At 37.4% G+C, this 72,089-nt stretch overlaps 1 protein-coding gene and 1 long non-coding RNA gene across 2 annotated transcripts; both read right to left on the bottom strand.

Annotated features, from left to right (window-relative positions):
* Positions 1 to 33,395: 33,395 nt before the first annotated feature.
* Positions 33,396 to 39,737, bottom strand: LOC135154293 (uncharacterized). Its single transcript, XR_010293749.1, has 2 exons — positions 37,809 to 39,737; positions 33,396 to 37,615 (listed from the first exon to the last, which is right to left on the bottom strand). It is a non-coding gene; the product is annotated as an uncharacterized LOC135154293 (long non-coding RNA).
* A 9,728-nt stretch (positions 39,738 to 49,465) lies between these two features.
* On the bottom strand, positions 49,466 to 50,704 carry LOC135154180 (uncharacterized). Its single transcript, XM_064099489.1, has one exon. It carries the CDS (start codon positions 50,702 to 50,704, stop codon positions 49,466 to 49,468), a length of 1,239 nt encoding a protein of 412 aa, XP_063955559.1.
* Between the last annotated feature and the right edge of the window lie 21,385 nt (positions 50,705 to 72,089).

The raw sequence follows: 72,089 nt of genomic DNA, 5'->3' as shown, positions 1-72,089 counted from the left end.
TACTTTTTAGTGTATCTTTTGTAAATATGTATATCTGTACTTTGGTTATTTACTCAAATTTTTTGTTTGCTTGTTCTATGATGTTTTAAAATGATTGCTAATATAATTTTTTAACATTCTGGTGGCCTATGGCCCACAAGCTAAGCTTCTTAGTAGGTCACCACGTTTCATTTCCGTCTGTTCTCATGGGTGTTATTAATGTTCCATAAAAAGTAGTGCATGTATTATGCATATTATCCTGTAATTATTTACTATTGTTCTTTGCTATTTACTTGTATCCCAATAATCTACTGTTGTTATTGTTGTTGCTTGATATAGGAATTGAAACGAAGATTCATTCATTCATTCATGAAGATGGCGGCAGGCTGATGAGGTAGAGAGAGCTAGCTTGAAGGGGTTGTATGAGGATTTGAAGAAGAGGTACATGGAAGCGAAAGAGGAAGGAGTTCTATAGGAATCCAAACAAGTTTGCCAAGAGGCTGTTTGGAGAAGGGGCCTCAGGAAATTTGGAGGCTTCCAAGGAGGAATTAGAGAGACATTTGAGGGAGACATATTGTGATGAGAGATGAGAGGAGCCATTTGTCGAGCTCCCAGGGCTGCTTAGGCCTCAAGAGCCCAAGGTCTATTTTGACTCGGGTGAGTTGAGGCTGTCGGAGGTTGATGGAGTGGTGAGGAAGGGTAGGGCTGATAGTGCTGCATGGGCAGAATGGCTTGTTCAAGTATTGCCCTTGTGTCTGAAGAGTTCTCTGGGAGATCCTCAGGGTACTTTGGCAGAGGCAGATTGTCCCAGGTAGCTGGTGTTTGGCAGAAGGGGTTTACATCCCAAAGGAGGAGGATGCCAAGGATATTGGTCAGTTCAGACTCATCTCGTTTTTTAATGTGGATGGCAAGATACTCCTTAGTGTGTTGGCTAGGCGGTTGACAGACTTTGTCATGAAGGACAAGTTTGTGGACACATCTGTCCAGAAAGCTGGGGTTCCCAGTTTCCCTGGGTGCTTGGAACATGTTAAAACAAAAGCTCAGAATCAATCTTAAGTCCCAAATGCGCGCTGTTGATTGTTTGAAAATCAAGTTGCGTATGATTTTTTAGAGTTGCGATTGATTGCAACTCTTTCTGCAACGGGCCCCTGGTCTGTTAGTGAAATTGTGGACACGGTGGACAAAAGCATGATTTTTTCTCCAGACCTTTGTTTATGTATAAGAATTAAAAATAGGGTATGCTCCAAAAATCTGGCTGCAGGAACAGTGAAAAAATGGGTGAAAATATCAGAATTTATGAGTTTAAAGTGGTCTGATTTATAGACTAGTGCTAGTGCAAAACTCAATAGCAGTGCATTATTTCGCATTTGTTTAGTTCTTGAATTCAAGCCCTTTTTGAACTGATGTTCTGTTTGTCCTGACATCTCAATGCGTCCAAATATCTGATTACAGATTCATAAACAAGTTGAAGGGGTGGTGGTGGAGGGGGTTGAATGTTGGTGTATATGTACATATTTTGGTCTTGGGGTAAAGATATGCAAGACACATTTTTCGCATGTTGGAAATTGTGTTGCCATGGTAACAGTGTATTATGGCAAAAATAAGGTAAAAATCTTGCAGTAAGAACTACTTCCTCTGTATTTAACCGATTCTCATGAAATTTGGCACACACATTGGTCTTGAGGTGAAGATGTCAAATACACATTTTTGTGTGTCTTTCAGAAATCTTGTTGCCATGGTAACAACACATTATATGGCAAAAATTGGGGGGGAAAAACCTTACGATTCGAACTGCTTCATCAGTTTTCAATCAATTCTCATGAAATTTGGCACACACAATGGTATTGATGAAAGATTTACAAGGCACTTTTTTTTGTGTTTCAGAAATTGTGTTGCTATATTAACAACATATTAATAATATGGCAAAATCTGAAAACCTTGCGAATTGAACTACTTCATCAGCTTTGAACCAATTCTCATGAAATTTGGCTCACACATTGGCCTTGAGGTAAAGATGAGCAAGAACCATTTTTTTTGCATTTGTCAGACAGTGCATTGCCATGGTAACCACATATGTAATCAGAAATGCAGGAAACTCATTGTGGATCAAAGTACTTCCCCAGTTTTCAGTCAGTGCTCATAAAAGTTGGAACAAATATTCATCTTGGGGTAAAGATTCATATCAACTTCTAAAATGTTCACGCCAGAGTGTGGGGGTATTAATCACCTTCAGTAATCTTTCTAGGTTTTGGGGGAGGGGCGGGAGAGGTCCTTGAAAACTGACATCAAAATAAAGAAGGTTAAAGGCAGTGACCATTAGGAACATAAACATGATCTAAACACTCTTAGAATAAGCATCCCCTCAAGGGCATAGGCTGGGGGTACACAGGGTGAATGTGAAGCATTCCGCTGAGGCAGATGAGTTCTGACACTGGCAAGCAAAACGAAATGTGTACCCCTTCTACTTTCAACAGATGATTTTCCAAACCTTAGTTCCACCTCCTCAAGATGTGCACCCCTCCCTAGTGGCGGACCATGATCCGGAGGAGACAAAGCATTGGAGGGGCACTGTATTCTTTGTGAACAATGCTGTGCCCCTCCAATGATTTGTCTCCTCCGGGTCACGGTCCGCCACTGCCCCTCCCCATATCACTTAAGTTCCCCATGCTAAAACCAGCCTAGGCCCTTGCCCCTCAGGGGTCTTGCATTTCCTAAGCGAACATTACTCCTTTTTTTTTTTGGGGGGGGGGGTGTCTTTAGATAATGACCTCATAAAAGTAAAAGTTAGAGGATTATGACTAGGAAATTACCCCCCCCCCAAAAAAAAAAAAATAGGGGGCTGATATATGTTTTGAGCTGAAAATGCCCCCCCCCCCTTTAAAAGGTAAGAAGAGTCCTTTGCACTTCAGACCATTCATATGAAGTTTAAAGCACTCTGCTTTGATAAAAGAATATTTACGGTACCCAATTAATAATTGTTTTATTTATCTTCTCCTACTCAGTCTTTTTTTCATCTTCCGTTCCTACTCTTTCTTTCTAACTTTATAACATCACTCTTTGATTTTGAGCTTCACCATACCATCTCCTTTCGTTTCCTCTCTCCCTTTTTTACTCTCTCTCTAAGTACATTTTTCTATCCTATTTTAAAGTGTACCTATAATCATGATTATAGAAATATATATATATATATATATTGTAACAAAATGAAAAGTTTATTTAATTATCAGCTTTGTTTCGGAACGGCAAAGAGTGTAGAATAATTTTTAATCCATATATATAGTTGTAAAGCGAAATTCAGTAATCGCTTGTAATCGATTTATTCGATTATGTACTGATTTTCTTTAAAAATTAAGCATTTTGCTGAGAAATAACGAAGTTTACAACTGTATAATTGTGTTAGCTTTTTATCTTTAATGATTTTACACTGTTTGGAAATAAAAAAGTAGTGACAATCACCATTGTCTTAGCTGAAAAGATTTATTCTATGACTAACTATTCTTAAATAGGGAGAAAATTTTACGGCCTGAAAAGCTCCCTCCAGAATCGTTGAGCTAGATCAATGAAGTTTTGCTTCATGCTCGATTACAAGCCAGGCTTCTAGGCCTAACAGGAAGAGATTTCTGCACGAAACTCTGCTCAAATTCTGTTTATTCCTGCTGCGACAGGGTGAGCATGTATTTAGTATAGTTTGAAGAAATTAATACCTTGCTTTCATGCCTGTCGTTATTTTGAGTACGGAGCTACAGAATGCATGGTCGGAAAAGCAGAAGTATGAAAGTACTGACTAGAAGAAGTGAGAGTACGGAAAATACTGACTTTACCGAAATACGTAAAATACAGACTTTACCGAGATACTGAAAATACTGAGACGCGAGAATATACGGAAAATACTGACTTTACCGAGATTCTGAAAGTACTGAGATGAGTGAGGATACTGAATTTACCGAGATACCGAGATACTGAATACTGGGTATTCTGTCTTGAACGTGGTTGTGTGGTTCCATGAGATATGTTATAAAATATTGAGAAGGAGCAAGGAGTCAGAAGTGAAAAACACAGACTTTACACCAACTGGTTGTATATTGCAGCCGCAACGAACCAGCTCGTCAGGAAAGAAAGTATATATAAACTCCTAAAAAAGTTTGGAAATCTGACTTTGATCGATAATCCCTCCTCGGATTTAGTAAATATCAATGAATGGATCATTTAATTCTCTTTAAAATGGTACCCTACATGATATGATTATGGTTCACATGGAGGTGCAGTGCCTAGAAATGTGGGGCAAGGTCAAAATTCAGAAGTTGCAAAATGACACAATATTGAAAGTCACTGTTCTCTTTTCCGTGCTGATGAGTTAGTTTCTCAGCGGTGTCTTTTCACTTTGATCGATAATCCCTCCTCGGTTTTAGTAAATATCAATGTGTAATTAATATCAATGAATAGATCCTCTAATTCTCTTTAAAATAATACCCTACATGATATGATTATAGTTCACATGGAGGTGCAGTGCCTTGAAATGTGGGGCAAAATGACACAATTAGTAGGTGGCAAGTAGTAAGAATTCCAGAAATTTTCTGTAGAATCTTATTTTTTGTGCTAATCTATTTTTAGGGTGCTGAATAATCTGCTTGTTGCCAAATTTATAAATGCCGTCTTGGACCGTTGCCATGGCAACGGATTAATTTCTCAAAAATTGCATGTATTCCCCTGTAAATGGTAGATAAACATGATATAAATTAGCCAATAGATTGATTTCAGGGTTCCAATTAAATACAAATGAAATTAAAAAATATTTAAGATCATCAAATTGGTTCCAATTGGCCCATTGCCATGGTAATGGCTCATTTTTCCTCCAGAAAAGTAAAAATTTTGATTTGAAGTTGTAGAATCTGTTTTTTGTTTCATTTTCCCTGCGTTTAGGGTATTAAACATAGGAGTGGTTTTTGCTTAATGTATAAATACACTCTCATTCTATTGCCATGGCAACCAAATAATACCTAATTTGGTAAAAAAAAGAAATAACATGGTAAGAAAAGACAATGGCGAGAAATACAATAAAAGCGACCTACATGTATTCTACATGCGTTGGGTTTTTCCCACTCATTTAGAATAAAAACTACGTAAGTGTTATGCATGAGTTTCAGGGTTAAAAATGCTCGGGAGCGACGAGCGATTCGGCCCTCGTGTGCTTTGGAATCGCTCTCATAACTGCCTAAAACTGCCAAGTACCAAGCGACTCCATGAACATGAAAATCGCCCATCCAGTCTCCCATTTACAACTGCATATTAGTAGTAGTCTGAGCCAGGCTAGCACAGCCGCAGTTTTTGCTTTCATGCATCGTCGCATTTTGACGTGTAACTGAGTGGATTTTTTAAAATCACGGGCGCGGCGCTTCAGAAAAATGCGTATCAAGTTTCAAACTCTCGATATCCCTAGTACTATTTTTCAAAACGCTGCGCGGCACCAGGTCTCGCCGTAACCTTGATAGCAAAAATTTTCCTTTTCTATTGGATTAATTTTGTAAGATACCATCCTAAATTTGCAAGAAAATAAGATCGTGAACTCTGAAGAAAATCACAGTTTTTTTTATTCTAGAGTAGCTTTCGGAAACTCCACTTCTCAAATCTGAACTAAGCCACTTGGTGCTCTGGAAATTTGGCGCAGATCCCGCAATTTTCAGACCGAAATTAGGATTTTCTGTGGGGATTTTTGGTGAGTAACATTCAGTGCCCGAGTGTATACATGTATTGGCGCTAATGCAGTTTCATACCCGCTTGTGTTGCGGCGATGATTGACTGTGAGCTGTGTGTTGCGGTGGTGATTGACTGAGAGCTGTGCTATGTTAAGTGGCTGAGCTGCGCTAGCGTAGGCCATAGCCTAGCCTAGCTTGAGAAATAGTTGACATGGTGACGTTAGCTGTCAGGCTGTGATGCATTCAATATTTCATAAAATAATTTTCACATTTTTAGAGCTGCTGAAGAAATCATCAAGGAAGAATATTCCACAAGAATGCCATACAAGCTATACTCAGGGCCGGCAAAAACACCATGCAGATTCGGATCCTTGGGAAAGACTCTACAAAGTCCCAATCTAGGTCCCAAGTTACCGCCGGCCAAGTGGCCAACCAGCTTCTAGTGAACAGCCAAGGTAACCCTCCTAATCACCCGCGAAGATCCAACCTAAAAGTGTGCGGACAGCCTGCCAAGAGTCATCTGAGTTCACAAGACCTTTCAGCATGAACGACTTGTGCAATGCTATCAAAGCAATGAAGATCAGCAAGGCAGCTGGATTGGATGATGTCCTCGATCTGTGAGCAGATGAAACATCTTGGACCTGTTGCACTCCAACGGCTGCTTGACATGCTAAACTACTGTCTGAGTGAAAGCACAATGCCAAACTTATGGAGGAAATCAAGGGTAGTTGCCTTACCCAAGCCAGGCAAAAAAAACAGCCAATGCAAAGAGCTACCGGCCCATATCTCTGCTTTGTCACACATACAAGATCTTTGGAAGGCTCCTACTCAACCACATTGCTCCCTTGGTTAATAATGAGCTCCTCATTCTAGAACAGGCAGGATTTAACTATGAACCTGCCAAAAAGAGATTCAAAACAAGATGTAGCTTCCTTCACTCGACTTAATCCCTTGATGGCTCTGCTAACAATCAAAGGGTCACCCTATGGTCCAACCATCTACAGTCTGTGACGCACAAGCTCTCCTATGGACCTAGAAAATCACTTCCTAGGTTCAAGTAAGAAATGTGGAGTGTAAAGATCTTTTTTTGACCATTTGTGCTCTAATAAATTTTATAAAAAATAGCCAGTATGCCAATTTTTCTAAAGGTTTGTGAAATAAGGGAGAATTCAGCTAGAGACCATTTTGAGAATATTTTGGGCCATTTGGCCTAGTAATCTGACAGAAATATTGATTTAGGGTAAAGTTTTCAAGAGATTGACATGTGACATCTATTTGCTGAATTGAATTACCCCAACTTCAAAATCCAAGGTGGCTGCCAATTTAAGGGTCACAAATGTCTATATTTTAAAGCTAAACGTTAATGGAATGAAATAAATTTGCCAATCACATTCATGTATAATGTGTTTCTGGACAATTAATTGTATGAAGAAAATTTGACTATGAAATTCGTATAAAAGCTTTGAAATGGCTGCCAGAAACCATTTTAAAAAGAAATTTTGGGTGGATTTTGCTATAAAGCTGATAAAAATATTATAAAGAATGAGTTTTATAGGGAAAAGGAAATCAAAATCTTTAAGTCTATTTGATGAGTTGAAGTGATCTTGTGACCTCCTGAACAGAGATTGACTATGGTATAATTAAAATATCCAGAGTGGCTGCTGGCCAGTTTGAAGAAAAAAAAGGAATTTGGGTTGATTTGTGCTATAAATGAGCTTTTTAAAATAGCAACATGATGATTTTTGAGGTTAGGAAATTAAAATCTTAAGTCCACACAGTTAACTGACCTAAACTTGACCGCCTAATCAAAGATTACCGCCATGAAAAAATCAAACTGACAGCTGCCTGTCATTTTGAAAAATGACAACTTTAGGGGGTGATTCCATTTTGATAGAGATTTGTTCAAAATATTTATTTGGGGGTTTTAGAGTCAAGAAATCAAAATCTGAACTACCTTTGACATACTGACCTTGCCTTTAAAACGAATCGCGGTCGGTAGCCATTAAGAAAAAAAGGGTCATGGGTTGCAATATGGCGTTCCTCTGGGTTTTGTACTGGGACCTTTAATTTTTACTTCGTATTGATAACCACTTGGGGACACTTTGAACTGGTGTTCAGCCGCCTAGATAATAGTCACTACAGCACATTCAGAATCGAGCAGTCGGTACCATTTCAACGGCCAGAAAGTATGATAATGTGTTTCCTTTGTTCAAAGAGATTCACTTGCTACTGGTCAAAAACAGAATTATAGAAAAAATTGCTTTGTTTACTTGTCCATTGATAACCTGACACCACAATACATTTCATGCTGGGTTTTTGTTTACAGACCCTTTTCTAACCCCCAACTTAGGTCAACAGTGCATAAGTTTCACTGGTCCCAATATTCAAAATATGTTCATGTCCTTCTGTACAATTGTTTTTTTAAAGCTTACAAACCTATGAATTTTATTTGTAACACCCACTTTATGTATTGAAAGCACTTGAAAAGTAGAATCATTCATTTTTATAATAATAAATAAAATAATATAGGATTTGTATAGTGCTCCTATATTACCCCGGCTAAGCTAGACTACCGCATCCGGTGCTCACAGCTTTTTAAGGACTTACATCCTGCAGGTACCCATTTACCTCACCTGGCTTGAGTGCAGCACAATATGGATAAATTTCTTACTGAAGGAAAACACACCCTGGCTGGGAATCGAACCAATATCCCTCAGATTGCAAGAAAGAGTCTTAACCACTAGACCACGACGCCCCCCACAATTATATTGGAAAGTGCTTTGAGCATGTTTACATGAAGAAGTGCTATAAATGATAAATGTATGTATTTATTTTAATAGAAAGCTGTTCAGGATAATTTAACTCCAAAGTTTATTTGGCAAATTGACATAATCCTGGCCTATTAGATATAACTGACCTTTTGAGGAAACAAAGGTAAAATTCTTCCATTTTCAATGTAGACTCAATGTGGGACTTTCATGAAAAACCCATTCATTTAATAATAGAATCCTAAGGGTTTTTTTAACCTCAAAAGACCCTTGACCTTCACCTAGTGACATATCGAATTATCTTGAAAATTAATAAACCTAACTTAAGTAAAGTTTTTGATGTTGATACCACAGTACAGTCAGAGTTCATTGACCATAACTTTAACCTGAAACTCATGCACAATGATGTGATAGTTGAATACCTTTGTCCAACTTTCTTGAGATACATGTAGATTTATATACGCACTCTCAAAGGTTTGTTGATAATACAACTTGGTCAAATTTTGGTGATCGTAAAATACCTCTGACCTTGATCATATGACATGAAACTTGTGCAATATGATTAATTATATTTAATGATTACCCAATGTTTTGTTGAAATATCATAATAGAGATCCATATATTTCCAAAATTATGAAAATATTTCACAGTTTACTTTTTCAAAATGGACACCATCTGCCAATTTGGTTATGGCAATAATCTCAGATTAGGAGGTCAAGACCACATCGCCTCCAGACAGATTTAAAATTTTCATTCATCAAATTATTATATTAAACACTTTTAAGCACAAATCACCCAAAATCACTATACTCAAAATGACTATCTGCGGTCATTTTGGAGTTACAATACCGGATTTCATGCAGAATAAGTACCATTTTTTTTCAAAAATTGTCCAGCATTAAAATGAGTGTAATTGGATAATTTATTTGAGTACATGTTATGTGGATTGGATTTAATTCTAAATTGAAAATGGCCCGAGAGAGTATTTTTACATTAACAAGCGAATGTACAGTTGAGGACAGAAGTTTACATACATCCAGGAATTTGACAATTGCCAAACATCATTAAACTTACTGTATCTTATAAAATATTTGGGCTATCATGACAAATTTGATATCAAGCAAATGAGTATGTCATGCCCCTTCATCACATTGCTTTGTCATCAGGAGCTGAAAAATATTTAGGTGTCATTTTTCCTTAAAAAAAAACGGGCCAATTGGAACCATTTTGATGATCTTTAATATTTTGAATTTCATTTGTATTTAATTGGAACCTTGAATTCAATCTATTGGCTAATTTATATCATGTTTATCTACCATTTACAGGGAAATACATGCTATTTTTGAGAAATTAATCCGTTGCCATGGCAACGGTCCAAAACGGTATTTATAAATTTGGCAACAAGCAGATTCATGTTCAGCACCCTCAATACAGTGCGTCCCACAAAAAACGAAACCGAGATTTATCGATGATTTATTATAACTTAATCACAAATACAATAGACAAATGACCTACCATTGTAAAGCTTAGAATCTCCTCTTTCATCTGAAATTACTTAAATTATTTCTCATTCACGCATGAGTGAGCAAAAACAATTTGAAGAGGGGATACCAAAGAGTCATTTGGCGGGCTGTATCTGGGTTTCAAAAAGAAAACCACATTTCTAAAAAGTTCAAAATCTGCTCTTTAATTTGATACCTCAATTACAGAAAATGGTCAAGAAATTTAAAAGTTCTGGTTATTTGAAATAAGGCTTGAATTTCAATAATTTCATAAAATGAAGAGGTTTTACAGGCTAGATTTCAAACTCACTCGACACTCCGTTTTGTTGACGATCAGCCATGCATAAAGTCTTTTGTTAACCATGCAATAGCTTCTGTGGGAAACCGGTGAAAACACGTTTATTTAATGAAATTATGGAAATACAATATTAATTCTTGACCATTTTTTGTGATTAAGGTATCAAATTAAAGAGCAGATATTGAACTTTTTAGGCATGTGATTTTCTTTTTAAAATTCAGATACCCCCCGCCAAATGAGTTTTTGGTATCCTTTCTTCAAATTGTTTTTGCTCACTCATGCGTGAATGAGGAATAATCTAAGTAATATCAGATGAAAGAGGAGATTCTAAGCTTTACATTGGTAGGTCATTTGTCTATTGTATTTGTGATTAAGTTATGATAAATCATCGCTAAATCTCGGTTTCGTTTTTTCTGGGACGCACTGTATAGGGAAATAGCACAAAAAATCAGATTCTACAGAAATTTTTTGGTAACCTTAAATATTATGACGAGGAGCCGTGTACTAAATATTGAAAGTCACTTTTCTTTTCTCCGTGGTGATGAGTGAGTTTCTCAGCGGTTTCTTTTGTTTTCATGCACCTTAACATCAACATGGAATCAAACACACCTCTGCACAAGCAAAGACATAACAAACAAACAAACCATAACTACATACACCACAACAAAACATAAAAAATGAAGAAGCAGGGGCTTGATTTGAATGGATTTTCATCCCTAGAATCATGTTCTGTATTGACCCTTCATGACTATTTCTGCTCGTTTTGCAGCTTTTCAATTCAGACCTCATCCAACACGTTTGAATCCTGCTCTTTTCGTGATGGCATGATCATAACAAGCATGGTATCATTTTATAGAAAATTAAATGATCTTTTGAATAATATCAAATATGCATTGTGTAAAAATGGGAGTTGGGAGAAATTAATGGCCAAACTCAGATTCCCAAACTTTTTTGGAGGGTTTTACAGCTTTTCAATTCAGACCCTGTCCAACACTTTTGAATCATGCTCTTTTTGTGATTTAGTGAGCACAGAATATTAGAAAATCATGCAAATAAGAAGAAAGTTCAAGGCCTTGGCCCCACTTTGTGCTGCATCATGATTATTTTGGTGTGCACACCTTTTGGATAGTTTCCCTCTGAAGCCATGTGTGAAGTTTCATGAAAAAACTGATGGCAGAAGTAACAAAAACCGTCCGTGAAACAAACCCTTTTTCACTTTTGTTAAAAATTTTGATTTCCTCTCCTATAGACATTGCGTACAGTATGGGTGCATATTTCAAGAATAAGCAACCCCTTTATATTCAAAATGGTGGAACACTATTTTTCAAAACTCTCTTTAGCAATGTCATTTTGCAGTAATGTTGATCAACCTATGGGCAGAATTCTGTGTAAAAAATGAAAATCAATTTGTTTATTCATGGATGAGTGAGCACGCATCAAAGGGGGGGGGGGGGGTAAATGGCATTTTCAATGTCACAGACTCATTTTGAGGGGTAATAAAGTGAATAGTGGGGGCAAATTCAGTTTCAAATGTGACTTAATTGCTGTTGTTTTTATCATCCATCATTTTAATCACCACACACTTTCCAAACTTTTTACACTTTCATGGTTGAGCGAGCACACTTGAAAACTTAGGAATGAATGCTCTTTATATTGCATAATGCATTCTTTTCCTAACAATTTCTCAGGATCGGTTGAATTTATGGACTAATGAGTGGTGAATCCACAATTTGAAAATGGGGAGGGGGCTGAGCAATTGGGGGATGGGAGCCACTAACATTTTCCAATTTTAACGCGTTTCTTTTTTAAGTTATAGAGGATACTACCATAAACCCCTTTGATGATACTTCACAAAAAATATTGCTCACTCAACCATGATCCTACGTTATCAAAATTTTATGTGGAGTGTCTAATGATGGATAATAAAGATAGCATTACAACCATAAAATTCACCCCAAAAACATCCTTCGCCAAACTTTGTATTTACACAATCTGAAAAACGATTCTTGTGACTTTCAAAAATTGTCATTTTTAATTCAATCTTTGATTACTCATACATGACTCATCCGATCACTCTAATTTTTTTCTAGGAGTTGCATAATGAATGTAGAAAATTACCTACGAAATATTACATCTCAAAATTATTCCGTTAAAAAGTTACAGCATTTTGATTTAGGGGGGACTTACTCTTTTTGTTGTGTATAGATGAGGATATACCTTAGGTTTCTGAGAAAGGGGTGAAGAGTTTGGGACATTGGTATGAAGATAAGTTGAATGACAGGCATCAAGGGATGCAGATCTATGACAAAGTGATAGAGTGGTTGAAGAAGGTGGATAGGTCATTGATCCTTGGGAATGCAAAGGTGTGGGTTATTGCCACAGATCATGTGGCAACTGCAGGTGTATGAGGTGGCTGTTTCTAGAGTTGAGAGGATGCAGCAAAAGATGAACTCATTCTACAGAAGTGGTTAGGTGTTCCACGAATGTTGACGGATTTGGCATTCTTTTGTAGATCTGGAAAGCTAAGGCTTCCTATGGCATCAGTGGTAGAAGAGTACAAGGCAGGAAAGGTTAGGTTGGTTATGATGATGAGTCAGAGGATCAGACAATAGCAGATTCTAGGCCACCGATCCGTACAGAAAGAAAGTGGAAGGCAGAAGATGCTGCGGATGAAGCCGTGGCAATGGCCAAGTGGAAGGAGATTCGTGGTGCTGTCCAAGTGGTGTAGGGTATCGTCTGGGCATGAGATGGTACAGCAAACAAGGCAGGAAGGGTAGGAGGGATTTGGGGGTTAAGGCGGTCAAGGAGAAAGAGGAGGAATGCTGCACAGCAGGGTGTGCAGGGTGCATGGACTCGTTGGGAAGAGGTGGAACAGAGGAAGGTCTCTTGGGACCAACTCAGGACGATGTTTTCTGGAGTTGTGCGCTTTATGGTCAGTTCCACCTTTGATGTCCTGACAACGCCAGTGAATTTGAAGAGGTGGGGTTGTGAGGAGGATGACAGTTGCAAGGTCTGTAGGAAGGCAAGAGGATCGTTAGAGCATACTGTCCTATCAGCTTGTGCAGGGTTATTGCAAGCCTATACATGGAGGCATAACCAGGTTTTGAAGGAGATGGGAGCTTTGGCAAAGGCAGCGGTAGAGGCGAGAAAGAATGGACCCTCGAGGGTGAGGGGTATCCAGTTTGTCAAGAAAAGGACAAGGTGTAGTAAAAATAGGCTGAGACAAGGTGTCGGTGGGTTGTTAGCTGGTGCGGAGGACTGGGAGATGCATGTAGATGAGGGGAATAAGACTATGCCGGAAGAGGTGGTAGTGACAGCCCTGCATCCGGATACGGTTTTAGTGGCTAGATCGGTATGTAAAATTGTGATGATCGATTTGACGGTGCCATGGGAGACGAGGATGGAGAGAAAAATGGATAGGTATGCTAGTCTGAAGCAAGAGTGCGAGCAGAATGGGTGGGGAGCGAAGGTGTACACCGTTGAAGTTGGGTGTAGAGGGTTTGCCGGTGTTTCTGTAAGAAGGTGGATCCGAGCAATGGGGTTCAGTGGTAGGGAGTGAGAGAAGTGGGTGAGGAGAATGTGTGTGGCGGCCGAGACAGGTTCGGCTTGGGGTGTTCAGAAAGCATCTTAGTGCTTTCTGGATAATTCACATTTCTTAGGTGTCACAGGGGTGATGTCCAGGGTATTCCAGCGTAGCACTATCCAGCCAGGGGGGAGGTGTACAGCACTCAAATGGCCGAAACATCAGCGATCCCTGGTGTGCTGCTGATGACCCATTGCATCTTTCCGTATTTTCTACTTTATATGGCAATGTGTCATGAGTTCGTCCACCAAAAGGGTAGTGCTGTTACATATTTAGGTTAATTTGTTGAGTTATTTCTAAATATTTACAAAATCAAAGAAGCCATGCCAACAAGTTTGGTATAATTTTAAAGCTGAATTCATTGGCTAATAATATAGAGAGTTTAATTGCTCTAGAATAAAGAGAACTTGAGTTACACATCTTTAAAGATGGAGCACCAGGGGTAGTGCCAGAAGCAGTGCCGCCGGAAGAAGTGCCGCCTATACAAAGTTAATGGGGATTTTCAATATTTTGTGCTATTTTTGGTAAAAGTTAATATTTTTGTGAAAAACTTTACTTCCAACTACAAATTTGGTATCAAATTAAAGCTAGAACATTTATTCTTCTTTGCTGTTACTTGATTGAACAAGAGTGTCGTTAAGGCGAGCACATAATACGCTCGTCTGTAACATGGAAAATTGAGTTATTGGTCAAGCAAGAAAAGTGGAAGGTGGCGACTTCACCTTTGACCTTCTCACCTCAAAATCAATAGGCTTGCTAGGATCCATGCTAGTATCATACACACCAAATTATATGAGCCTGGGTTAAGTTCAACTAAAGTCATCATGTTCACATTAAAAGGACTTCAGAAGGGTAAGATGATAACATGTCAATGTGATCTTGACCTTTGACCTTTTGACCTCAAAATCAATAGGCCTCCTGGGATCCATGCTAGTATCATACACACCAAATTATTTGAGCCTAGGTTACGTTTTAAAACTGAAGTTATCGCGTTTACAAGGACTTCAGAAGGGTAAAATGAAAACATGTCAGTGTAACCTTGAACTTTTGACCTCAAAATCAATAGGCTTCCTGAGATCTATGCTAGTATCATACACACAAAATTATATATGACCCTAGGTTAAGTTACACTTAAGTTATCGCGTTTACAAGGACTGCAGAAGGGTAAAATGAAAACATGTCAGTGTGACCTTGAACTTTGACCTTTTGACCTCAAAATCAATAGGCTTCCTGGGATCTATGCTAGTATCATACACACCAAATTATATGAGCCTAGGTTAAGTCAAACTGAAGTTATCGCGTTTACAAGAAAAAGTTAACGGACGGACACCGAGTGTGATACCATAATACCTTCCGTCTAGGACGGGCGTATAAAAATAAGTTTGGCAAAGTCATTGACATGCAAATACAAAAACAAGTGGAGCGCCTCTGGCAGTCTCACCTGCATTACAAGATTCAATATAGCAGCAGTGCTGACTTTGAAAACTACTATAAAACTAGAATTTTAATTTGTCTTGAGGACGAATTAGATGATCTGTCTGTGAATCTCGTGATCACGATCTAATTTTTTATTATGATCACCATGTTAATGTAGATCAATATGATCGTCATGATAATAGCGTAGTTTTATAACGAAAGGATATCTTGAATACTGTTGAAAGACAGGGAAAGAGAAGGTTGTGTAAAAAGGTCTTGTTTTTCTAGAGAATGTCTATTCCAATTTGCAAGTGACGACATAAAATAGTGAGCATAGTGTTGACGAAATGCAAAAATGTAGAATCAAGTTTTGAAAAATTTAAATCAGCACCAATAGACCAGTTTGGAGTTACCTCATGGGCAATTTTGGTCAAATGACCTTTCATTTCTTACATTATGATAGGTAGATTTCAAAGCAAGATATTAGGCAAGCATGCATTACATAGCAGGATGCAGAAATTGCATAGACCAGGTGACTAAAATAGCAAAGCAATGAACACTAACGCAGCATGTTGTTATAACTTATAACAACATGCTAACGAATTCCAAGAAGACACGCAACAATATGTGTTTTTGACCATTTTCATCATTTTCAATTCAAATTCCCTTTACAAAGATGTTGCAAAGTCTTAGGAATATTTCTGACCTGTACAATGCAGGATCTAGGGGCGGGGGTGGGTGAGGGGAGTTGGCATGACATATCGATTAGAAATACCTAATAAGTACTATAGTTTTAGATATTTCTAATTGATATGTCATGCGGTCTCATGCCACCCCCCTCCCACCTCTAGAACATTAATCAATAGAAGAAATTGTACACACATGTGAAAAACAAAACAATACAAGAAATTATAGTCTGTTCAAGATGAAAGAATGAAAAATAAACGTTGAAAACACGCAATTAGCCGTCAAACAAATAACATTAACGTTACATCTCGCTCCCGGGATCTCGCTTTTCTTTCACAAAATCATGCACGCACGTGTCACCCTGGGGCCTGTTGCACGACGAGATGGTGAATTATCGGATGGTCTAATACCACTTGGTCTACTCAGCAGTTCCTCTAACTTCACAGTCTAAACTCATTTCGTCTACAACCAGTTAGGCTAACATCCAATTCGTCCAATTCCCACTTGGTGTAATATCCAATTCGTCTAATATCCAATTCATCTAATTTCCATTTAGGCTAATAACCAGTTGGCCTAATTCTCACTTGGTCTAATATCCAATTTGTCTAATTCCCACTTGGTCTAATAGCCAAATGGTCTAGTGACCACTTAGTCTAATATCCATTTGGTCTAATGACCACTTGGTCTAATAGCCAAATGGTCTAATGACCACTTGGTCTAATCGCCAATTGGTCTGATGCCCAGTTGGGCTCATTGTCACTTGGTCTAATGTCCATTTATTCTAAAATAACATAATTCATTAGTATTTGATCTAGAATTAACAAATATGGTACGTAATGGATACAATATCATGCATCAGTTAATACATGTCGCCAGGATCTGGAGGGGTAAAGCTGGGGTAGTCGATAGCACGATAGTCAGTCAGACACTGTTATATTTTGTTGTATATTAAAACAACATTCATTGAATGACATTTTGTGGTGTTTTTTTTAGTGTAGCCTCTTTTACTACAATACAAGTAGGCCTACTGGTATATGATTAAAAATAATAATAGGCCTACATGTATATAAAAAAAAATGACAATACAAGTAATTCACTGCAACAACTTAGAAAACATGAGAAATTGGGAATAAGTTTAAATAATAATCAGGGAATTTTTAAACTTCATCAGAGAAAAATCAGGGATTTCTGTTTTCTTGAAAAACTGGGAACCCCGATTGGGTTAAGCAAGCCATTTATTATCTACAGTAGATCGTATAGGCCTACATAGATGTGGATTTAAAAAATAAATCTTACTTTTTTCACCTCTATGAGTATGATCGTTCATCAGCGTTATTTTACAGAAAATAGTAAATTTTATTGTTTTTCACCAAAACCTTCAAAAGTCCCCTTAAATAGACAAAATATCCCCCAATATTTTTTTCTTCCCCAAAGGCTTTTGAAAATCCCCAAATTTTCAAAATTTGAGGTTGGAAATATTCCGTACGTCACTCTAACTGTACTCCAATATCAAGGGGCGTGCGTGTGAAGATTTGAAACCGGCGCGTGGCTCAAACTTAACAAATTTCACCAGAAATTTGAAAACAAGTCACCAAACTTTACAAATTAGACCAAGTGGCATGTAGACGAAATGAATGTTAGACTATCTGGAAATTAGACCAAGTGGAAATTAGCCGAAGTGGAAATTAGACCAAGTGGAAATTAGCCGAAATGGAAATTAGACCAACTGCACATTAGACCAACTGCACACTAGACCAACTGAAAAATGAACCAAGTGAGGATTAGCCGAACTGGGCATTAGACCAATTGGCTATTAGACCAAGTGGTCAATAGACCAATTGGCTATTAGACCAAGTGGTCATTAGACCAATTGGCTATTAGACCAAGTGGTCATTAGACTGATTGGCTATTAGACCAAAAGAGAATTGGACTAAGTGGGTTTAGCCCGAATGTTGTTAGCCCATCTGATGATTAGACCAAGTGATGTTAGACTAACCGTCAGTAAACCGACGAGATGAGCGATCTGTACGAACGTCCTTGGATCATTCTTCTGAGATAGGAAGATTGGCGACAAATCAGCGCTTTCCGTTTCACAAAGGCAATTCTGTCTTCCAAGTCTGCGACATCGTTTGATAACGATAGTATCGGAAAAATATTTAGTCTTCATCGCCACCTGAACCTTTTATTTCGAAATGACGACTTTTCATAAAATCATATATTTCAATAAATGGAGATCAAATAATGTTTTATTTATTACTGAATGTAGAATTGATGTATGGAGCTTACTTTATGAGGTAAAAAGAGAAAAAAAATATAAAGATTCACAAACCTAACTGGATAGAATAAAATTTTTCATTATTTCCCTTATTTAGAACACGGTGTCCAGTCCTTTTAGAGACACCTTTCATTGACATTTCAATGAAAGAGACCCTTGTCCAACATAAAAATTGAAGTAATTAAGTAATTTCGACATTGTATTAGTTCAATAACTTAATTTTTTATAGAATACTTATATTTTATAATGATAATTTTGCAAATTATGCGTTAAATGTTATTTGTTGAGGTAAAAACGGGGTTTGAATGGAGTAAACAAAATCAACGTGTCTGATTGTACAAGACTAAAAAGGAAAATATGAGAGGCCGCATGTGAAAAGTCTAATTTATTTATTTGTCAGATATAACACAATAAATACAAATGTGAGTGCTTAGAGTATAAACATACGTTTGCATGACAAGTAACAGAAGACAAGCAAAATATGAAAATCGCTGCAAACATGTCCAAGTGGGTAAACTAGTGTTTTGCAATAGAAAAATGTGTAAAATCAATCTGCAATGGAAAAAATACTATTAAAAGAAACAATGCTAAAAATGACAACGATCATAAACGTTGGTCATATTTAAATGATAACTTTATGGAAGTTTATTAAGAATGTAAAAAATATATACAGTATGTTTAACATTTTAAAGTTGAGGAGTCAAGACTATTTGCTTTAACATGACATAGGGGCCGATAACGGACTTTCTATAATCTTATCTTCTATAGGTACAATGAATATCTTCCTTTGTAATGACTGTGATGGGTTCGTAAGCTATAGGCCTCATCTATATCTTAAATTCAATTAGCTATTTTATTACTGCAGATTTTTTTTTCATTCATCATCTCAAGTTAGCACAAATCCAACAATTAATTTTCATTGATTAAAATTAATCTCAGCAAAAAGAAATAATTATAATGAAAATGAAATAAAATTAATAATTTTTTTTTATTCATCACTTTATTCAATATTCAAAATCAAACAAAGGAACATAGGTGAATACATAATAAAAAGGAAATTAGCCCAGGTCATGAACTAATAAATTACATGCAGGGCAACATATGTAAATTACAGAGAAAATGAATCACAATATAAACAACAATTTAAAAATTAAAAAAAATCACACCATAATATAGAAGATCAAGTTTTGAGCAGAAAAAAATATATATCTCATAAGTTGTGTATAATGCTACATAATAGATAACCTTTAAATTTAATTGTAATTTGTAGTTTGGGTACAATTATAAAGTTCAATGTAGAATGTCAAGACATTGCATTAGGAATAAAAAGTGAGAGAGACAGAGATAAGAAAAGAATATATAAAGGAAACCAAAACAAAAGATTAGCATGTTTAGTAACTTAGTTTTGTATCCTGTTTTTTTTTTTTGCTGAACATTATAAACATGTTTTTTACCATACATAATCTATTTTTTTAAAATTTGTTTTCATGTTGATTATCTAACGAGAAAGCATGAGGGGTCAGAGAGATTGCCGCTCATTTCGATATTTCTAGTTTAATTGAAAAAAACAACAACTGGAAAATGGGTGGGGAAAGACGGAGGGAGAATAAAAGAAAACATACTAAAGAATTATTTGGGCCTATTGCCCGGAGAAGTTAAAATTATTTCCGCTTTTGGTCATCTTTCCCTGCAAGATGACCTGAAATTGATGACAACTAGCCCCCATATATAACAAATAACTTCGCCCCATCCCAGAGAAAATGCATCAGACTGCAATCGAATGGAACGACCCACGGCGACGGGCGGTGTGCAAAGAAGATCATGCCTACGTAGGACATGTCTGGAGGTGTCTTTCCAAGGACCATTCTTCGTATCGCCCAAATTGGCTTTGTGAAACAGTTGAGCGATATCTCGTTCTTACGTAGAACGGTTCTACGAAAGACCCTTTCATGCAACAGGCCCCTGCTCTAGCCCTCCTTACATCCAACACTTACTTAGTTGTGAGTAACTTGTGACATGACAGCAGATCAGAATGACATGAGAAATAGAGAATGAACTTTAATTAGCGGGAAAATTATGTGGAACAATTCATTTTAAAATCAAAATTTCTTGAAAACAATCGGAATACGGTATCATGTAAAAATGAAAGGCTACGTCGCACCGCAGACAATTCAGTTCCAAACATAGCATGCATGTCTGGCTCAGCTCAGCTAGCTGCGCCGGCGCGTTGGCAAAGCTAGCGTGGCTGGCTAGCCGGCTGGAAGTGGAAATGCGCCAGTGTCTATGTATGGATGTTATCCGGTCATCAATGATAAGATCGTAGTTGCCAAAATGATTCATAAACATCCTATACTTTAGAGGATTGATGAATGATGCAACAATTATTTCAGATGATTTTCCCCCACTTTCTATGATTTTTTTTTTGGGCCTGTGTCGCTCGCATTTTGCGCGTGACGCATGAAGAGCTTGTGGAATTTACGTGTGTCGCATGCGACGGCGTGGGTTCTACACTGGTGAGAATGTTGGTGCCCACATTTAATCAAGTAGACTCTAATAATAAGAATTGACACAGTTATAAAATTACAGGAGCTGAATCAAGGTTGTGAAATTTATTAGCGCCACCATCGAGCATTCTTTTATTTCCTTAGAAGTCTAGAAGAGGCATGCGAAGTCACTCCCAGGCCGAGGTAAGCGAGATTGCTCTTTTTTAAAATCTTTTATTTATAAATTTAAAACTAAAATTACGATTGTATAAAGTATGGCTACTAACCGGAAAGAGTGAGTACCGAGAATGAGTTTTGGCAAATATTACTTCTGCAATGAAGCGATGACGATGTTTGCCGACTACTTAGATCCACCCATGGATTCATTTGGTACCGCATGCTAAGGAATATATATATGCACCCGACGGCGACACATGCAAATCTTTCATGGGATTTTGCCCAAATAAAACATTAGAACACTAAATTCAATTCAGTTCGGTTTATTAGATATAAAACAGAATACAATGCTGTAGTCCGAAGACTACACATTGTGCTATGACACTTAATTCCGAACCATATGGATCCCTTTGGTGACTTGTTTTGCAGTTTCTTCCCAAAAATTGTATTTTTTTCTTGATCTTCACGTAGATGCCCTTAGATCAGCGACAATATCAATTTTTGGCCTTAAGAGGGCGCGCGATATTATCTATAAGCCGGTTTGTTTACGGTTGAAGCTTTTACTGCTAGCTGCATTCTAGGGGCTCAGCGTTATTTTCCTCTTTCTTGTTTTTTTCCCGCTGTTATAGCGCCATCAGCGATGATATAAAGACTCGCCTTGAAATGGAGTAAAATTGTGTCGCATTCATTCGTTAGTTTGTTTCTTATCTTTTTGTTTTGCACTTTCTTCTTCTTCCTCATCTATGGTCAAAGGTCAACACCTTTTATTGATATCTATTCTATAAGCTGGACATTTCAAATATTTTGATAAAGTAATTAAATTAACAGGATAGTAATCTAAATGCAATCGAGCTGCCGGAGCTGAAAATTCTGATACTCTTTGACTTCAAAATAAAATATTCTGAGCACTTTTTATAATCATGATGAGGATACATAAATACGAAATAAGCTAACACAAAAAAGACATGTTATATGGGGATTGTTAAATAAGAATTCATGAGTGGGATAGTTAACTATCTATTCTATTCTTTTTCATTTTCTATTATTGTTGGTGTGTTGTGTTTATTTTTCTTGAAGCGCCATGCGGACCGAAAGGTGTACCTGTGCGCTATATAAGTAGTCACCATTATTGTTAACTAACGGATCAAAATGCGAGCGTGAAACGTGAGCTTATTTTTTTCAGTCTTAACTATACTTTTAAGTCATATTTTAAAAGTAAATCTCATGATTCAAAATAATAAATGCTTGTCGCAAAGGCAGAAATAGTGGGACCAAAACAGTTATTTTCATTATTCCGAACTGCACTCTGGACATTGTATAAGCACCTTTTGTATAACAATAAAAAAAGTAGGCCCTATCTACCTTAAAAATTATGCGAGCACTGAACTTTTGGACATTTAAACCTCTACAAATGGACATATTCTAAGCACTTTTGAAAATCATGAACAGCATCTTTAATGTCACTTACAAAAATGATGCCAGTGCAAAGCTCACGCTTATAATTTTTGATATTTCAATCTAAGAACTTGACACTACATAGGCGGATCCAGGGGGGGGGCAAGGGGCCGGCCCCCCCCCCCATTGGCGGAGGAAAAAAAAAGAAAGTAAGAAAAAAAAGGGAAAAGAGAGGAGAAAAAAGAAGAGGAGGAAGACGAGTGAAAAAAAAATATTAAAATGAGGGAAGACTTGGAAATAACAAGAATCTTTCATGTCATTATATAAAATTTTTGCTCGCGCTTTGCATTCGCGTTGCCTGTTAGGTGATTTACAAAACTTGTTCAATATGAAGCTTAAATATCAAGTTTGGAAGTCAATATACAAGCATATTTAACCTCGGAATTTGAACTTTCATTATTTTGTGTGATTTATACCTTGGTCACATTTGCTCTACGGCGAGTCGAAAACAGTTGTTTTAACATTTTTTGTACCAGCTACAAATAGCTAGTTTGAAATAATATGAATAAAACAGTTGTTTTTTAATCGCCGTACGGCCGCCATAGAGCAAATATGACCGAGGTATTACAAATTGATATTTATAAAGTGCTCTGTGAAAATGTCAGTTTTATGGTATGAATATTAACATTTTCTGCTCGCACTGCGCGCTCGCAAATTTTGATTTATCAGGTACTTATTATTTCGTATATTCCATAAAGTTTTCAAAATATCCCTTTTCAGGTCTAATTGTCAAAACGTATCAGCTAACGCTGCATGCTCGCATTTTGATTGGCGAGGTATGTATGTGTCAATATTGATTACACAACTACTTAAAATCCCCTTTTCATGACAGTTTATAAAAAATTTCAGCTCGTGATTTGCACTCGCATTAATTCCGTGCCCTCATTATGCATTAATAAATAAGATATCAATTTGATAATTAAATTGTCCCTTTTGTTTCCTCTCGTGCTTAGCAAGAGGAATAGAAAGATAGTCATCATTTTCATATGAAGACATGTCCTAAGGATGTCCTGGTCAAAACTCAAAATAATAATGAAAAATATCAGCTCTTTATTAAGTGCGATCCATATCCACCTCACAATTTTCCTACAAAGTGCTTGAAATATAGAGAGCTGAAATTGACCTTTTTTAGATCGAAATATCAAATTTTGTATGCGCGAAATCGCTTTGATTTTCATGATAAAAGATGTATTTAGAATGCCTAGATTCAAGGATTAAATCTGAAACACAAGCGTGCATCTGCTCGCGCTTTGTGCCTGCATTATTAATGTAGGAAGATCCCCTATTCTACTTCGAAAGCCTAATTGTTCGGAATCATGTATAGTCGATTTGACAGCCCCTTAGGCTCAATAAACCAACCTAGAAATGTTCTTTCCGATGAAGTTTTTTTCTTGATTCGTGTTCCTATGGGGTCCTAGAACAAATTCAGATTGGTTGCCCAAAGTTGCCGTTTGGGCAATTTTGCTAATTTGCATAAATCCAAAATGGCCGCCAGATGCCATCTTGAAAACCTAACTTTTGAACCCCTTGCCCCAAAATTATGAGTAATGACTCTTTTCAGGGGCTTAGGGGTGTGTAGAACCGATTTCTATCATCATTTTTGCAATATAAGGCCATCATCAGGTCAAATCCAAGATGGCCGCCAGATGCCATCTTGAAAAATTGACTATTGATCCCCTTGCCCCAGAATGACGAGTAATACCTCTGTTTATGGGTTTTGGGATGTGTAGAATCTCTTTCTGCTATCTATTTTGCAATATAATGTCATCTTCAGGTCAAATCCAATATGGCCGCCAGATGATGCCATTTTGAAAAATTAAGTTATGATTCCTTTGTCCCAGAATCATGAATAATACCTCTTTTCGTGAGTTATTTGGAATGTTGATTCCATTCTTGGTAATAATTTTGCAATATTGGATCATCTTCAGATCAAAACCAACATGTTCAAGATGGCCGCTAAACGCAATATTAAAAAAATACTTCCCGAGACTATTGAACCGTAAAGAAGTACTCTCCCTTAAAGTGCACACGCTTTCCTGAAGAGGTTGCTATTATGTGTAAGAGCTCATTAAAGAGGATTTCAGTAAAAATGGTTCATTTCTTTTAATCACTCCATCGTTAGTTCGAAGTTAAGTCATGTCTAAGATGGTCAGAAGGTTGATAGATTTCGTCATTAAAGGACAAGTCCACCCCAACAAAAAGTTGATTTGAATAAAAAGATAAAAATCCAACAAGCAAAACACTGAAAATTTCATCAAAATCGGATGTAAAATAAGAAAGTTATGACATTTTAAAGTTTCGCTTAATTTCACAAAACAGTAATATGCACATCCTGGCTGGTATGCAAATGAGGAGACTGATGATGTCATCCACTCACTATTTCTTTTGTATTTTATTATTTGAAATATGAAATATTCTCATTTTCTCCTAATTGTCGAGTGATACAACGATTGATTCCTCCCTGAACATGTGGAATTAGCATTGTTTAATACTATATGGTTCAGTCAATATGGTCTTTATTGTCAAATCTATAAAAAATGAAATATTGTATAATTCAAACAATAAAAAACAAAAGAAATAGTGAGTGAGTGACATCATCGACTCTCTCATTTGGATGTAACTGGCTCGTTCATATAACTATTTTGTTAAAAATAAGCGAAACTTTGAAATGTCATAACTTTCTTATTTTACATCCGATTTTGATGAAATTTTCAGCACTATGCTAGTTTAATTTTTCTCTATTTATTCAAGTCAGCATTTTCCTGGGGTGGACTTGACCTTTAAAGGAGAATCATTACGTCAAACCCCCATTTGCAGAAATACCGCAGCTCAGATTGCAAACTGCGGTATTAGACCCCATTTCGCATTTGAAATCTAAAAAATCATTTCCAAGCCCTGGGGGTCGTTTCATAAAGCTGTTCGTAAGTTAAGAGCGACTTTAACAACGACTGGTGATCATCGCCAATCATATGGTTTGTACCATTTACCGCAAGACAGGATCACCAGTCGCTCTTAACTTACGAACAGCTTTATGAAACAAACGCCTGATCAACCCCACTTGGCCAGGTAATCCCCACAGGCCAGATTATGAGCGTTGAGCCAAGGACGAAATGATAAACAACAGCTGTGCTATTACGTAAGACTTCTCTGCCTGTAGAAGGACATTCGGAATGAAATTATTGTATTCAATATTTAATCACGTTTTCAAAGTTATATTGTATTCAGAAATTCAATGTTAGTCCAATTTCAATTTCGAACGAAGAAAATCAACCTCGAAATAAGGAAAGTAAGTGAATAAAAAATGGCGGCATGTTTTCCCGGACCTCGCTCGGGTTGTTGTGTTATCTTCGGACCGAGGTCAAGAAACAGGTGTTTTGATACTTACATTGCATGCCTGGGGCAGTAGGCTTTGTCGTACTTGGAGAAGAGAATTCATTGAGAAAAACTGGGGTATAGTGTTCTCAAATGGAGGTTTTTCGTCATGGAAACCCTTGAAACCAGCTGAATCCATATCAAAGAGAAAAATCAAAGAAACATATTGTTGAAAGTTTGAGGAAGATTGAATGAATAATAAGAAAGTTATGAGCATTTGAATATTGAGATCACTAAGGCCATGTAGATCCTCCCATTGGCAATGCGACCAAGATCTGTGATGTCACACACGTACAACTCCCTCATTACTTTAGTACTTATTTAACTTATATTCTCACTTTTAAAGAGTCTATCACAAGGTGAGGTGTTCTCTTTATGAGAGGACAAGTACAGAGGTTTCACAACATTATATCATTGATGAATCGTTTGTCATATGATTAGAATGAGCAAAAAGAGATGTTTTGGGGTATATTTTCAGTGTCCTAAAGGGGAGAGTTGTTCATCTGTGACATCATAGATCTTGGTCGCATTGCCAATGGGAGGATCTCCATAGCATTAGTGATTTCGACATTCAAATGCTCATAACTCTTCTATTGCTAGTCCTATTTTACTCAAACTTTTGTTGATCTTATTCTTTGATTTTTCTGCTTTCACAAAAGCTAACTTGCTCCAAGAGTTTCATTCTCCTTTAAGCGCTCACACTTTAGATTGAAACAATTCAAGGTTCGGGCTATGATCTATTTCGGGAGTCCATATCATTTTTTTACGTCCAACTATACTTTTCTAGTAAAAGGACTTTGAAGTGTTATTTGAATTAAAAAGTGATTTTTCAGATAATTAGTTAACTTATTACCTTCCTTTATAATCATCGGACTTTTCGTCCTGACAAGAGCCATTGACTTGGTCAGCAGGAGTGCACTATTTAGTCTCCTGCAGAAGATAGGCTCCCCCAAGACTGTTCCATGGTCGTATCATTCCATGACAACAGTAATTTGCTACAACGCTGGAACATCTGGTAACTTCACTTGGTTCCTGTGAGCAGTGGCGTGAAGCAAGGCTGGCCCTGACACTCTTTGGGATCTTCTTCTCCATGCTTCACCAGTATGCATTTGGCGAATGCACAGAAAGCTTCTATATCCGTACCAGAGACCGACTACGTGCCAAAACAATGGTCAGGATGGTTCTCATTCGTAAGATGTTGTACGGAAACGATGTCGCCCTTGCCTCTCAAGAAGCGGGAGTACAAGAAATAGTCATACAGCCGCCTGTCCTGTGCATGTAAGGAGTTTGGATCACCCATCAGCCTGTGAGACAGAAATCCTGATCGACTCAAGACACTGACTGTCCTCCAGATATCTCTATCAACAGCATGCACTCGTCTGGTTGTGGAGGACTCTTCGCCTACCTTGGATCAACTATCTGTCTCTAGCTTCTTTTCCCTGGACAATGAGATAAGCACCAGAATAGGAAAATCCACCACAGTCATGGCAAAGCTCCTGTACGGAAGTAAGTCCCGGAAAACGTACACCGACCAAAAAAAGAGGCTAAACACCTTTCATGTCAGCTGCCTCGGACGTATCATGCACATTGAATGGCAGGACAAAGTAAAAAAATACAGAGGCCTTAAGCATACGTGCTGGCATCCTCACTTTATTCTCGCTCTCTAGTCAAAGGCGCCTCAAGTGGTTGGGGCATGTTCGCCGCATGAAACATTGGCGAATCCCAGAAGCGATTCGCCCAGGTAAGGTGAGCTGTGTGATTGGTCTCATCCCAGCTACACCTGCAAACGTGACATAAAACTTGCCGGCATAGACACTAACACTTATGAAGATGTAGATGATAGTTACCATTCTATGAAGAACTACTAAGTACAGGGGTCAAGACGTCAGGAAATAATCGGAATGCTAAATTGGCAGACCAAAGACCTAGGAGGAAGGCTAGGACAGCATCTCCATCTAAACCTGTCTCAGCGTCATTCTCCTTCATCTGCACAAATTTGCTCTAGAGACTGCCACTTACAGCCACTCTCGAAAATGTAAGACCTAGCACTACACCATCGTCTTTTAAGACGAACTGATACCTACCAATCATCTGACACATTGATTTCGGAAAAATGTGGAGAAAACACTTTCAAATTCAAATAAGACTCTAAAAGCCTCTTCAGTACAAAAGTATGGATGGACATTAAACAACTAAAAATATACGTGAAATGGATCATAGCCCAAACCTAAAGAGGGTTCATTCTAAGGTGAGCAGTTAATGCCGAAATCTGACATTTCAGATGTGACTCCACCTTGACCTAAGACTTGGGAATTAACAAAACAAATGAGTATTCTTACTGATATCCCTTTACATTAGCTCTTACATGTAAAAGCCTCGGAATGTAATATTTCAAGATGGCGTTTGGCGGCCATCTTGGATTTGATCTGAAAATTTTCCTTTATGCAAAATCACAGCATAAATTGAATCAACGTACCAAATGACTCACGAACAGAGTTATTATTCATGATTCTGTGGCAAAGGGTTCAAAAGTTAATATTTCAAGATGGTGTCATCTGGCGGCCATCTTGGATTTGACCTGAAGACGACATTATATTGCAAAATAGATAGCAGAAATAGATTCTACACACCCCAAAACCCCGAAATAAATGTATTACTCATAATTCTGGGGCAAAGGGTTCAAATTTATTTTTTCAAGATGGCATCTGATGGCGGCCATCTTGGATTTGACATGAAGATTACCTTATATTACAAAAATAATAACAGAAATGGATTCTACACAACCCTAAACCCCTAAAAGGAGTTATTATTCATCATTTTGGGGCAAGTGGTTCAAAACTTAGATTTTTAAGACGGCATGTGGCGGCCATTTTGGATTTATGCAAATTAGCAAAATTGCCCTAACGGCAACTTTGGGCAACCAAGCTGAATTTGTTCTAGGACCCCATAGGAACATGAATCAAGAAAAAAACTTCATCGGAAAGGAGAACATTTCGAAGTTCGGAAAATGTCAAATCGACTAGTATGGGTTGCACACCTGCTACCGATCAAAACGCCACAAATTCAAAGCAACAAAAGGTTGCCATTCATATGCAAATGAGCACAACAGTATATAAGCACAGCAAGCACGCTCATTCACCAGTGCACTTCTGTGTGCCAATCTACGCCAGGCTACATGATGATTGACCTCTCTCGGGAACTCTCTGATTTACTTAACGGGCCCTGCCCTTCGCTAGATCCGGAGCCATCCGCCTCCCAACCACTGGCTGGTGGCCAAGCAGCTAAGGACGGGAAGAAGAAGCCGGGCAAGTAAGCCCGTGTACTATAACCAGACCGCCCCCGGACGCTGCAACTATAGGTGCCCGGGAGGCGAAGATAGACATCGGCAATACGTCCAGCATGTTGGAGCTAGCCAACGCTGTATCGACTTTGCAGTCGACTGTTCTGTCCCTCCTCCCAACCACCTCTGCAGCCACCAACCAGCAGGGAGATGATGTGGACGACGACATCGAGTGGCTTGTCTCTCAGCAGCCCTCCACTCAGGACCAAGCTGGCCCAGGTGTATTGGGAGAGTACTCGGAGCTGGTGGAGAAGGCAGACGAGGTGGTCAGCGCTTCTGTGTCAGAGAAGCTGGCCGAGGTGGTTAACAAGTTGATGTCCACCGGCTTGAAGGAGGACACTCTAAAGGGGAAGTTGGAGGCTTTCCCCCGGCCTGAGAATTGCAAGGACCTAACCGCCCCCAGAGTCAACCCTGAGATTTGGTCTATTTTAAAGAGTGGAACTCGAATTTTCGACCACAAACTCAAAAAGACCCAGTCACTCTTACTCAAGGCGATAACTCCGCTTGCCCGTGCTGCGGATGGCCTTCTCGACCCAAATAAGGCCCCCTCCATCGATCCACAGCTTACTAGCAAGCTGCTACTGGACAGCATTGCCCTTTTAGGGGCGGCAAGCTTCGACCCGAGCTCGAGGCGTCGTGAGCTCATCAAGCCGGAGCTTGATACGGCTTTTCGCCCCACTATGCACGGATAAGGTGGGTTCCTCAACCTCTAGCCTGTTGTTCGGGGACAATCTCCCCCGGAGATGCAAGGAATTAAAGGAAACACATCGGCTGGGCATTGGTGTACAGGCCCTCCATCAAAACCGCGGGAGGTTTACACGCCCCACTCGACAGGCTACCAGACCCTATCAGGTAGATGATTACCATAACTCACGCCGCCGTTCGATGACGGGCAACTATTCAAGGCTTCCCCCAAACTTTGTACCGAGGAGACACCGGGCTCCGCCTTTCCACCCGGACCAGCGTGGCCGTCAAACCAAGAAACAAGCCGATTAGATCACTCGGCGTCGATAAGTGATCATTCAGACCCACCATTGCCCATTGTTTCGGGTAGATTGTCTCGGTTCATCCCCCATTGGAAGCGGATTACTTCAGACCCATGGGTCTTGAACACGGTTCAACATTATTTTATAGAATTCGACTTTTGGCCTTATCAGACTACTGTTCCATCACAAATCAGTTTCAGCGAACCTGAAATGATATTAATTGACGCAGAAATTCAAAATCTGCTTAAAAAGGAGGCTATTGTGTCCTGTATTCATGTGAAGGGTGAATTCATTTTCAACATATTTCTCACACCCCCCCCCCCAAAAAGGCTCTTTTCGGCCGGTAATCAACCTCAAACACCTGAACCAATTTGTTTCGCATCACCATTTTACAATGGAGACATTTGATTCTGCCTTACATTTAATTGAACCGAATTGTTATTTTGCATCTATTGACCTCAAAGACGCATATCTCTCAGTGCCTATTGCACGAGAACATCGCAAGTATCTCCGCTTCCAATGGAGGGGTGAACTTTTCGAGTTTTGTGTTCTCCCATTTGGGTTATCGAGTGCACCGTGAGTCTTTACAAAAATTTCTTAAATCAATGATTGCTTTTCTTCGGAATTTAGGATATGGGCAATTCCATAGGTTGGTGGACATGAAGCTTCAAATCCAATATATAGACCATCTGAACTGTATGTTTTAATTGTGTTTGCCTTACTTATACTTATTGCTGGTTCTTTAATTGATGTTGAGGGCTTGAGGCAAGAAATGGAATGCATTTGTTTTACATTTGTTGATTTACACAGCCCAAGCCAGATCTCGTACAGTTTAGTGAATACATTACCAATATACTAACCGATAAGAGAGGAGGAAACTTAAATTCAGAATGCTACCTTTAAACGTAAACTGGTGTCTGAAATCCTACTCATATTATTACAGAAACAGAAACATGAATATTACACACATTATTGAAATTTTATTGACATTTATGTTGACCATACATGGACAAAATCTAACGTGAGTAACCACTTTATCTGCACCCCAAGTAAAAACCATGTGTTCTTTATTTTTTTAATTATATACAAAGTTTGTCTCCCTAATATACTTTTCTTTTAAATGGATATCATCAACTTTCATTAAAGCCTTGTATGAGGACAATTTTCACTTATGTCGACTTTTCATTTTATGCATGTCCAAATCAGGTAACATGAGTAACCGACACATTTCAAAGATTTGCCAGGAGCATAATAAAATTTCCCAAGTTTTGTTTTATACAAAGGATAGTCAGACTGCGTACTTTGTTGTGATAAAGAGATGTATAGTTCCTATCAATAATAATGGAGTTACAGCTCCAAGTATGAGTCAAGGTGTCTCCAAATGTAACGTGGGTAACCGTGGAATAGCCCTGTAGTGAAAGTAGGCCTGGGTCAAATCGTTAACAAAATATCGCGCTCCTGCTCAAAAAAAAAAATTGCTAAAATTTCACATTTTACATCTTTAAATCCATGAAATGGCCATCTATTTTCCATAATTCCTTGAAATTATTTTGATTTAGTTGAAAACTATCACAAAAATGAAGAATATTCACCTCTTTCCCGACTCTGATTTGAATTTAAACTCGGTAAATATTGTAGTCCCACATGGCAACACCAAGGAAGTCTACATGTGGGACTACAATATTTACCGAGTGTAAGTTCAAATCAGAGTCGGGAAAGAGGTAAATATTCTTCATTTTTGTGATAGTTTTCAACTAAATCAAAATAATTTCAAGGAATTATGGAAAATAGATGGCCATTTTCATGGATTTAAAGATGTAAAATGTGAAATTTTAGCAATTTTTTTTTAGGAGCGCAATTTTTTGTTATCCTTATTTTTTTTAGGAGCGCGGTAGGAGCGCCGGCGCGCTCCTCAAAAATGAAGATCTGAGTATACTGAGATAAATGAAGCTTTGGAAGCTCATGGTTGATTAGGTCTTCCATTTACTTGATCATTATACCCCCATATAAGTAGTTTAGACCCACTCACACATATTGCGAGGTTAGTATATGCTATACGAACCTCGCACCACGTACATGTTTATGCAATGGACTTTAGAGTTGTCGGTTAACATCGCTTCATAACACAAATAATGTTAGCCAAAACTCGTTCCGCTACTCACCAGGGGCGGTATTCTGAAAACGTTCTTATCTTAATTTTGTTCTTATCTACGTCACGTTCTCAAATTGGTATTCTGAAAACGTTCTTATCTTTTGTTCTTATCTTTTTCTTATCTTGCTTTCCATCGATGCTGAGCGCGTAAATTTATCATTCGCGCATATGATACAAAAGCGCGCTAAAAGATAAGAACAAAATAAAGATAAGTGGTATTCTGAAAACGTTCTTATCTTTTTTCTTTCTTATCTCTTTACGATATTTATGATAATATTTAAGATAGCTAGAGGGTTATCACATCTTACGCTGTCCGCCTTCTTTCTTGCTAAAAATCGATGGCCACTTGTAGTAACAAGTATTCCTCCCAACCTTTCTTTCATTCACCCTTTATTTTGCCTGTCTCTTTTTTCTATCCCTTTTTTCTTTTTTTCTTTATTTCTTTCTTTCGTCCTTCCTTTCGTTCTGTCTTTCTTTATTTCATTTAGGCCTATTTCTTTTCGCTTTTTCTTCCTTTCTATCTGTTTGTCTTTTTTCATTTCTTTCATTCTTCATTTTGTTTTATTCTTTTGAATCTTTTAACTTTTTCCTTATTTTTTTTTTGCGTTATTTTATTTATTCTTTCTTTTTCTTTTTTTAAAATTGAATTTATTTCTGTTAAAAACAAATAACAATACATATAAAATTATACATGTGAATTGATAAATGAAAAACGGGAGGATGGCCCTGCTCAGCAACATCAATCATGGTGCTGCTGGTCTACCGAGGGGTCCTTCCTTTTTTATTTTCCCTTTCCGATTTTTTTCCTTTTTTTCTTTACTAAGTTTTTTTTCTTTCACCTTTTCTCTCTTTCCTCCTGTTTTTTTTCCTTTCTTCCTTCACTTTATTTATTTTTGTAATCTTTTTATTTCTTCATTTTTTAGGGTAAATTATACTTCACTTTTTTCTTTATTCTTTCCATTAATCTTTCTTCGTTTTATCATTCATTCTTCATTTTTCCTGCCTTTTTATTTTCCCTTTCTTTTTCTTTCCTTCTTTGAATTTACCTTTCTTTTTATCTTTATTTAGTTTTCAATTTTGCTTTACTTTTCCTTTCATCTTTTATCTTCCCTCTCTTATCTCTTTCTTTCTCTCCCTCTCTTTCTTTATTTCTTTGTTTCATTTTCTCTTTTTCTCTCTTCCTTCACTTTTTACATATTTTTATTCCTTCCTTTTTTTACTTTCTTTCATTCGTTTTTTCTAACTTTTTTTGGTTCTTTATTCCTTCATTTTATCCCTTTTAATCTGTTTATTTTGTACTTTTTCGTTTTTTCCCCTTTAAGTTTTTTTTCCTATTCCTTCTTTATTTTTCCTTCAATTTTATATTCCTCTTTTTATCATTGATTATCATTCTATGTATTCCTCCTTTTTTTTTCTTGTATTCTTTCCTTTTTATTTCTTTTCATTTTTAAAATTTTCTTTAAAGTTCCTTTTGCTTGCTTTCTTTCGTTTACCTTTTCTTTCTTTCATTGTTTTCTGCATTGATCCTTTTATTTTTTTAAATTTCTGCTTCATTCTGACCCTTTTCTGTCTTCTTACTTACCTACTTACTTTACTTCTCTCTTCCTGTTTTATTCTTATTCGCAACTGCTTTCTTTACCTTTTTTCTTTACTTTCTTTCTTTCTTTATTTTGTGCACGTGTCTCGAAATAATAATCAGTCATTGCGTATAAAATGCCTATTTCGCGCAGTGCGCAAGAAACAGTGCACGCGCAGCGCCCATGATATTCTCTTCACATAAGGAACGCTTTTATTGGTTAAACTGCCAATATAAAGCGCATTTTGATTGGTAATATCTTAACAAGTGTACGCCTCTGGCAGTCTCGCCTGCATTACGCAATTTAATATAGCAGCAGTGCTAACTTTGAAAACTACTATAAAATAATCATTCACAAAAACATCATTCATATAATGACATAATACCACGTTCATTGACCATAAATGACATTTGAACGGAGACTTAAGACTGTCAACTACACCCATGTCCACATTTCATTCACTCTATCCATAAACTTTCAAAGTTATGATGGCAATTCAACAATTACCCCAACATGGCCTAAGTTTATTGACCTTTACTGACCTTTGACCTTAGTTTTGTGACCTGAAACTCACAGGGGATGTTCAGTGATGCTTGATTACTCTTATATCCCAAGTTTTATGAACTAGATCCATAAACTTTCAGAGTTAGGATGGTAATTCAACAAATACCCCCAACCTGGCCAAAGTTCATTGACCTTTAATGACCTTTGACCATGGTCATGTGACCTGAAACTCGTACAGGATGTTCAGTGATACTTGATTACTCTTATGTCCAAGTTTTATGAACTAGATCCGTAACCTTTCAGAGTTAGGATGGTAATTTAACAAATACCCCCAACATGGCCAAAGTTCATTGACCTTAAATGACCATTGACCATGGTCATGTGACCTGAAACTCGTACAGGATGTTCAGTGATACTTGATTACTCTTATGTCCAAGTTTTATGAACTAGATCCGTAACCTTTCAGAGTTAGGATGGTAATTTAACAAATACCCCCAACATGGCCAAAGTTCATTGACCTTAAATGACCATTGACCATGGTCATGTGACCTGAAACTCGCACAGGATATTCAGTGGTACTTGATTAACCTAATGTCCAAGTTTCATAAACTAGATCCATAAATTTTCAAAGTTATGATGGTAATTCAACAAATACCCCCAACTTGGCCAAAGTTCATTGACCCTAAATGACCTTTGACCTTGGTCATGTGACCTGAAACTCAAGCAGGATGTTCACTAATACTTGATTAACCTTATGTCTAAGTTTCATGGACTAGATCCATATATTTTCAAAGTTATGATAGTAATTCAACAAATACCCCCAACTTGACCAAAGTTCATTGACCCTAAATGACCTTTGACCTTGGTCACGTGACCTGAAACTCGAGCAGGATGTTCACTAATACTTGATTAATCTTATGCCCAAGTTTCATGAACTAGGTCCATATACTTTCTAAGTTATGATGTCATTTCAAAAACTTAACCTTCGGTTAAGATTTTGAAAATAATTTTCCCAACATGGTCTAAGTTCATTGACCCTAAATGACCTTTGACCTTGGTCATGTGACCTGAAACTCAGGCAGGATGTTCAGTAATACTTGATTAACCTTATGTCCAAGTTTCATGAACTAGGTCCATATACTTTCTAAGTTATGATGTCATTTCAAAAACTTAACCTTAGGTTAAGATTTGATGTTGACGCCGCCGCCGCCGCCGCCGTCGCCGTCGGAAAAGCGGCGCCTATAGTCTCGCTCTGCTATGCAGGCGAGACAAAAATGGGCGTGTTGAAGATAAGAAGGAGGCAGTCCTTACAGAGATAAGAACGCGTTAAGAAGATTTTCAGAATACCGATTTGCAATGATTTTAGCGTCTTCTTATCTCATTGAGATAAGAACAAAGATAAGAACAAAGATAAGAACGTTTTCAGAATACCACCCCAGGGCTTTTTCTGGTGAAAAACGTTCCATTTTCAATTTTTAACATATTTTTTAAATGGACATAAAAAAAGCAAAATCGCTTACCTTGGCCAAGAAAGTGACTTCGCATGCCTCTTCCATGGAAATAAAAGGAAGGTCGCTGGTGGCGCTAATACAGTTTACAACCTTAATTCAGCTTGTCTGTATTTTTAAAACTAGATTCTTGATTTTTTGTATGCGCAATTCCAATGATTGTTTGATAACATAGAGACACCAAAAAATGCAATAACTTAAAAAATGTACTTTTTTATTATTTTTGCTGACGATAATACTTTTTGGAAAATATTCAAAGCGATGACAAATTAAACAAAAAATATAAAAAATTCTACGTACCTTGAACGAAGCCCCGCAAGTGCTACCATTCGTTTGTCAATTAACGTTCCACCAAAGTCTTTACAGTAAAAAGATTGGACACTTTGCCGACTTCGCGTAACGCTTTGCATCGATTTACGTGTAAGATAGTTTTTGTGTCTAGTCTTTCCCTTGTAGTGTCTTTGATATGAAGATAAATCACGCGCCCTCTTTCGCTCATTAGACGAAAAATTTGAGAACTCGCAAGGTTGCTCCATATTTTGTCAACGAGAAGAAAAATCAATGCTGAAATGAAGCTATTTGAGGGATATTCCTCATATTAGGAGGAATTGACTTCGCATCGTTTGGTAAGTTTCGTAGGAGGACTTCATTCTGTAAATCCTCTTATTAAATTTGCAGGAATTTGTTGCATTGTTGAATGTGCCGTGTCTTCAATTTTCCTGTACACGGCGGCAGAGTTACACCCATGGGTGGTTTAGACCTAAATAAAACAGTGTAATTCAAATTTGAAGCTATATCAAAAGAAACAAGTGGAACGCCTCTGGCAGTCTCGCCTGCATTACGCGATTTAATATAGCAGCAGTGCTAACTTTGAAAACTACTATAAAATAATCATTCACAAAAACATCATTCATATAATGACATAATACCACATTCATTGACCATAAATGACATTTGAACGGTGACTTAAGACTTGTCAACTACACCCATGTCCACATTTTATTCACTCTATCCATAAACTTTGATGGCAATTCAACAATTACCCCAACATGGCCTAAGTTTATTGACCTTAACTGACCTTTGACCTTGGTTTTGTGACCTGAAACTCACAGGGGATGTTCAGTGATACTTGATTACTCTTGTATCCCAAGCTTTATGAACTAGATCCATAAACTTTCATAGTTAGGATGGTAATTCAACAAATACCCCTAACATGGCCAAAGTTTATTGACCTTTAATGACCTTTGACCATGGTCATGTGACCTGAAACTCGTACAGGATGTTCAGTGATACTTGATTACTCTTATGTCCAAGTCTTATGAACTAGATCCATAAACTTTCAGAGTTAGGATGGTAATTTAATAAATACCCCCAACACGGCCAAAGTTCATTGACCTTAAATGACCATTGACCATGGTCATGTGACCTGAAACTCGCACAGGATATTCAGTGGTACTTGATTAACCTAATGTCCAAGTTTCATGAACTAGATCCATAAATTTTCAAAGTTATGATGGTAATTCAACAAATACCCCCAATTTGGCCAAAGTTCATTGACCCTAAATGACCTTTGACCTTGGTCATGTGACCTGAAACTCAGGCAGGATGTTTACTAATACTTGATTAACCTTATGTCCAAGTTTCATGAACTAGATCCATAACTTTTCAAAGTTATGATAGTAATTCAACAAATAACCCCAACTTGACCAAAGTTCATTGACCCTAAATGACCTTTGACCTTGGTCATGTGACCTGAAACTCAAGCAGGATGTTCACTAATACTTGATTAAGCTTATGCCCAAGTTTCATGAACTAGGTCCATATACTTTCTAAGTTATGATGTCATTTCAAAAACTTAACCTTCGGTTAAGATTTTGAAAAAAATTCTCCCAACATGGTCTAAGTTCATTGACCCTAAATGACCTTTGACCTTGGTCATATGACCTGAAACTCAGGCAAGATGTTCAGTAATACTTGATTAACCTTATGTCCAAGTTTCATGAACTAGGTCCATATACTTTCTAAGTTATGATGTCATTTAAAAAAACTTAACCTTAGGTTAAGATTTGATGTTGACGCCGCCGCCGCCGTCGGAAAAGCGGCGCCTATAGTCTCGCTCTGCTATGCAGGCGAGACAAAAAATGGATTCCATGATGTTATTACATAAATTTTACCCCTTCATATCTCATTTTGCCATACCACACACTTATTTCATGGCAAAATACAGTATGCCTGAAGGTAAAATGAGTATATTGACATTTGATAAGCAATACAGATGCCTACAAATGAACGCAAAACCATTTGTATAATAATACAGGGTTATGATGGGGTGACCATAATTTGCGCACATTTTAAAAATCAACATGAAGTTGATTTTCAATCATAAATTTCTCACAGCTCACACAAAATTAATCAAAATCATGGATACCAAACGGAAGGCAAGATCCTAAAGTCAAATTCACTTGATAGAATTATAAAGTAGGTCAAGGGTTTCGCTGGTATTGCGCTCTCAAAATTCCATGGCGATCGACTAGTGCGCACTCGGCTGAAAAAGTGTCATATAAAGGGTGACCTTGATTTGCGCACAATCGTTTTTGTAAGGCTTTAGAAAAGAAATCAAGCAGACAAAGGTAAGATAATTATATCAGATGGAGGTTAAAATGCCATAAATTTGGTTGGTATCACATTTTACTTATTTATTTGGAGACTTCTGCTTGCAAACTGGCGAATTCTTGATGCTTGTCGAGAAGGTCGGATTTTCTCGGAGCGGACGCAAAAGGTAACAAAATTTGCAGAAGTTTTGCTAATATTTTCATTAATAGAGACCTTACCTTCCAAGAAAATTACTATACTGGGCAATTTCAAGTCGCTCTTTCTGTTGGTGATATCAGTTTATCTAAATATTAATTAGATATTGAGGTATTCGCCCGTGCGCAAAATTAGGTAACGCGCGAATTAAGGTCACACTACCATATAAAGTTGATGTGTTTCTTGTTAAACAAAATATCCTCTCCAGACGCCTATTTTTGTTACCATATTTCAGTTAACTATTTAAACATGTAAAAATGGACTTGACGCTCTGTAATTTTAGATATTATGTCCCAACAACAACTCTCATTTTTGACCCCCAGTGAGACTAAAAGTGTACACTTAGTGTGAAATGACCCACATATATGGGAGGCGGTTCAAGGCTCCATGATGAAGAAGTATATGTCAAAAAATATTTTACGATTCGTGATATTTATTAGGTACGTGACAATCCGCGCTTCGGCTGGTTATTTCCTTGCACCGCGCTATCGTTCCGCCTCTTGTTCGAGTGCACAGTGCATGTCTCTGCTAAAATCGCTGTAGCGGGGCTATTTTTAGACCTTACATCATGAATGGGGTATCGATCAAGAGATCGGGAATCCCACTTGATATCGCTTATTTTTTTTCCGTACGATGAACAAGGACTGAGATACGTCGACCATCAAAAGATTGGAGACGGATTCGATGCCTTGAATTTCAAAAAAGGAAGGTATGTATAGTTTTGAACGTTATATATCTTCGTAGAATATTTATTTAATTACCTGCATATGAAATATCTAAGTGATTTGATTACTGAAACAATGTTTTTTAGCTCCGAAACTTGCTGTATGTGCCAAGCAAAAATTGGCTGCATGACCGCGCACGTATTATAGGCATCCTGGCGAATTTTCACGGTGCTGCGCTGGGCTATTATGTGGCTGCCAGCTGTGCTAGGGCGCTGATCTTGCTGCTTGCTGAAGTGGGGTTTATTGTTTGTTTACCAAATTAACTGCTCTTTTCTTTCGTGTTTTGGATTAATATAACTGCATTCAAAGATATTGGGGGGGGGGCACATCTCCAAATTTATTTTGAAAAAGAAAGCTTGGCAGATTGAGGCTAATATCAGTGTGAGTGTGTGAATCGGCTCACCAGGACTACGAGGCAGGACCCATTCCCCTTCTTTTAAAAAATAATTATTTTTTAATAGCTTCTTTCATATTCTTTATTTTCTCTTTTCTTTTTTATTTTCTTCACTTTTCTTTTCCTTTTTTAAAATTTTCATTTCTTTTCTTTAATGTTCTTTTGTTTTCTTTTCATATTTCCCCTTAAGGTTTTCTTTTATTTTTATTTTTATGTTTCTTTTTTAATTTTTGTATTGTTTATTTTTTAAATTTTTGTATTGTTTATTTTTTCAATTTTTTTGGTCAAGTTTCATTATTTGGAGACTGGATTTGCTTTTGAAAGGAGAATATCTTATATGTTGATTTTTTATTAAAATGCACGAACTATGTTGTTTATTTTTTTGTTGTAATTTTTTTTTCACTCTTGTAAGAAAATACATGAAAACTCAGAGGAAAGAATATTTCATTTTCAGATGGGTCTAAGTCCTGTATTTATGTTTTTAGTGGTTTTTTTTTACTTTTTTTTTTAAATTTACTTTTCTTTTTTATTCATTCAGGGTGCAGGTGGGGGTTGTGTTTTAAACTGGAAAATGGGGATGGGATAGGTACAAGTTTTTGTGTCACTTTTGTTTCTCTTGTTTTAATGTTTGTTTGGAGCTTTGATGTCTGTTTTGTTGTTTAGAGCTTTGTCATCTTTTTATCCTGGTTGTTTTTTGTTTTGTTTTGAAAGAAATAGACCACTCTTTTCCTTTTCTTTTGGCTTCAACTAATAATTTGAATTTATTTATTTTTCTTAAAAAAAAGAGAGCTCAAAAAGGGCCTTTGTAATACAATGTGTGTATACAAATCTAAGAAATACATTGAAAACTGATATATTAAAGCTTAATTTTATACTTCTTGATACTTGAAATAAATTGCATACAATGCTACATAACATATTTTACACTCAGCTGCTCATCCCTCCTAAAAAAATGAATCAAATGTCCATTGTCTCTAAAATCAAAAGCTACATATTATACATGTACAACAAATTGTTGAAACAATAGAATACATAAGGAATTGGTGAAACAATCAAATACATCAGAAAAAAGCACACTTGTATTTTTATTTGGTCATACAAAGTACAAAAGGGATAATTTTTATACGTAAAAAAAGGACCCCTGTACATACATGTATACAAAATTTACAATACTTAAGTTGAAAAAGAGCTTGTAATTTATATCAGAAAAACAAGGAAATAAATAAATTTGTTTAGGAAATTATCTACATGATGCTGTTTTGATGCCAACTAAATTATATAAATTATCTATCATGATCACCTTCATTTGGCAAAAAAAAGAGGCGAGTAATTGTGATTTTGCGTAATTTGCATAATTAATTCGGATTAATTAGAATAAATTATTTTACACATAATTAGAAGAAAAATTACAAGATGAAATGATTACACATCGATTGAGTCTTCTTTCTCCTTTCCATTGATACCTATACAAATTACTTCATAGGGCTAAAAAACAAAGAAGTTAGAGCCTGTTGAAGACTTGGGTTCAAAATGGTCACAAAAATCGGTTCTGTACTCCATTGACTTTACATTAAGACAATGACCACAAATTTGTGGTATCATTTGAAAGGTCTTTTAAAGAGCTTTCAAATGATACCAAATTTATTCATATTTGATGATTTTCATGTTTTTTGTCACATACCTATATTTATTGGCCGATGCAAGTATTTTTTAAATCTAAGTTGGCAGCTCTACACACGTGTGGCATCTATGATCTAGGTATCTATCGATAACAAAAGACTGCAAAATGGCGATGTAAACAGACTTGGTAAGTGAACGCTCGTGTTCTTAATATTTTTTAATTTTACTACTATTTATTCTATAAATATTAGGAACTTTATTAAAAACTGGGTCTGGGGTTGCCCCGGGAACCTCGACACGACGTCTTTAGACAGTGTCGAGGTCCTGAATGCAACCACTCATTATCACCAGAGTACAAAACTTCGCGATGGTAAAGCGTGACTGTTTGCTTGGTGTGTTTTTTTTTATATAACTTCCTAATTTGGAAAAAAATAGATCTATATTCATGAAAAAATAATTATTAAAATGAAAAAAAAAATAGATCTATATTTATGAAAAAATATTTATTTCATATATATTTTTATTTTGTTACATTTTGTGTTTTTATGATAATTTATTTTTTTTGTCATTTGTTATATTCTTTCTTTCTCCTTCTTTTTTATGCTTTGTTTATGGGAAAGGGGGGGGGGGGGGGTAAAGCGTGACTGTTCGCTTGGTGTTTTTTTTTTTATATAACTTCCTAAAATTATTTTGATTTAATGATACTAAGGCCAAGAGAATGAAAGTTTTAGATTTGCGTCCACCGCCCGCATGCTCCAAAACCTCCCGCATGAAAATTTCATTATTTCAAAAAAATTTCATTATTTCAATAAAAAAATCATTTCCTTGCTCTCCATCACGAAATTACAAGTTCCAAACTACGCAGTTACTACGTGCATACGGTATACCACTGCAGCGCACCTTCGATCTTCGCACAGCTAGCTAGCTGTGGCAAATTGTCCATAGACTGTGTACAACGGATAGACTGTCTCGGTTCAGCGAATCGGAGATCGCTGATTGGCCAATCGCGCAGATCACATCACGACTACGTGGTCGCCAAAATAATTCCTTCGGACTGCGTGCGAAAGTATCGATAGCGATAACGATATCCGGTCACATTGTCTACCCGGGAAATGGTCTTGGTTCGTAATCGGATCGCTCCAGTATCGATCGAAAATTATCGAGACTCGACAATTTCATGCATATTCACGAGACGCTCCGAAACCCGGAAATCAATTGACTTTGTACATGTTGCAATAGACTCTACAAACTCCAACGAACACGATGCCATATCGACGCTAATTCGTAAGATTTTGACCGAAAAGCAAGAAGTAATCGAAATTCACTTACCTGTGCGGTATCGGTGAGAAAATAGATCCTCCGAGAATAAAGTTCATAATTCATATAAAATATAGGAAAGTGAAATTCTAGGTCGATTTTGGTACGAGGTGATAGAGAATTGCACACTTGTTTTGGTGGAATACTGTGTGGGGCTATGGAAGGCTTGCAATGCGCATGCTTACTATATTTTCATTCATAAATTGGCTCTCGGCAGTGGCTAGATGACGTCATGTAATAAGCAAAATGTACACGCCCGCTAGATAATGAATAATGAATAATGAAAAAAAGCTTCATGTCATTTGAAAAATTTTCGGACGCAAATCTAATACCTTACTTCTCATGGCCTAAAAATGAACAAAATATTTATCAATAGTGTGCTTGTGCATTATATTCAGAGATTTCTAGATCAGAAATTTTTAGTCCGTATTATTATTATTCCCTTTGTGATTATGAAATATCAAAGAAATATTTACAAATGGATTCTAATTTTAAATTTAGAATAACCAATTTACGATTTTCTTAATTATGAATTCTGATTCAATAATGTAAATGATTTCATGTTATTTATCTTTTTCACATGTTATAACAATGAGGAAGGAATAAATATGATTTTAAAACAAAAGGAAATACTTAAAAACAATTTTGCCTGCTTTAAAAAGAAATATCAAGATAATGTTAAGAATAAATAATTGTAATTTAAAAAAAATTATGCCGCTTTGATAATCTCCAATCACCATTTGCTTTTTAATTCACTGCATGGCAGTAGCATAATCAACCCCTCACCTGCCCCCCCCCCCTAAACAAAATTGGTATGAAACGACCTCTAATTTTGTGTTAAAGACCTTTTTTTTTGCTTGTCAAATTCAAAACATTGAACTCACTGCCGGATCCAGGGGGGGGGGGGGGCAAAGCCGGCTCGTGCTCCCCCCCCCCCTTTGAGAACAAAATGAAAATTTGTGATGTAAAAATTGTGTTAAAACCGAACTGTGCCCCCTTCCATTTGACAGTGAAGACTTTTTCTTTTCTTTTTTATTCTCGATTTTTTTTCGGGGGACGAAATATCCTTATTTTTTGGTTGAAAAACTTTTTTCTTTGCTTGTCAAATTTTTCATTGGAAAAATGTGCCCCCCTTTTGGAAAATCATGGATCCGCCCCTGATTGAACTCATTTATATGAAGCTTCTAGTTCTACACTGTCAAAAATAATTTAAACAACGCTGTTTACTGTGAGAATTGCACAGTAGTTGTTTAAACATTTTAAAAAAGTGTTCAAAATCTTTAACAATCATGTTTTCATTATTGATAATTTAATATTTGAATTTAATTATTGATAATTAAATATTTGAATTTGAAATTTTGAACTGTGTTTTTTTAAGATTTTAAACTGTTTAAAACAATCACTTTGTGATTCACATCGTAAACAGCGTTTTAAAATTTATTTTAACAGAGTGTATTTGGATGATTAGGAACTTAAGTGACATGCTAAATATCAAATTAATGGCGCAAAAATAGGCGACAGGAGATTGATGACATGAACTTCCATATAATGCTATAGTAATATTGTACTTTCTTTTTTTATATATAAGGTACGGCACAATTTTTATAACTGCCCCTTTTAAATGAGGAACAGGCCGTCCGCGGTCCCCAAATAAATCATGACTGACTAGTAAAGAGCTGAAAAACGGAAGAAGTAGCCTTTGTGGATAATTGACGGCATTATTATTATAGAGTTTACCACCCTGACCTATAAGGATCGGAAATGTTGTGTGATCAATTTGAAGACAATATGACTTCATATACTTTGACCTATAATCTTAATACTAATTCCGTTCCAAAATATTATTCTTTAAAACTTGATGCCGCCACGAAACACACTAGCAATATAGCCGAGATGAAAAAACGGAGTAGTATAGAAAGGTAAACAAATGAGAAAAACAATGATTTTCTCGCAAACATGCGTGGAAGCAAATGTTTAGAGAGAATGAGAAAGAAAATCCCGCAAAGCTATCTTTTTCGCCATTGTTTCCCCCTTCGCTATCACCGTTTCTCCTTTTTTTTTTTGGGGGGGGGCGTTAGGGTGGGGAAGATCATCCCACCGCCTCCTTGCTACGTACTTGTTATAGAAAAAAAGGAAAAAGTGCATGATAAAGGTCTAACTTGTATTGGGATGTTATGACAAAATCTATCACAAAATTTGATTTCTGCGTCAATTCTTCAATTGTATAGTAGTAGAAGTATAGATAAGCTGATTTAGTGTCACTATGATTATTCATTAATTCTTAAGCAAAAACAATATAAAGAATGGAATGTCTTTAGAAAAAAAACCTCTTGGACGCCAGGAAAACAATCAGACAAGCAGGATTATGCGTCCTATAATGAGCAACTCAATTCTTAGTAATTATAGGCCTATACTTATCCCGCAGAGATTTATATACTCAATGATTGAAGCTTAAAAAATGCCAACAAGATGAATGATAACATATTAATCTTACGATCTCCGTTCAAACATAATACAAATTAATACATCAATATTGTATGAAAATGGTTGTTGGATGATAAAGAGATTTGCATATATTTTCATTTCATTTATTTATTTCAAATTCTCATTAAAACATACAACATACATTTCAAATTGAAACTAAGGATACATGCACAGTATACAAAATAAACAAAATGGAAAACATAACAAGAGAGAGAAACTAGAACTGCAATCGTTTCCGAACGATGTGCATGCATTGACGCGTCTGATTGAAAGGTCAAGTCCACCTCAGAAAAATCTTGATTTGAATCAATAGGGAAAAATCAGACAAGCACAATGCTAAAAATTTCATCAAAATCGGACGTAAAATAAGAAAGTTATGACATTTCAAAGTTTCGCTTATTTTTAACAAAATAGTTATATGAACGAGCCAGTTACTTCCAAATGGGAGAGATGATGATGTCACTCACTCAAAATGGCGCATGCACTGTCATGCATGAATGATTTAAGAAAATGAAATAAGAGGTACACAATAATGTATCATGGACAACATGTCTACCAAATCGAAATGAATTTGGATGAGGAGCTCAGGCAGGGGAGGACTAACAAAAATTACATGTTAATCAAAGTGGATTTTGGTACATTGTGCCCTCCATAGGAAGTAACATTCTCGAGTCAAACAGATTTCGTCCATTTTCAAACCATTGGCCGCTCAACAGAGATAGACGCATGTCTACTAAATCGGAATGAATTTGGATGAGGAACGGAGGCAGGGGAGGACTAACAAAAATTACATGTTAATCAAATTGGATTTTGGCAGATTTTGCACTCCATAGGAAGCTACATTCTCAAGTCAACCATTTTAGACCACATTGCACCCCATAGGTTAAGTTCGTTTTTGTGTGAAACCGATCCCATAGACATTGTGTACAATTCTGTTGTTGATAATGTGTGCATTGTGAGCAGTATACCATGTGTTCAGATTGATTGATCTTGAAATTTTCTGTTGTAACCTATGTCGTATTTGGTATCACTGGAAAGAGCATTCCAATGCGGTGACATTGATACCACTTTTTTTCGTGCGCAGGCAATAGACCGGAAGTAAATGCCATATAAAGAAAGACATTAAAAATGAAGGTTTTGCACAATAATTTCAAGCTGACGTCAGATTTTTGTCGGTTTCTGTTACAAAAGGTTGACGAACGGTTGAAGTATATATCAATACTCATATCTGCCAAGTTAGAAAGGATAAGCTTCAATAATAAGGAAATAAGAGCAAGTTAAAGTTGTGCTGGCATTATAGTGCATTTTGGGGTATTTTGCTGATTTTCGGGAGCATTTTTCAGATATTTCGTCAGCAGTAAGGTATATATTTTTCTAAATGGCATGAAAGGGCATATCTTGAACACCCTAAATTTAAAAAAAGGTACGGGTATGGCCATGCATGACGCGATGAGGAGCATTCAAAGGTAAGCGTTTTTGAAACTTTAAAGGGCGCTATTTCAATAACGGAAGGTCAGTGATGCATGAAAACTATGCCGTATGTATGATATGGTACCAGTTTTAATTTCTGAGAATATGAGCTCGAAATGAATAAAAACAAGAAAGTTATGGCTATTTTACGATTTTTTTACTTTACATTTCAATAAATATGAAGTTTTTGAAGGAAGGCTATTTCGGATTTGAATTTAGGGCATGAAGATGGCATTTTGAAGGTCAGCTTATACGTCGCAGATGATGGAGCATCTCTTTGACTATCTATAGCAATTTGTTAGAAGTCTGTAGAATGCAGGATGCGGGAGTTAGGACGAGATTAGTAATGGTATGCAAATGGACTTGAAATTTACAAAATGGCGCCTAGATGGTCATGCATGAGTGATTTCGGAAAAAGAAAGACGAGGGGCACAACTAGGGATGCTGGACAACATGTCTACAAAGTTTGGATGAATTTGGATGAGGGACGGAGCCAGGGTAGAGCTAACAAAAACCATGTGTTAAACAAATGGGATTTGGTGGAAGAAGAAGAAGACGACGGAATAGGAATACGGAACAAGAACAATGCATTGTCGCCATTGGGCGTCAATGCAAAGAAGAAGACGACGGAATAGGAATACGGAACAAGAACAATGCATTGTCGCCGTTGGGCGTCAATGCAAAAATATGTGGGAGCCAGCATTGGACTCTGTGATGATATTTTTACAATCATTTTACATCACGGAGTCCTCTAGGCTAAGGCTAGCCAGCAAAGGCCTGTCAGAGGCTGGGTTCCAGAAAATAGGCATCAATATCTTAAAGAGATGGTTTGCTGATCACTCAATAATTCTGATCAACGAATATATTCCTATGAGTGTTCATTTATTTCTTCACTTGTTTATTTACATATATCTATACAGTTTCCAATAATAATAATAATTAAACAAAAACTTGTAGTACGATACCATGTGCATAATCTCTCGAAAACAATGAAGAAACAAAGAAGAAAAAGAGAGGATAAAGACAAGAAAAAAATTAGAGACAAAAAAAGAAAAATGACGAAGAAGAAAAAAAGGAAAAGAGCAAAAGGCAAAAGAGAAGAATAAACAAAGGGAAGAAAGAAAAAGAAAACAGACCCCCAAAAAATGAAAAGTAGGTAGAGGAACAAAGTAAGAAGAATAAAAAAGGGGGGAAAGAAAATAAAACAGAACAAAAGAAAAGAATGGAGGAGAAAGAAAGAAAAAAAAATAATTCAAACGAAAATGTTATTTCTTTCAAAGAACAAGTGGAATGCCTCTGGCCGTCTCACCTGCATCACGCGATTCAATATAGCAGCAGTGCTGATTTTGAAAACTACTATAACTCGCACAAGATGTTCAGTGATACTTGGTTACTCTTATTTCCTCGTTTTATGAACTAGACCAATACACTTATAGACATATGACGGCAATTCAACAAATACCCCCAACGTGGCCAAAGTTCTTTGACCTTACATGACCTTTGACCTTGATCATGTGACCTGAAACTTGCACAGGATGTTCAGTGATACTTGATTACTATTATGTCCAAGTTTTATGAACTAGACCAACACACTTTCAAATTTATGGCTGTAATTCAACAAATACCCCAATTTGGCCAAAGTTCATTGACCCTAAATGACCTTTGACCTTGATCATGTGACCTGAAACTTGCACAGGGTGTTCAGTAATACTTGATTACTATTATGTCCAAGTTTCATGAATCAGATCCATAAACTTTCAAAGTTATGATGGTAATTCAACAGATACCCCCAATTCGGCCAAAGTTCATTGACCCTAAATGACCTTTGACCTTGGTCATGTGATGTGAAACTCATGCAGGATGTTCAGTGATACTTGATTAACCTTATGTATAAGTTTCATGAACTAGGTCCATATATTTTCTAAGTTATGATGACATTTCAAAAACTTAACCTTAGGTTAAGATTTTGATGTTGATTCCCCCAACATGGTCTAAGTTCATTGACCCTAAATGACCTTTGACCTTGGTCATGTGACATGAAACTCAGGCAGGATGTTCAGTAATACTTGATTAACCTTATGGCCAAGTTTCATGAACTAGGTCCATATACTTTCTAAGTTATGCTGTCATTTCAAAAACTTAACCTCAGGTTAAGATTTGGTGTTGACGCCGCCGCCGCCGTCGCCGCCGCAGTCGGAAAAGCGGCGCCTATAGTCTCACTCTGCTATGCAGGTGAGACAAAAAACCAAAGCCGTAGCTAAAATAGTCGCCAGGCAAAAGGGAGAAGCAAGAATTTACGGAACTAGACTCATGAATATTCTTAACAATCTCTCCGACGCATCAAATGATAGCCTTTTGTCGGGGCCTTCTGTTGTATTTTCTATATGGACTTTAGTGGTATTGGCAGGATCTGATGATAATACGAACTTACTAAAATCGCATATTCAATTATTATTTATTTTTAAAGTATTTTTTTCTCTTTTATCGTTTGTTTTTTTGCCCGTTTGGTGATAAAAATCAATTTATCTTGTTGCCTCGTCAAAAGGCTATATCGATCCTCCATTGCTTCCTGTACGAACAACTTTTAATGCACACCGGCAAATTTTTCCTCCGTTTTTGCCTAGTTTTGGGGTATTATTTCTTCGTTTTGAGGACCGCCCATATCCCGGCTTAAGTTGTAAGTATGTATTGATTTCCTTTATTACAATTTTGTCCAATTTTGTTCCTTTTCCTGTGATTCCCGATGCTCATCTGGTTGATCTGGTGAGCCGGGGTGAATCACAACGCAGCCCGAACACAGTACGTGTTCGGGCTGCCGCAGTAAGGTCTGGGGGTAAATATTGTTTTGGCCCATGTATGGTCTCTCTCTTGGCTTGCTTCGCGAACGAAGATTTATAAAGGCAGTCCACGTCGACTGCAGGCACGCATGTGACTCACAAGGCCAATACGTGATAGACAGGCCCGGCCACAGCGGCCGCAGTCAAAAGTCACGTTTGGTGTGGCTGCTGAGGCTTCGCGATTCTTTCTGCGGCGACGTTTCTCCCTCAGGTGATCTTTTCGGGATTCCTCGAAAGAAGAGGCAGCCTGATGGACTATATGTCGCCAGCTAGCACGGTCAGCAGCCAGAGTAGACCACTGGCAATGATCGATATGGCATGTACCGAGGGACTTCTTCAGGATGTCCTTGAAGCGTTTCTTTGGAGCCCCTCTGTCACGATTGCCAGTAGAAAGTTCGCCGTACAGGGCTATCTTGGGCAGGCGATGGTCTTCCATTCTTGAGATGTGTCCTGCCCAACGGAGCTGAGTCTTCAGCAGCATGGCCTCGATACTGGGGATCTCCGCCTGTTCAAGGACCTCAACATTTGTGACATAGTCGGTCCAGTGAATGTTGAGGATGATCCGGAGACAGCGCTGATGGAAACGCTCCAGGAGTCGCATGTGGTGGCGGTAAGTTACCCACGACTCAGAACCGTACAGTAGGGTGGTGAGGACAACAGCTCTGTATACGCTGATCTTGGTGCCCCTTTTCAGATGCTTATTTCTCCAGACCCGCTTGTACAGTCTGCCGAAGGCACTGTTAGCTTTGGCCAGTCTGTTGTCTACTTCCCTGTCAATCTTGGCGTCTGAAGTAATTGTACATCCCAGGTAGGTAAACTGGTGAACGCTCTTCAACACAGTCTCGCCAATAGTGATGTGAGGAAGGCGGTACTCTTCCCGGGGTGCAGGTTGATGGAGGACTTCCGTCTTCTTCAAGCTGACTTCGAGTCCGAAGAGTTGAGCAGCCTCCGCAAAGCAGGATGTCAAGCACTGCAGGGCTCTTTCGGTATGGGCAACGAGGGCAGCATCATCGGCAAAGAGAAGGTCTCTAAATATTTGCTCACAAGTTTTTGTGTGGGCCTGCAGTCTCCTGAGATTGAATAGACTGCCATCGAGGCGGTAGCGGATGTAGACAGCCTCGTCTTCATCAAGACCTTCCATGGCCTGCTTGAGCATTACGCTGAAGAAGATACTGAACAGCGTCGGTGCAAGGACACAACCCTGTTTCACACCGTTTGTGATTGGGAAAGATTCGGAGTGATGGCTGTTTAACCTAACTTGGCCACGCTGGTTTTCATGCAGCTGGATGATCATACTGAGGAACCTTGGGGGACAACCGAGGCGTTCCAAGATTAGCCAGAGGCCCTTTCTGCTCACCGTGTCAAATGCCTTGGTTAGGTCGACAAACGTTATGTACAGTCCTTTATTTTGTTCCCGGCATTTCTCTTGTATTTCCCATGTATGGTAGGGGGTCCTAAAGCTACGCACCACTCATCGCGCATGCAGTTTTTAATGGCAAATGCACACTTTGTGTGCGGAATTTTTCTACAGAGGCTGCAGTAAATCCCTAAATGCAGAGAAAACCCACAACTGTTTGGAAATTTGGAGTTATATTCGCTTTAATTTCATATTATCCTATAATAATATGAACATATTTAAGAAATTGAGGCACAGGAAATACTATTTTTCTGCATGATAAATCGAGTGCGTAGCTTTAGGACCCCTTCTAACATGTCTAACATCGGGCGGTGAATTCAAGAGGTGTTCGGAAAACACAGCGGGATTTTCGTATTAGGGCCTAGAGCCGTAGTGGTCTGATATTTGCCACAAATTAGTGAAAGATAATGTGTTAAAATATTAAAATTGGCATAGGCCTACTTTTTATCGTTTGTAAACAAAGTGCGTAGCTTTAGGTCCCCCATCATACGTTAGTTTGGGCGCAAAACAAAACGTAAAATTTGTGATTTAGGTCTACAGTAAAGGCGCACGGCCAATATTGGAGACTGTCTCCAATGTGGGAGATTATCTCCAATATCAGAGACTTTTGTAAAGAATTTGGGTATCCAATTTCAGAGACAGTCTCCAGTTTTGGAGTCCAATTTCCTTTGTTTACATTTGCTGCAAAAGGATTACCTTGGCGGCAAATAAAAATGTGATAAGCAGATTCCTCATGAAAAATTACCCCTTTTCACCGTCTACTTTTGTTTTGATAAGGATTTTTGTTATAAATCACACACAAAACAAATGGGCTTCTGACCTCAGTGAGACAAAATTTTGGGTGGAAAAAATCATGCTTTTGTTGGTGTTGTTTCTTTTGTCCTTTTGCAAAGCAAGTCTCGGAAAGAGTTCCATATGCACCCCCCACCAAAAATAACAAAAGATTGTTGAGACTTCCGGTTGGTTCACTTCAGATTTTTCTATAATTTTTTTACTGTTGCTTAGGCCAAGAGAATGAAAGTTTTAGATTTGCGTCCACCGCCCGCATGCTCCAAAACCTCCCGCATGAAAATTTCATTATTTCAAAAAAATTTCATTATTTCAATAAAAAAATCATTTCCTTGCTCTCCATCACAAAATTACAAGTTCCAAACTACGCAGTTACTACGTGCATACGGTATACCACTGCAGCGCACCTTCGATCTTCGCACAGCTAGCTAGCTGTGGCAAATTGTCCATAGACTGTGTACAACGGATAGACTGTCTCGGTTCAGCGAATCGGAGATCGCTGATTGGCCAATCGCGCAGATCACATCACGACTACGTGGTCGCCAAAATAATTCCTTCGGACTGCGTGCGAAAGTATCGATAGCGATAACGATATCCGGTCACATTATCTACCCGGGAAATGGTCTTGGTTCGTGATCGGATCGCTCCAGTATCGATCGAAAATTATCGAGACTCGACAATTTCATGCATATTCACGAGACGCTCCGAAACCCGGAAATCAATTGACTTTGTACATGTTGCAATAGACTCTACAAACTCCAACGAACACGATGCCATATCGACGCTAATTCGTAAGATTTTGACCGAAAAGCAAGAAGTAATCGAAATTCACTTACCTGTGCGGTATCGGTGAGAAAATAGATCCTCCGAGAATAAAGTTCATAATTCATATAAAATATAGGAAAGTGAAATTCTAGGTCGATTTTGGTACGAGGTGATAGAGAATTGCACACTTGTTTTGGTGGAATACTGTGTGGGGCTATGGAAGGCTTGCAATGCGCATGCTTACTATATTTTCATTCATAAATTGGCTCTCGGCAGTGGCTAGATGACGTCATGTAATAAGCAAAATGTACACGCCCGCTAGATAATGAATAATGAAAAAAAGCCTCATGTCATTTGAAAAATTTTCGGACGCAAATCTAATACCTTACTTCTCATGGCCTTACCTTAGTTGGGACTCGAACTCACCTCGGTTGATCTGCAGTCAAGACCTTTCCCGTTATGCTAGCGAGAAGCGCTGATACCGGAAAGGGTATTTTTACGATTATCAGCCGATAGTTCGAGTAGTCTTGACTCGCAGACCCTTTACTGACTAAATAAACCGATGTCTATGGACAATTACACGCACAAGATCTCGCTCGAAATTTGACGGAATAAAGCCATATTTTGGTATGTATTTCCACTTCCCCATCATATATGTTCGATATTAGGGCTAGATATATTATTCTGAACCTTCTCCATGTTTTTATTTTCAATTTTAGTGGGGGGTGCATATGGAACTCTTACCCAAGTCTCCAATGTGGGACTGGGAGATTGTCTCCCCTATTGGAAAGAGTCTCCCGAGTCCCATATTGGCCGTGCGCCTCTACTGGTCTAGTTTCACCGTGGCAATTCATATCATAACCTCTACAGCCAGGTATTGCTATCCGTCCCAGGCTTCATTGGGGAGTAAGCCTACGTTAGTAGGTGACTTTTACTCCCCAGTCTGGCCCAGAAGCCTCCAGGCTACTCACTCACACTAGTACGAGGTTAGTATATATATATATATACTACAGGCACTCACACGTATTGCGGGGTTAGTATTAGTATACTAACCTCGCACCACGAAACGCGTTTGGCAGTGGATTTCTAACTTGTGGGTCGTGCGTGCTGGGATCTCACTTCTTGGGTCCACAACACACGACTTCTATGGCTTGATTTTTCGGCATAATTGTACTTGATGCCCCCAGGGGACATCAACTTTTTTACCTTGATTCGTGGATCCTCGACCCGACCCTGTTTATCATCGGCGAGTTGATATCCATCCGCGCGTGGTTCGGTTGATCGCGCAACAAATAAAGTAATTGGGGGCATCAAGTGCAAGTAATATAAGAGAGACGAGCTATAGCTCTCAAGGTTACATTAGCTATCAAGGTTAATTTTGCCAACAAGGTTAATTTTGGCTACAAGGTTAATTTTGTTGAAATTTTTGGGGGCATCAAGTACAAGTAATATAAGAGAGACGAGCTTTAGCTCTCAAGGTTACATTAGCTATCAAGGTTAATTTTACCAACAAGGTTAATTTTGGCTACAAGGTTAATTTTGTTGAAATTTTTTGGGGCATCAAGTGCAAGTAATATAAGAGAGACGAGCTTTAGCTCTCAAGGTTACATTAGCTATCAAGGTTAATTTTGCCAACAAGGTTAATTTTGGCTACAAGGTTAATTTTGTTGAAATTTTTGGGGGCATCAAGTACAAGTAATATAAGAGAGACGAGCTATAGCTCTCAAGGTTACATTAGCTCTCAAGGTTAATTTTGCCAACAAGGTTAATTTTGGCTACAAGGTTAATTTTGTTGAAATTTTTGGGGGCATCAAGTGCAAGTAATATAAGAGAGACAAGCTTTAGCTCTCAAGGTTACATTAGCTCTCAAGGTTAATTTTGCCAACAAGGTTAATTTTGGCTACAAGGTTAATTTTGTTGAAATTTTTGGGGGCATCAAGTACAAGTAATAATAGAGAGATTATTCTCTAGCTATCAAGGTTAATTTAGCCAACAAGGTTAATTCGTTTCGACGATGTTATGAAGGCTTGCGCGGCTAGAAAATAGAAAAAGAGGGGAAATGGGGTTAGTGGAATGTAAACTTCTGAATAAACGTGCTGAATAACTGGAAAATTTGGGGGCATCAAGTACAACTACAAGTAATAATAGAGAGTTTATTCTCTAGCTATCAAGCCAAGGTTAATTTTGTCAACACTTCTAGGATTACTCGCCGGATCACTGCTTTCATCAATTTTGGGGGCATCAAGTGCAAGTAATATAAGAGGATAGATGGGGAGGCAAGGATGCGCGCTCATCTAGCTGCACCTGTTTGCGCATTTGTACTCGCATCTCATATGGGGTGCGCTAGCGCAAACCAGAACTACTTTCTATTTTTTTTTATAGGCCTAGTGAGAAAAGAAATGTTTACATTTTGGTAACGAAGAATCATCGGGAAATCAAGGAGTAGGCCTACCAAAAGGTAAAAACTTTGATGTCCCCTGGGGGCATCAAGTACAATTATGCCGATTTTTCTGTGCGCGGCGGCATGTAATGAACCCTTGGGTGATACTACAGGCTACTGAAAGCCAAGGCTATATGTCCGCCTCGTATTACACGGGCGATTCCTGGGCCGGAGCTCCCTTGGTAGGGACAACGGTATATTCGGTATTTGCTCTATCAAAATCCCTACATACCATTGCGAGTGCGTCGAGCGCGTCCGTTGATCCTACGAAGCCCCAATAATGCATCCCTCTTGACTGATAATTTCACCCTAAATTGAGTTATTTCAGGTAGCTATGATATATTTGGCATTAAAAGGATCGGTAATTATTTGTCAGTAATTATTAAGTATTCTGTATTTTCGAATGGCTTACCTCTACTTGTTCTTTGAATGGGAAAATATCGTACTTTGTCCTTGTATTCCACATGAACTGCAGAGTTTGTATGTGTATAAAGTCAATGGGGAAATTCAAAGTTTTGCACACGCGACCCGTCACCATGACGTCACCAGGATTGCGTGTGAGCGAGCTAAGTTTGATTTGGGGGCGGCGCCCTCCAAAATTTGACCAATAAAAATTCTGCATTTGCTGCATCTTTTGGGATTTTCCCTAAATTCATGTCTCAGGGACCGTCTTGGAAGTGCGTGCTGAGCTGTATAATCTTTTTGAAGGACCCACCCTATTCTACTTAAAGATATTCAATTAAAACATCTTGGGGCCCGTTTTGGGACTTTTCATTCATAAAAACGATGGTTTTGAGACGAAGTCTTATATCTAGATTAATTTAAGAAAAAAAAATTAGTTAATTTATTTTTAAATTTTAAAATGCAAAGCAAAAACCTCCATATGACGTGACGTAATTATCGTCATGAAGTTGAAGATCGCGCGAAGTGGTGGGAGGGGCCTATCGCGAACGTAGACCATGTATTAGTCTTGATTCAGGCAATTTTTATGATTTGTAAAGTTCGTTGAAACTCTGTAACGTTGTGAACGGATATCATCCAAATAAAATAAATGAAAATAATTTTTAAATGTGAAAGGATGAAGGCTAGCACAATCTTTCTCTTAGGAACATTCAGCCCCCCCCCCCCCTCCTCAGTTACAAATGTTAATCACGTGTAATCGCCGTGATACAAGGAGAGATGTTTTGGAAGGTCATGTGTGTGTGAGATATTGCACATGGCATAATGGCGGCATATACGTGTGATACAGGGAATTCTGTACAAGGATGTTTACACTTGTGTGTGAGAAGGTCTGTGACCGAGATGGTGGCATGGGAATAATGGAGTTAAAGTGGATTAAAGGAGAATGAAACCCTTGAAACCAGCTGAATCCATATCAAAGAGAAAAATCAAAGAAACATATTGTTGAAAGTTTGAGGAAGATTGAATGAATAATAAGAAAGTTATGAGCATTCGAATATTGAGATCACTAGTGCCATGTAGATCCTCCCAACGGCAATGCGACCAAGATCTGTGATATCACACACGTACAACTCCCTCATTACTTTAGTACTTATTTCACTTATATTCTCACTTTTATAGAGTCTATCACAAGGTGAGGTGTTCTCTTTATGAGATGACAAGTACAGAGGTTTCACAACATTATATAATTGATGAATCGTTTGTCATATGATTAGAATGAGCAAAAACAGATGTTTTGGGGTATATTTTCAGTGTCCAAATGGGAGAGTTGTACGTGTGTGACATCACAGATCTTGGTCGCATTGCCAATGGGAGGATCTCCATAGCATTAGTGATCTCGACATTCAAATGCTCATAACTCTTTTATTGCTAGTCCTATTTTTCTCAAAGTTTTGTTGATCTTATTCTTTGATTTTTCTGCTTTCACAAAAGCTAACTTGCTCCAAGAGTTTCATTCTCCTTTAAAAAACTGCGTGTGTAAAGCATGGACCTGTACGTTGCAACAGTACATTCGCTCTGGGGGCTAAATCCCGGGGCTAAATTAAAATAGGAGAATCCCCCGGTGTGTATAGCTTGATTAGTAATCAATTGTTAAGGCCTACTAAAGTATATTTTGTTTATTAAAAAATCTAAGAAATCAATGTTTTGATTTGCAATGTTTACGCACAATATATGTATATATGCCCTCTCACAATCACACACATTTAAGATTTTATTTTTAACAGTAACATACTGATTGTTGTAAAATTAGGATACAAAAATTACTCTACGAGATGTCAGTTATTTTTTTATTTTCTAATGTATAGGCGGAGGGGGGGGGGTGGGTTCCCTCGGTCCTGCGCCCCTGCTCTTAGCAAAAATAAATAAATGGATATTTTAAAAAAAAATCCTAATTGGAGAAAATTTTCCCCAAAACGTACGTATCTCCTATCTCCTGAATTACAATAATAATTTCTGCCAATACCTGCAAAGAACCCGTTTACACCCCCCCCCCAAAAAAAAAAACCCCTGAAAATTGGAGGCCATTTATATGATTGAGCGGAGAGTTGGAAAAAAACGTTTTTGGTGAGAGACCCCCCCCCCCCCCCCCGCTGACTTTTACATCCGTAATCTGCTTTTTTATGGGAACATTTTTCTAACACTTCGTCTATCATGCCCTGTCATGAGTGAAAATATAGTTCAAACAGGGATATATGCAATATCCCTGGTTCAAACATGGACCTTTTAAAGCGTTGACAAAAAGTGACAAAAAAGTCACGCTCTTATGGGGCGTTTATACCAATGTAACCCGATATACATGTAAATAAATTAGGTATCCAATGCGACTGTCAAATTGAATTTACATCTGATTTCAAGGGATCGATGTGCCATAGGCCTATATTGATTTTTTTTTACACGGGGAGGGGGCCTACATAGCTCGTTTACATTTCTCGATTTGACTCCTTTTTCCGCCATGAGTCTCAACTTCCTACATGGGATATTATGGAGGATCGATGGGGTGGCCCTTAATTACCCCTTCTATATAGCTATCCCAGTAGGGGTCAGGGGTTGGATTCTGAATTAGGGTGGGGGTATGGGTATCATCATGTAACAATGATCAGACGAGAATACTCACTTGTTAATTATTATTATTTTTTTTTGTTAAGTGAAAAGAGTTGCCCCCTCCTTCGGTGTCCCTGGTCGGTGCCGGTGAGTTTTCCAAAAGAAAAATATTCTGAAGGTTGCTATGGGGAACTCTTCGTCAATTTTGAGATATGACATTATTTCACTTATTTCACAAGTCATAATCATGAACATAATACAAACAAATATTACATCAGAAGAATTAACATGACGTACAAATCAGACATGGCATCATTTATTTAAATTGAATAATACGGCGAATAGAAACATGAGGGAACCTGCATTAAAAAGCAACGTTTTATTTCTTCAGTCTGCAGGATCCAAAAAATATGAACTCTTCATGCAGGACAGCACAATAAAAATGATAATTTGATTCCGTAAAGAAATGCCAAAATATTACAACTGTAAAGAAAGTAATTTACATGGACTTTTTCGGAATAAGGAGGGTGTGAAAGAATAAGTTGTTTCTGTGAAGTTGCCGCGGTGTATACTTCAAAAGATCAATGCAGACGGGTGTTGACAACAAAAAGAAAGTAATTTACATGGATTTTTCGGAATAAGGAGGGTGTGAAAGAATTTGTTTCTGTGAAGTTGCCGCGGTGTTGACAGACATAAAACAGCCTGTCCGATAAGGTCTTGGAAGCCAGACATTCCGTCGTCTTCGGTAGGAACATTTCATGAGATAAAATGAGTCATGTTTTTTTTTTGCGTTTTCACTTCTGATTGGGTCAAAGCATTCATGTGCTGACCAGTGAAAAGCACCCCTTTCCATTGATCTTTTGAATGATCCCATGATGGGTTGGTGTGTTCTAGCCTGAATTATATAACACGAGAATACCCCCAGGGATCCCTGAGCTGGTTGTACCCCTGCCTTTCCGGTCCAGGGAATACTCCAGATGGACGAGGGCATTTACCACATCAGGTAAGAATCATCCATTACAATTCATTATTATTAATATGTAATTCAAATTTTATTTTCCACTGCGGAAATGTTCAAACCTTATTAATGTATTTTTATGTTATAGAGAGAGAAATCGAAATAAACATCCCTAAACCTCACTTAAATTATTTTAAATTGCAGAATATACAAATATTAATTTTAAATATGTTCTTAATAACTTGATTCTTTTCCATGAAAACATTTTTTTTTCATACACTGACCCACCCTTTCTAAAAAAAAAGGGGGGGGAAGATACGTCCCGGTTTACGTCGTTATATATAGGCCTACAGAGATAAGATCACTGGCTTTTACCGTTATCTGAGATTTTTTTTAATCATGTACGTATATAAAATAAAAAAGAATATATAGGGGGGCGCCGAACCCAAAATCCCAACAATTAACTTAAACTTTTCCTTCAACCCTGCATGATGTCACTCAACACCCCCTCCCCACCCCCCCCCAAAAAAGATATCAGTTACCGAGGAAAAAAACATTCATGAGCAAGGTCGACATCCCGTCCTTTTCATAAGTGGGAACAATTTCACGGGAGAATGCTAATGGTAGAGACTGGGAGGTAGTTTTATTTTTTCTTGGGGGGGGGGGGAGGTAAGGCGACTTAATCAGATCGATAAAAATATCATAACTGTATCTACCCCCCTCCCCCCTCTTTCCTTATTTTTACGAGCGTGTAACACCTCAGTCACATTTTGATCTGATTTACGGTGGTCGAACACAGCCGTTTTATTCATTTCTATTCAAACTATTAGTAACCAACCCACCTAGTATGATATAGCTATTTTTTAAAATCTTTAAAACGGCTGTTTTTTTTATTCACCGTTCTGCCACCATAGAGCAAATGTGACTGTAGTGTATCTGATATAAAAAGGAAACATTTACAGAAAATAACAGAAAAGGAAGAGGAACAAAAATAACCTATATAAATCCAAACAACTGACTCTTAATTTTCCTCCATAATGTCCCTCAACGCCCCCACTCCCAAGACAGAGCTCCCTGTCCCTACCAGAGCATTCTCCTATAGCGTATTTCTTTGTTCCGTACGAAGAGGGGGGGGGAGAGAAAAAGAAATATGAGAACATCGAGTAAGGTCGACATTCAGTGGGAACAATAAAGGTGAACATATTCTCGTGGGAGAATGATCTGGTAAGGACAGCTAGGTGTTTTTTTTTCTGGGGGGCGGTAATTAAGATCGAAAAATGAAAAATAAATAATCATCACTATTTTGACTTGGTCTTCACCCCCCCCCAAAAAAAAAAATGGGGGGGGGGTAGGTATAAAAAATTTAAGGGGGTTGAGTTGAGCCCCTGTTACCCCCCCCTCCCCCGCGTACGCCACTGGAGCCTACAACAGGCCTCTACCTCAGTCACATTTGTTTATACGATGGCCGTTTTATTCATTTTTATTCAAACCACGGAGCTATTTAAAATGTTAAGACGGGCGTTTTTTTTTTTACTCGTCGGACGGCCTTTGCATGAGCAAATGTTCCGAGGTAGTAGGTTGCCAAAATTAAGAGACAGAGCTCATGACATGATTATCAGTTCGATGAATTAGATGTCAAATATCACCATACTCTAGATCAAATTTAAAGTAACTTAGTAAGGAATCAAATCATAACAATGCAACAATAATCTAACGATCAAAATATCTGCATTCTGCTCTTCTTCGAGCTTGATGACTTCACAAATAAATGGCACACAAGCAATATCTGAAAACAATTTAAATACTACTTTTCCCTCTGTTTTCTCTCATTTCCTTGACTCACTCACGCTTTCTTTCTGTTCTATCAATGTTCGATGGACGTACATTAAAAGTGACTTTAACTGGGTGGAAATATTTCGGGACCGAGATCATTTATTGAATAACGGCGCGGGACAGCGACGTCTTTTACAAGACTATATTTTGGGGTCATCGCGGACTTACGCGATGCGCCAGCGATCACCTGATATTTTTGCGCAGCTGTCTCCGTCCCAAACTGTCTAAAACTTGCCGCAAAGCCTTATTATTGACACAAAGCAGCGCGGACGGAGTCAATGATCAATGGGGGAAATTGAACGTTTTGGGCCAAGTTTGAACCCTTTTTTTCTAATTTCATTTACATGTTGGAATAACAAGACTTGTCTGAATGGATTAGTACCACTTATTTTAATCAAGTAGGCTAAGTGATTTTAATATTATAAAACGAAGGAGATTTTTTTTTTTTGTCTTCATTGGGGTCCCTACCCTTGGCCTTGCCTTGGTTACACGAACAGACGAAGACGTGAGTGAGGTACCGGTACCGTACGTAACCTACCTTGAAATTATTTAACTTCTCCTGCTGTTCTGGACTGAGAGCACCAAAATCATATCCCTCCATCCCTTGAGGAGGATTGTGATTTGGGACCGCCATTTTCTTCCCCTAGTTTTAGAGTTAGTCTATGAATTGATCTTCTTCAGCTGGGCCAGCTTCGTCAGCAACGGCCCAAACAACAGTCATCACCAGTGCACATACGTACGCCGCTCGAGCTCGTTGAAACTGTCGACCAATTTTATTAGCGTCAATACCAACGAACGTAGAGGGCAGCAACACACAAGCGTCAAGCGTCAGGCGTCAGGGCCCTATATAAGCCTATGTCAAGTGAGCCAACAATAAGCCAGCCAACAGCAAGCCAGCCAGCCAACAATATCGCGATATAAGATAGATCAGATACAGGATTTTGCGCACGAAGAGAAGCGTGCATTCTTGTACAAATCAAACAAACGGGGTCAGGTGGGGTTTCCCTTCTTTCAATTTGTAAAGAAAAACAACGGGCTAGTGCTTTAATTTTAGTAGCCCACACCCCTATATACTCTATGTGTTTTCGTATATTGAGGAGTAAATTTCAACTAAAAGTCCTCTTTATAAAATACAATTGGAAGATTGCTCCTGAAAAATATATTTTGGGTGTGTGCATGGAGGGGGGTTTCCCTTCTTTCAATTTGTAAACATAAACAACGGGCTAGTGCTTTAGTTTTAGTCGCCCCACACCCCTTTATACTCTATGTTTTTTCGTATATTGAGGAGTAAATTTCAACTAAAAGTCCTCTTTATAAAATACAATTAGAAGATTGCTCCTGAAATATATTTTGGGTGTGTGGAGGGGGGTTTCCCTTCTTTCAATTTGTAAAGAAAAACAACGGGCTAGTGCTTTAGTTTTAGTAGCCACACCCCTATATACTCTATGTTTTTTCGTGTATTGAGGAGTAAATTCGAACTAAAAGTCCTCTTTATTAAATACAATTGGAAGATTGCTCCTGAAATATATTGTGGGTGTATGTAGGGGGGTTTCCCTTCTTTCAATTAGTAAACAAAAACAACGGGCTAGTACTTTAGTTTTAGTCGCCCCGCACCCCTTTATACTCTATGTTTCTTCGTATATTGAGGAGTAAATTTGAACTAAAAGTCCACCTGATAAAAGAGCATTGGAAGATTGCTCCTGAAATATAACTTTGTTTTCTGGAGGGGGATTTCCCTTCTTTCAATTTGTAAACATAAACAACGGGCTAGTGCTTTAGTTTAAGTAGCCTGCAACCCTATATACTCTATGTTTTTTTCGCATATTAAGGAGTAAATTTGAACTAAAAGTCCTCCTGATAAAAAACAATTAGAAGATTGCTCCTGAAATATATTTTGGGTGTGTGGAGGGGGGTTTCCCTTCTTTCAATTTGTAAAGAGAAAAAAACGGGCTAGTGCCTTAGTTTTTGTAGCCCACACTCATATACATTCCTATATATTCCACGTTTTTATATATATTGAGGAGTAAATTTGAACTAAAAGTCCTCTTTATAAAATACAATTGGAAGATTGCTCCTGAAATATATTTTGAGTGTGTGGAGGGGGGTTTCCCTTCTTTCAATTTGTAAAGAAAAACAACGGGCTAGTGCTTTAGTTTTAGTAGCCCTTACCCCTATATACTCTATGTTTTTTCGTGTATTGAGGAGTAAATTTGAACTAAAAGTCCTCTTTATTAAATACAATTGGAAGATTGCTCCTGAAATATATTTTGGGTGTGTGTAGGGGGGTTTCCCTTCTTTCAATTTGTAAAGAAAAACAACGGGCTAGTGCTTTAATTTTAGTAGCCCACACCCCTATATACTCTATGTGTTTTCGTATATTGAGGAGTAAATTTCAACTAAAAGTCCTCTTTATAAAATACAATTGGAAGATTGCTCCTGAAAAATATATTTTGGGTGTGTGGAGGGGGGTTTCCCTTCTTTCAATTAGTAAACAAAAACAACGGGCTAGTACTTTAGTTTTAGTCGCCCCGTACCCCTTTATACTCTATGTTTCTTCGTATATTGAGGAGTAAATTTGAACTAAAAGTCCACCTGATAAAAGAGCATTGGAAGATTGCTCCTGAAATATAACTTTGTTTTCTGGAGGGGGATTTCCCTTCTTTCAATTTGTAAACATAAACAACGGGCTAGTGCTTTAGTTTAAGTAGCCTGCAACCCTATATACTCTATGTTTTTTCGCATATTAAGGAGTAAATTTGAACTAAAAGTCCTCTTGATAAAAAACAATTAGAAGATTGCTCCTGAAATATATTTTGGGTGTGTGGAGGGGGGTTTCCCTTCTTTCAATTTGTAAAGAAAAACAACGGGCTAGTGCCTTAGTTTTTGTAGCCCACACTCATATACATTCCTATATATTCCACGTTTTTATATATATTGAGGAGTAAATTTGAACTAAAAGTCCTCTTTATAAAATACAATTGGAAGATTGCTCCTGAAATATATTTTGAGTGTGTGGAGGGGGGTTTCCCTTCTTTCAATTTGTAAAGAAAAACAACGGGCTAGTGCTTTAGTTTTAGTAGCCCTTACCCCTATATACTCTATGTTTTTTCGTGTATTGAGGAGTAAATTTGAACTAAAAGTCCTCTTTATTAAATACAATTGGAAGATTGCTCCTGAAATATATTTTGGGTGTGTGTAGGGGGGTTTCCCTTCTTTCAATTTGTAAAGAAAAACAACGGGCTAGTGCTTTAATTTTAGTAGCCCACACCCCTATATACTCTATGTTTTTTCGTATATTGAGGAGTAAATTTCAATTAAAAGTCCTCTTTATAAAATACAATTGGAAGATTGCTCCTGAAATATATTTTGGGTGTGTGTAGGGGGGTTTCCCTTCTTTCAATTTGTAAAGAAAAACAACGGGCTAGTGCTTTAGTTTTAGTAGCCCACACCCCTATATACGCTATGTTTTTTAGTGTATTGAGGAGTAAATTTCAACTAACAGTCCTCTTTATTTAACACAATTGGAAGATTGCTCCTGAAATATATTTTGGGTGTGTGTAGGGGGCTTTCCCTTCTTTCAATTTGTAAAGAAAAACAACGGGCTAGTGCTTTAATTTTAGTAGCCCACACCCCTAATTACTTTATGTTTTTATATACATTGAGGAGTAAATTTCAACTAAAAGTCCTCTTTATAAAATACAATTGGAAGATTGCTCCTGAAATATATTTTGGGTGTGTGGAGGGGGGTTTCCCTTCTTTCAATTTCTAAAGAAAAACAACGGGCTAGTGCTTTAGTTTAAGTAGCCTGCAACCCTATATACTCTATGTTTTTTCGCATATTAAGGAGTAAATTTGAACTAAAAGTCCTCCTGATAAAAAACAATTAGAAGATTGCTCCTTAAATATATTTTGGGTGTGTGGAGGGGGGTTTCCCTTATTTCAATTTGTTAACAAAAACAACGGGCTACTGTCTTAGTTTTAGTATTTTTTTGTAGTATATTTTGGGTGTGTGGAGGGGGTTTCCCTTCTTTCAATTTGTAAACAAAAACAACGAGTTAGTACCTTCGTTTTAGTAGCCCACAATCACATACATTCTTATATATTCCATGTTTTTATAGATATTGAGGACTCAATTTCAACTAGAAGTCCTCTTGATGAAAGACAATTGGAAGATTGCTCCTGAAATATATTTTGGGTTTGTGGAGGGGGGGGGGTTAATATCTCTCAATTTGTAAACAAAAAGAAAGGGCTAGTGCTTTAGTTTTAGTAGCCCACACTCCTATATACTCCAGTTTTAAGAATATTGAGGAGTATGTAAAAAAAAGTTCCTGATAAATGAAGAGAGCTATCGTATTTTTGAAGGGGGTGACCCTTTTTATTCCATTTTACAGTGCGTATCAATAAAAACGGGACAGTTATGAAACGTCTATCAAAATACCCTTTTGAATTATGATGTCTATATTTTGATGTTCATAGATGCTCTGAAATCTTATCGATCAAATTCAAAATGTTTTTTTTATTTGTTCATGCTTGAGTGCACACGAGATGGTTTTGTCGGGGGTTCAAATATAGGATTGCGCTAAGTGGTAGGAAATGAAGTGTATGGTTATAAGACTTCTTGCCAATCAGCAGATTATTTTTGCCATAGTTTTCAGATTTTGGTCGCAAATGTCACGTACAAAGCTGTATATTTACTTTACTTTTTCATTTCAATAAATTATTTTTTTAGCAATGAATATTCTTTCATACTAACATTTTTTGTCAACCAAGAATGACCCAATTTGTAATTAGGAATTTGAGAGCTTGTAATCAATTCAAACCATTTTATTTTATGCAACAAGCAGATGAATCCTTTTCTGTTAGAATTGATAATTTAATATCCTATCTAACACACAATTATAATGATTTGAATAAAGTACAAAGTACAGCAAATTCACCCTATTAACAACTAACAATTAACAATTAGGGGTTTGGTGAATGATAACATCTGTTCTCGTTGTGAAGTAGAGGAAGATATTCATCACGCTTTCATTTCTTGTGATTTGAACAAACCATTCTTTGAATTTTTGAAAAAAATAATCCAGCAAATATTTCATAAAGATTTAGAAATCAATCATTAAAATTTTGTTTAAACATGAAATAGACGAAAAATTAGTTTTACTTCTGACTATCGCACTTTGGTGCATTCACAAAGTCATCGTTTTAAGAAACATGAGTGGAAACGAAAAGAGAGGCAATCTGAAATTCATATTTTTAAGAGAAATAGAAATAATAGAAATGAAACCTCGGTACAGGAAAAGATATGTTCATCTACCCAAAGAAATTATGGAATATATTTGAAACACTGTGAATTTCATGTTTCCATTTAATGTTTTTTTACATTTATGTTAAAGATTACGTAAGATTATTGCACAATTACATTATTATGTAAATTTTTGTTTTAATTTCTGAAATTTCCTGTAATGTCATGTATGCTCATTTTCATAATGTGTTATGTTGTTTTGTTGTAAATAAAATCCTCTAATTGAGGCCAAAAAAAAAATGCAATTAGGCATTTCTTGGGTTGACTTTTATTAATTATTAAATATGCAATCCTAAAAAATAACTTTTTTTTTAAAAGTAACTAAATAAGTTTGTGAGTGAATTTTGAAACATAATTTTAAAAACAATGGCAAAGATAATGAAAATGTTAAGAGGAAGTTTACTGCTTAGCAGGAAGTCTAATGACCATATATTTTGTTTCCTCTCATTTCTGCACAAACCTATTTTTTAACCCTTGACAAATCTCGTGTTCGTTCAAGCATGAACAAAATTAATTTCTTAAAATTGCATTTAAAATAAAAAGAGCATCAATAAACATCAAAATATAGACATCATAATTTGAAAAGAATTTTTGATAGACTTTTCAAAACTGTCAAGTTTTTATTGATACGCACTGTATTGATAGAATGAAGGGGCTTGTCCTTTGATAAGGTTCACTGGCCCTCTCTTATTATTTGCGCCCTTTTAAAAAGTATTTCTTTTTTACTATTGAGGGGTGAATAAAAATGAAAGTATTCTTGACTGAAAAGCAAAAGTGAAGATTGCCCCTGAAAGAAATTTCGGGTGTTTGTGGAGGGGAGTTTCCCTTCTGTCAATTCGTTTATAAAGGGGGGGGGGGGGGGGTTAGTGCCTACATTTCAGTAGCCCACACTCCTATATATTATATATATCCTTTTTTTGTCCTTATTTTAGTGTTGACAGTAATTGGGGATTAAATAAAATTTAAAAACCTCCTGATAGCAAACGGAAATATAGCTCCTAGAAGACCATTCAGTTGTTTGTAGGAAGTTTATTAAACCTCATTTCAATTTTTGGATACTAAGAAGGGCTAGGGCTGATTTTTTTAGTTGCCCGCACTCCTATAATATACTCGATGTTTTAAAAATATTGAGAATGATATAATGGAAAAAGATTGCCTGTTGAAAGCAAATAGAAAGATTGCTCCTGGTAGAGATTTCAGTTGTTTGTAGGGGGTTTCACATATTTGCAATCTAGGGTTACAAACAAGGGGCTAGTCCTAAAGTTAAAAAAAATGGTGATCCCACCCTCCTGGGAAGATTGATCCAAAGAAATTTCGGGTATGTGGAGCGAGTTCCCTAATTCCTTCAATACGTTTATATTAACAAGTGGCAAGTGCGCGTACACACACACACACACACACAATCACACTGACACACCCTCACACGGACATATATACATACATATATATATATATATATATATATATATATATATATATATATATATATATATATAGTGCATGCTATAGAGTTCAATATATCATAATATAAGTATCCATAGATTTCAAATTTCTCGCGTGCGTTTATATTCAACGAGGCCGCAGGCCGAGTTGATATATAAACGCACAAGAGATATTCAAAATTTATGGATGCGAATGACATGGTCTACTGAACGACAATAAGCGTGTGCTATGTGTTATATAATATGGTATAACTCGAAATTGTACCAAAATATTGATGGTAGATGCACTACATATCGACCACCTCCTCACATACATGACTTCATGGAATTAATTATTTTACGGGAAATAAAATTATCGATTCATGTTATCTTTAATTTAAAAAAAAAAGTCGAATCTGAATTTACTCAAGATATCATTTAATCATTCATCTACATGTGTCTTTACGTTAAATACACAATCATATCGGTCAACGTATTGTCAACGTATGACAAAAAGTTCAGGATAAACATTTACGATATATTATTAATTTATTTTCGTTTTATTAGAAAAGAAACTAAACCTTGCAAGATAGGAGTAGTTATGCTAGTCTAACCAGACAGGGACTTTTTAATTAGTTTTAATTGGTTGTTAATTAGTGATTAATTAAAATTTAATTAACACCAATTAAGACATCCGTTAACTAATTAAAAATCTCTTTGTTTTTAATTAGTCATAATTGGACCAATTAAAATGTCCTTCTTACGTTAATTAACGGCCTTTGTTCTATTAAAAGTCCTTTTGTTTTCTTTTGTTTTTGACCAATTAAAAGTCCTTTTGTTTTCTTTTGTTTTTGACCAATTAAAAGTCCCTTTGTTTTTTAATTAGTCATCCTTTGACCAATTAAAAATGTCAATGAGCAACATTAATTATTGACTACGATTCTTTGTTCAATGAAAAGTCTTTTTTTTTTTTTTTTTTTTTTTGACCAATTAAAAAGTCACTTCCATCATCAAAGAATCACAATGCCTCCTGATCTAAATAACCACCTCAGCATATGACAAAATCAACATTATTATTATTTTATTATTATTATGATTATTATTATTATCATCAACTTAATGCTCTCAGCATTCCCCATCACTATCATCATCAAGTACAAATTATGCATTGCAAAGATGGCATGAGTTTACTTTCATACTAGAAACAGGTACAGAAACCAAACAAAGGAAAGTACAAAGTGTCTTCTTGTTGAATATAATTATCTATCATAGCAGGTACAGTGATAAACATGGTTCCGGTAAAAACTTTGTAACAAAGATGAAACATATTGCAAGGAAGTGAATAAATGGTTGTATCCATGAATTCTTTATCGGCTGGCTCATTCTGGCTGGTAGAAAGGTATTACATAACAGTCAAAGTGTCTACTCGTTGAATACAATTATCTATCATAGCAGGTACAGTGTTCAATATAGATGGATCCTGTAAACATTTAGTAACAAAGATGAAACTTTTTGCAAGGAAATGAGTAAATGGTTATATCCATGTATTCTTTATCGGATGGATCATTCTGTTTATTGCAGGGTGAGATAATGAGCCCCCCCCCCCCCCCATGATTTTTTTTTTGTACACATGTTTTTGCTCGCTATGATTGGTTGGTAGAAATGTATTATGTAACAATGGCTGACTTTGCGGTGTGTGTGATTGGTTCAATGTCTGCAACGGGGGTGGAGCAAAATTTGTGAATTTGCGGTTATAAGAGTGTTTGGGTCATAAATGATCATAACTTTGCTGGTTCATTTGGCCTTACAAGTTCACGAGGAGATGTTCCTCAACTTCATTTCATCCTGAGCATATTTACTCGACATCATGGTCACGACGGCTGAAATTTTACAACGCTTACAGGCGTGCAGATGTTTGGCTGATGTATCAGCCTTGCGCGAAGAGTTGTACGAGGACATGGAACCAGAACATCATTCATTGATATTTGCTCGGACAACCCATTTCATTGCGCAAGACAACTTTATGACACAAGAGGAGCATATGACAACATCAGAACTTCCCTCATACGAAGGTACGTAAAATAAAAATTGATAGTCTATTTATTTATTGAGTAATTTAACAAAAATGATACTCTATTCATTTATTGCGTAAACATTGAATCTGTCTTTTTTTTATCTGTTAATGCATTATGAGAAATCTATGTTGCGTATACTTTTTTTATGTATGTTATTTCTTTTGCTATGACTCCTAATATTGGCATACATATGGATTTTAGTGACATTAATCATGTTAATATCTTTATAAAAGACAGATTGTGACATTGACGGATCGGAAACAAGAACTTCCCCATCGGTAGAGCAGCCAACAGCAAGACCATCACACCAAACCTCCACAGTAGACTACACGCAACAAGATGTACTCTCAACCAGTAGCTTTCCATCCAGAGGAGGGAAAAGAAAATTCAAGACCAAGACTGGTGGAGCCTTGTCAGCTCGAGCCGCCAGCGACGAGAGCCCTGCCATCGTGCCAGCACTGCCAAGCGTAGATGGACCTCTCCCAATGTATAATGTAAGTCTTGTTAGTCAAAGGCGTAACAAAAAATTTAATGCAAACTGTACCGACTACACTGTATCTTTTGAGCCTGTGGCACAAAATGGCCCCTTAGTTGATATGTTGCCCCGTGTTAGTAGCATGTTCGATGGTATCATGAATGAAATGCTCGAAGGGGCTAATGACAGGGATTTTGTAAGGGTTGTCTTCAATGCTCCCCAGTTAGACAAGCCAATTAGTATGCCCTTTGTAAGGCGAGACCAGTTAGATAACAATGCATTTACTGCCAAACTCGAAGCCACTTTACAATCGCATGAAGAGATTTCTTTGGATGAAAATGTGTCGTTTAACATTATACATATGGAAATGCCTGAAGGGGGTAAAAACTCCAAAACTTACTTAACTCTAAAGGAAAAACTTCTCAAAATGAAGAACATCATTAGGATAAAGAATAGGGGTGAGGATAACATGTGTTGTGCACGGGCCATTGTAACCGGTATAGCGAGGATTGAGAATGATGAAAATTGGAATTCGATTCGGCAGAGCTATGGAAAGCAAGCACAATATGCAACACAATTACATAGAGAGGCAAACGTACCTTTTATCAAATGTGGCATTAAGGAAATTCAAAAATTTGAAAGTACAACTCGGATGCAAAATTATAGAGTATTTGTCATTTCAAAGAAGAATTTAAACAGCATTATTTATACCGGACCTGACGACAGGCAACATACCATTTACTTGTATTGGCACGATGATCACTATGATCTTGTAACATCACTCAGTGCATTTTACAATAGATCCTATTTCTGCGAAACGTGTCTAGTAGGATACGATGTCAAATTTGAACACAAGTGCAAAAATGCTTGCCAGCTCTGCCGTAGTACCGATTGCCCCGCACCTGCCAAGAATGACAATTTTCATCATTGCGATCGTTGCAACCGTAATTTTAAAAACAAGCATTGTTTCAAGAACCATGTAGACAATCGAACCTGTAAGATGTATTTCCAATGTAAGGATTGCAAGGTGTTATGTAGTTTATCTTTGTTAAAAAGGAACAAGAGTAATCATGTATGTGGCCAGACACTTTGCAAAATATGCAAAGTGTTTGTACCACCGGGACACCGTTGTTACATGCAGAAAGAGAGGCCAAAGACTGAGCATGAACCACATGATAGGATGGGCGATGAAGAGTTGCGCAGTGCTAGCGATATTGAATCTGATATGAATTCTGATAAGAGTGCAGATGAAATGATCAGGGAAGATCAACCATTTGTCTTTGAAAGAAAGAAAAACAAGAAGAAAAAGAATAAGAAGAAGGGTCCTACAAAATTTATATTCTTTGATTTTGAAAGCACCCAAGAATCTGGGACCCATGTACCAAATCTTTGTATTGCCCAGAAAGCATGTTCAACATGCTGTAATGCTTCAATGGACGAAGAATGTAAATTTTGCGGGACCAAGCAAAAGGTGTTCAAAGGCACTGACACTGGCAAACAATTCTGCGAGTGGTTATTTGGAGATAACGAAAATAAAGGGAGCACTGTCATAGCGCACAACTTCAAAGGATACGATGGAGTTTTCATTCAACAGTATTTGTATGAAAATTGCATCATACCAAAGCTCATCATGTCAGGTGGGAAGATTATGAGCATGACTGTCAAAGTGAATGATATAAGATTCATCGATTCTCTCAACTTTCTGCCCATGCCTTTGGCCTCTCTTCCCCCTACTTTTGGGGTAGAGGAATTGAAGAAAGGGTTTTTTCCCCATTTGTTCAACACATTAGCTAATGCAGATTACCGCGGTCCAATCCCTGCTGAAAAATATTACAACCCTGGTGGCATGTCGCCAAAGGTACGGGAAGAATTTGTTAAATGGCACGCTGCGGAGGTAGCTTCTGGGAGAGAATTTGTCATGGAGAAGGAATTACACGATTATTGTCTAAGCGATGTTGATATTTTAAGGAGATGTTGCTTGAAATTCCGCACACTCTTTCAAGAAATCACAGTCAATAAGGCAGTGGGTAAGGGGGATATGGGCGTCGACCCCTTTGAAAATTGTATCACTATCGCCGCTGCATGCAATCTTGTTTTTCGGCGTAACTTTTTAATTCCACATACCATCGCCGTGATTCCTCCCAGAGGCTACTCACCACAAGACAAGCAATCCCACATCGCAATACGATGGCTAAATTACG

This window comes from Lytechinus pictus, chromosome 5, assembly GCF_037042905.1.
Source record: "Lytechinus pictus isolate F3 Inbred chromosome 5, Lp3.0, whole genome shotgun sequence".
NCBI classification, from domain to species: Eukaryota; Metazoa; Echinodermata; class Echinoidea; order Temnopleuroida; family Toxopneustidae; genus Lytechinus; species Lytechinus pictus.
Note: the sequence above shows the minus strand (reverse complement) of the source record. Positions and strands in the feature narration are given on the sequence as shown.

Excerpts from the sequence above, each read along its gene's own strand:
- LOC135154180 (XM_064099489.1), bottom strand. The coding sequence starts at position 50,704 with ATGATCATCCAGCTGCATGAAAACCAGCGTGGCCAAGTTAGGTTAAAC.